This window comes from Saccopteryx bilineata, chromosome 1 (genome assembly GCF_036850765.1).
Source record: "Saccopteryx bilineata isolate mSacBil1 chromosome 1, mSacBil1_pri_phased_curated, whole genome shotgun sequence".
NCBI classification, from domain to species: domain Eukaryota; kingdom Metazoa; phylum Chordata; class Mammalia; order Chiroptera; family Emballonuridae; genus Saccopteryx; species Saccopteryx bilineata.
In genome coordinates this window covers 161,995,677-162,067,765 of record NC_089490.1, presented here as the reverse complement: position 1 = coordinate 162,067,765, position 72,089 = coordinate 161,995,677, and the positions used below count along the sequence as shown (strand labels likewise).

The 72,089-nt window shown below is 39.7% G+C and overlaps 2 protein-coding genes and 1 non-coding gene across 5 annotated transcripts in view; all 3 read right to left on the bottom strand.

Annotated features, from left to right (window-relative positions):
- LOC136337550 (L-threonine 3-dehydrogenase, mitochondrial) overlaps positions 1-6,290 on the bottom strand; it is a 16,691-nt gene extending 10,401 nt beyond the window's left edge. Inside the window, exons 1-3 of one of the 3 annotated variants that reach the window (XM_066278883.1) lie at positions 6,149-6,273; positions 5,072-5,176; positions 1-66 (exon numbers count right to left, since the gene is read on the bottom strand). The exon at positions 1-66 is cut by the window's left edge and continues 137 nt beyond it. In XM_066278883.1, the coding sequence (XP_066134980.1) occupies positions 1-50 (50 nt within the window). In that variant the 5' untranslated portion in view covers positions 51-66; positions 5,072-5,176; positions 6,149-6,273. Of the gene's footprint in view, positions 67-5,071; positions 5,177-5,952; positions 5,972-6,148 lie in introns of those variants that run through there. The other 2 variants (XM_066278891.1, XM_066278874.1) reach the window with 2 other exon arrangements.
- A 14,065-nt stretch (positions 6,291-20,355) lies between these two features.
- Positions 20,356-20,431, bottom strand: TRNAG-ACC (transfer RNA glycine (anticodon ACC)). The gene has a single exon. It is a non-coding gene; the product is annotated as a tRNA-Gly (tRNA).
- Positions 20,432-24,502: 4,071 nt separating this feature from the next.
- MTMR9 (myotubularin related protein 9) lies at positions 24,503-64,279 on the bottom strand. Its single transcript, XM_066278861.1, has 10 exons — positions 63,308-64,279; positions 54,241-54,349; positions 50,032-50,157; positions 42,642-42,815; positions 40,680-40,897; positions 39,675-39,836; positions 36,701-36,842; positions 34,362-34,582; positions 32,054-32,205; positions 24,503-29,552 (listed from the first exon to the last, which is right to left on the bottom strand). The coding sequence occupies exons 1-10, from the start codon at positions 63,487-63,489 to the stop codon at positions 29,389-29,391; spliced, it is 1,650 nt and encodes a 549-aa protein (XP_066134958.1). The 5' UTR covers positions 63,490-64,279; the 3' UTR covers positions 24,503-29,388.
- Positions 64,280-72,089: the final 7,810 nt, after the last annotated feature.

Here is a 72,089-nt window from a genome sequence, read left to right as displayed (position 1 = left end):
TGCACCATCTGGCCTGCGACTCGCCTCAGCATCGTCCCAACGACTGGCATTTTCTCTTCAAATACCCTGTAAGGAAAGGAGCAGAGCTCATTACGTAACGCTTATTCTCACAAATCCTCATAACATAAAGTCCTGAAGTAATATTAACACGAAGATTTTCAGCTCCCGAGCAAGGCCGTGTTTTATATTCATGAACTGAATGAAAGAGACTGCTGAGTGTGCCAATCCAGAGGCTACTGGGAGCAGGGCCCTGTGGAAAGGGGATACACCACTCCTCATGCAAAGCGCAGGCACACAAAGGCTGGAGATTTAGAACTGGAATTACACAACACTGACATCAACTGGGCTCTAATATCAGCATGCATGTTACTATATCTAGAGTCATTCCTAGCAGAAAACACCAAGTCAATAAATTCTGGAGAAGGATTTAACTCTTAACAACTGTAACTGTTATATTACCCTGTCCTTGTACCCTCGGAGAGTACAAACAGGTCCTGTGACACTCAGATGTTCCCTTTAGAATGAACCAGACTAGAAAAGCACATGGTTAGGAGAAAAAGGCCCCCAGCAATATTTAGTAAGATGTGACTAATTTTTTTTGAATGCCATCCCTTTAGAAGGGATCATTCAGAAAAAACAATTTCTCCTTTCTGCCCAGATCATATATAGTATATATATTTCACGTCAATCTGGCTTTAGCGCTGACTGACCATGAAATCAGTTCTAGCCTCAAGAGGTCAAGGTGGTTCAACCACATGTGGACTGAGACTAGACAATGTGTGCAGGGCTTTCACTTCTCCCTTTCCATCCCTAATGACCTAATGACCAGGCAAGCATGTCACAAGAGTAAATCAGAGCCACACAGCTTGCTCTGCTGGTTCTAACACAAACTTCCCACCCTCCATGGCCTACACCTCTGTCAGTTGTAAGACATTCAACAGAACTGGCAGATGAACCTTCAGAGCCAATTCTGGTGCCCCACTCCTTTCAAAGAGCTAACCCTTGCCTGACTAGGTGGTGGTGCAGTGGATAGAGCGTCGGACTGGGATGCGGAGGACCCAGGTTCGAGACCCCGAGGTCGCCAGCTTGAGCATGGGCTCATCTGGTTTGAGCAAAGCTCACCAGCTTGGACCCAAGGTCGCTGGCTTGAGCAAGGGGTTACTCGGTCTGCTGAAGGCCCACGGTCAAGGCACATACGAGAAAGCAATCAATGAACATCTAAGGTGTCGCAACGCAAAACTGATGACTGATGCTTCTCATCTCTCTCTGTTCTTGTCTGTCTATCCCTATCTATCCCTCTCTCTGACTCTCTCTCTCTGTCTCTGTAAAAAAAAAAAAGAGCTAACCCAGATCTAACCATCTTGTATGGTATATATGAAAGGAGAAAAGGTAACTACAGTTGAAGACATTTCCTGTTTAAGATCTGACTTTAGCCTATTGCCATACTCAATTCAGTGCCTTGAACCGATAACAGTAATTAATACTAAATACCAGAGCTAGCAGCTTTCTTGTCATCCCTAAACTCCAGAAGATAGAAAACGAAAAGGAAATATAATCTTCTGAAAATGTATTCCAATGATCCAGGTATGAATAACCATAGTTTGTCTGTCATTCTTTGAACTAAAAAATGGGAGGGGGGGGAGTGGTCAATTTAGATCACAACCTAATCACAAACGCTTTACCTCAAGACAGCCATTGTACTCCACATGGAACAAGTGCCTCATTCACCACAGGGATGCTAGAAGGGTATGTCCTTGGAGGTCAAGATTTAATAAAATTCATCATTTATTCTGTATTATAAAGAGTATTCTTAAGTAAAGCTGGCAAAGTTCTGTTTAACTCCCTCCCACCTCCCTGGGACATGACAACAGTGTGGTGATTACCAACTCAACATAGTTTATTCCAGAATAAACCCTGAAATTCAAAAATTACTCTACAATGAATACTTTGACCTGACTTGTGTTTGCTGCCCAGCATTCACTAAAAAGATGATTGTTTTGTTGTTTTGATTTGTAAGGCAAAAATACACTTCTGTTAAAATACTAACTCAGTCTTCATGTTCATATTTTTTAATGTGACAAGTTTCTGCATTATTAAAAAGGGGCAGTGAGATGCTTTTTCATCCAAACAAAGCTTTATTGTGTGTTTCTTCAGCTGCTGCAATTTGATAACTTATTCTGTTAGATGCTCCAATAGCTTTCTTTTTCATTTCTAGTTTGGAAAGCTGCAATAAATAATCTTTGGCTTTTAAAGAGCTTGTCATATCTATATTTAAGCCATTCAATTTGTTTTTCTTTAAATGACTCTGAATGGACGGTCTCAATGTTAATGTCAACACAAGTTATTCTAAAAGGTTCTATAGCCCAAGTTTCACAAGGAAAAATTCTAACATCCATCAAACTGAGGAAAGCATTCATATTTTTCCTTATTTAGTTTTGCTCATTTCTTTGTTTAAATTCCTCCCTCCCGTGAGTCAGGGCACTCTGATGTGTCATTTCTCTTTTCATTTTTTCCTAGCATTTATAGATGTGTATGGGATAGCTTTGAGTAGAAAAATTATTCTTCTAATATCCTCCTTTTAAGTCAATAATTATGTTTAAATATAAAATCTATAAATTAATAAATATTGAAAGAATTATTACACCATTTGAAAATTCAGTAGTTTTTTTTTAAATCAAGACTACAAAGTGCACTTTCTATTCTTTTTCCATACAGACACCAGGAAAACTTAGGAATTTCAAAGTAACAACTTCTTTAAAAAAATGGGGTCAGAGATGACAGCAGGTATAATTGAAGGTAGCTTAGTAAGTGCCCAGTAGAAGTGCTAAGAAGAAACCGAGTTCATCTCTGAAAACGCACATATCTGTACTCTGAGCCTACTACTACCCTTAGAAGATTAAAAGCACACTACACAAGCACACGCTTCATAGCCTTCAGGGGAAAAGCTCGTCACAAGTTATGCAGCCTTTGGAAAATGCCACTCTACACTTGTGAGAGAAAGAATGAAAAAGGAAAATGGCATCTTATTATTTTAAAAATAGTTTTGACCTCACAGACCTATGCAAGGTCTTAGAGAACCTTGGACCACACTTTGAGAACTGTTCTCAAGTAACACTTGCTTTGCCAAGCTAGTTATTAAATTTATAGAGGGAAACTATCAAAGAAGATTCAGTCCCTCCTTAAAGACCAGATGACAGACCACGGACATTCTCTCCCAAACACCTGATTTACTTCAACTGCAAAGGGATGGAAAAGGGCAACACAGTCTGCTCCAGAAATAAGCGAACATATCCCTAACCAGGCCTCTCCCAGGTGGTAATTATACAACTTCTCCCATCTCCTGGCTTATGTCCTCCTCCGTATTAACCACAGCAGAACTCTAAGACAGTAGTGACATCACTAATAGGGTGAAGTTGATATAGACTCAGAGCTCAACTGGCTGGAACTGTTAGGATGTGGGGGGTGGCGGTGAAGGCATCATGAGGACAATACCGAGGTCTATAACTTATGCTACAGTAAGGATGGGCTACACGAAGGAGTATGAATGAGTTTGGTTTTAGACGTGTTGGTTTCAGGTGCCAGGAGACAACATGGCCACCTCTTTTTAAAGCTATGAGCTCTGATGAGCCGTTCTTATCAGTGCCTGGTGCATGTCAGTATTCACCAAACACTATGTCAAACAGGCAGATGGGAAGGAGAAAAGGAATGTCAAGGGTCTGTCCACAACACAGAAAATAGAAAGTCTCTATTCTCAGAAAACATTACTTCAGTTTGGGGGGGAGGGGCTTACTTTAATTGTGATTGCTCTGAAGATAGATAATTGTTCCAGGAACAATAAAAAAGCTCCAATTTGAAATATTAAAGACCAAGAAAATAGGCCTTTTCCCTCAGGATGTACCATTACTTTCCTTTAATGAGCTTTCTGTCCTGTGATCATCCCAAATTTCTAGCTTTAAACCATTCTTAGTCATACAGGTAGTAAATAAGGGTGATTTAAGTAATGTTTCCAGCACATTAAGCATGAAGCTAAAAGTATCCAGCCCCTGATAAATGAATGGATAAAGAAAATATACTATATACATGCAACGGACTATTATTCAGCCTTGAAAAAAGAGATTCTGTCACATGCCACAACATGGATGAACCTTGAGGACATAAATAACACTAAGTGAAATAAGTCAGTCAGAAAATGCCAAATACTGTATATTCCACTCATGAATTATGGGTCACTTAAAGTAGTCAAAAACCATAGAAACAGGAAGTAGAGTGGGTGGAGAGAAAGCCAAAGGCGGGAGAAGGGGATCTCAATGTTTAACTAAATGGCACAGTTTCCGTTTTGCCAGATGAAAAAGTTCTTGAGATCTGCTGCATAACAATGTGAACATACGATTATTGAACTGTATACTTATAAATGTTAACATGGTAAATTTTGTTATGTGATTGAAACAAATTTGAAATAAAATTTAAATTAGGGGTCTATACATATATTGCTGAGAAGCTAGAAAATTCACCTAATGAAGATCAGTGCTATCCCCAGAGACTTTACAGTTCAATTTGGTGCCTACCAGACCCCAGTTTTGTCCAAACAACTACACCCTTGTCCCACTGAACCCTCAATCAGTTCTTTTTTCTCCACTTTATAAACCCATTGAACCTACTGTTCTCCCACTACCTTTATCTTTTCTGCCAGTCTCAGAGGATACCAGGAATGGTCGGCTGCTCCAAACTCTAATCCTTTCACCTCAAAGTGAGGTTTCCTGCTCTGCACTCACTGAAACTGCTTTCACAAAAGATCAGCTATTGCCTAATTGACAAAAGCTTGCCGGCCCCACTGCCCTCTCTCACTTCTAAAGGGCATTGCTGTCCTGGATCGCCTTCATTTCCCCTGAGTTCTCCTACCTCTCATTCTGCTTTAAGGACCAAAATGCTTTTTTATAAAAACACATTTGCAAGGCAATCTCAGCTTTAAACCTTCTACTTCATTAAATAATAAAACATGTGTCCTCTTAATACATAGTAATGACCCAAGAGAATATCAGGCACCTTATAACTACCCAGGGTTGACAAATACCTGCTTTCCTGAACTCTTATTTAACCTTCACAGTAATCCTGAAGCTAGGATCGTTTCTCCACTTCACAGGATGAATTGACCCGCCCAAAGTCAAGAAGATACGAACTATCAAGAGAAGAGGGGGAGGAAACCGGTTCGTTGAGTTTCAAACCCTCTTTCCACCACTCCCACTCTACTCCCTCAAGAGAACAGACGCGATCAGGTACCTAAGAGAAAAAACAAACGGGAAACCCTCGGCTGGTTGCGTAGGGGGCATCTTCCCCTCCACCCTCCGTTCGGTCCAGCGCGGGTTCTCCTCCTTCTCCAGGAGGAGAGGGCCTGTGGGGTTCACGGCCAGGCACTGCACCCCCCTGCTGTGTGAGCCTGCGTTCACTACCTTGCTAAACCTCAAGTTTTTCCATCTTTGGAAAGGGGACAATGATAGGACCACCAAATTCGATTATTGAAAGAATTTAATAAAATCAATCTATGAAAAACATTTAGCAAACTGCACAATGTGAAGACTCCATTACGAGTTGGTAATGTCTGGACTTACACGGTGGTGATGATCTGAAAAAATCCCAGAGCTCTAAGCGTGAACTACAGAGGTTCTCAGAAAGAGCGGGCGACAGGAGGGAACCCAAGAAGACGCGGGGACTTGGACCGCACACGGGTCTCTAGCCTCAGCATGACTCTCTAAGGAAGGGGTATGGGATCCCACTCTTCAAGGGGGGGATGACTAGATAAACGGGTTTTATGAAAACAGCCGCGCCGACCCCTATTCGCTGGCGGGGGCGCGGGGAGTGGAAGGGGGAGAAAGGACGCCAAAAAGTAGAAGGGACAGGGCATCGCGCCCTGCGGACCCCAGCAGAGCCCCGACGGTCCCCAGCCCCGACACTCACATCCCTCCCAGCTCTGCGGAGACTGCTGGGGACCCGCGCTCACGCCCAGGAGCACATAGTATGTTGCGCCGCGCCTGGGTCACACCGAACCGGCCAGCCGTGGCTGAGGACCCCGAGACGTAGGCCTCCGCTCCCAAAGAGGGCTCAGCTCCACAGGAGAGCAATCGGGAAAACCTCTGGCCACCTCCGCACTGACCTTTCGATGGAGTCACCCAGAGATGCTGCCCTGCGGCACGCGACCTGGAGCCCCACGAAAGCTAGGGCACCACGTGGCAAGTACCCGAAGCGCCGCGCGCAGAAACCCCATTCGGAGACCGACGCGCCGCACGTTTATCCTCTCGGCGCCCAAAGCCGTCCCCCTACTCCCCTGACGCACCAATCCCCTTCTACGGCCAGGGCCGCCCAGGCGTCGGCGCCAGGTCACCTGGGGGTGGGGCTTGGCGAGGGGAAGCGCGCCTCTTGATACTGGTAACCCTCTCCCTGAGGATCTCCGCGGATTCCTGGCCGCGCGCACCCCTGCCCTCGCTGGCCTCTGCCTGAGACCCACCAAGTGGAGAATTCAGGGACCGCGAGGGGTGCAGTAGAGTCCCGCGCGCAGCGTCTCCCGCACTGGCGCTGCCAGCCTGTCCATCTTCGCATGGGCACCGTCAGGGTGGGAGCAGCTTTGAAAGGGCCTCCCCTAAACGGGAACCCCCCCGAGACCCCGCTGGTGTTGGCACTTAGTGTCTCCGTAGTGGACGTGGAAGGACGCGGACGCAGAAGAGAAAGCCGGAGAGATTGGCAGAGAAAAAGCCTGAGACAGGAGTCGGGCGATCCGGTATGGAGAGACCTTGAACGAGTCACTTCATCTTAGTTTCCTACGTGGGCGCACCGCTGTCAAATTAATCTCCAAAGCCACGGACCAGTCGAGTCAGCATAACCTTGGAGCTTGTTAGAAATGCAAATATGAAGCCCTCCCCCGGACCTGTAAATCAGAATCTCTGGGGACGAGGCCCAGCACGGTGTTTGCACAAGAAGTACAGGTGATGCTGATAGGCGCTGAGGTTTGAGAAGCCTATGCTAGGGCATTGGTTCTCAGTCCTCGCTGCATTTTAGAATCACCAAGGAGTTTTTGAATCTCGCAGTGCCCAGGCTGCACTTAAGACCTAATAAATCAGAATCTCGTTGGGAAGAGCAAGAGTTGAGGGAAGCGGGGAAGCCCAGGTATTTTTCTAAAGCTATAACGAGATTCCAATGTGCTGCCAAGGCTGAGAACCACCGAACTTTCCTAGCGGCTTGGCTCTCAAGTGTGGTTCCTGAACAACGCAGCCACACGCAAATCTACTGAACCGTATCTGCACTGGAACAAGATCCCTGAATGATTCTCATGCATGACAGGCTCTTGAAAAACAGTTCTAAATTCTCCTTTAACACTAAGAATCTATAGATTTATGAAATATGTCTAATTTTGTTTTTCAGTCTCTTAGGGGCCCCATTTCTTCAATTTTCTCATATGACATGATTCGCATTGTGGGTCTTCTGTTGGTGCACTTGAATTTTGAAATCTTTTTTTTTTCTTCTTTTCCAGGTGAGAGGAGGGAAGACAGACTCCTGCATGTGCCCTGACAAGAGGATCCACCCCACAACCCAGGGGGCAGATGCTCTGCAGTCTGGGGCCATGCTCACAACCAAGCTATTTTTAGTGTCTCAGGAGGAGGCTCCAGGAAACCATACATCTGGAGCCTGAAACCAATAGAGCCAAGGCTATAGGAAGGGAAAAGTGAGAGAGGGAGGAGGAAGAAGGAGAGGGGGAGGGGTGGAGAAGCAGATGGTCGCTTCTGTGTGCCCTGACCAGGAATTGAACCTGGGACTTCCACACGCCTGGTCAGATGCTCTACCACTGAGCCAACTGGCCAGGGCAAATTTTGAAACCTTAATTATAGACTTGTTGCCTCTCAAGAGACCTCAGAGATTATAAAGGCCACTTAGACCCACTTCACAGTGGAAGAGGAGCCCCACAGCGGTGAAGACATTTGGTCAAGGCCAAGAGGACCGGAGTGCTGACCGTCCCTGCCCTTTCTAATACACACTATATCATGAAGAGTTATTTTTTGTTTTCTTCAGACTTTATGGTGGGTTAGAGATGATACTGAGCATGCTCTGAGTGGACCTGCTGGCTGGGATTCTACCAAGTGGAGCAACCCACTGACAGTTCCTGGTCTGATGGGTTGTGAGGGAGGGGAGGAAGCATGGCTTCAACCTTTGTTCCTGAGGACGTCAGAGAAGGATTGATTTCTAAGGCACTGAAAGGTGGATAGTTTCTGGCTACCTAGCATCTATTATCTCTCTTCCCCATAGAAATAGTCTTGTGTGACTATCACCAGCCCTCTCCCTCCCCCAGCCAAGGGCAGACACTTCCGGTAGACTTGAATCCTATTGCAATGGCAGAGAACCTGAAGACAGCATGTGATGTCCCAACCAGCTGAGGACTGCTATGATCTGCCCTATTCCTGGCGCAGGGACTGCCTAGCGTTTCTGCCCCTTTCCAGGCTGGTTCTCCAGCCTTCCCAACCAGTCTGTGCCTTCCTCATATTCTTTGGCTTAAGTCAGCAAAGTAGGTTTCTGTTACCCAAACTTAGTGATAATATTCAGACTTTCTCTTCATTTTCAGGATTAAGATGTTGGCTCTTAGAACGCATACCCGAATAATAAAAACAAAAAATAAATATACTCTAGTCTGTATTAATATGTATTGCTGAATGAATGAATAAATAAATGAAGGAGAAGGGACTATTTCTTACAGGAGAATTCTAACTAATAATGAATATGGAAGGAATGAGGGAAATAGACATTCCCCATAAACACACACAGCAATAATTGCTGCAGGCAAGATATGCAGGTGGATGCTCAAATTTGTGGGTGAAAGCTTCAAGGAGAAGCAGGGTATTGTTGTAGTCTTAAAGTATCTCTCCCAAAATAGATGTTTATTAATAACAAAGGGAAAAACAGTAATGTGATGGTGAAGAAAACTGGCAGTTATCCCATGAACCAAGTGACTGAAGTAAACATTATTAGAAATAAGACATACTGATACCAGGTACCCATAATTTGATGCACCAGGAAGAGCATATTGCCTTCATCATCTCCTTCCCAATGATGCATAACCTCTAACTATGAGAAAGCCTCAGACCATACAAATAGAGGAACATTCCACGAAATAAATGATGTATGCTTTTTCAAAGTCAGGAGAGACAGGAATTGAGCCACAGGGAATAAGAGAATAATGATACCACCAGCCCATAACTTCTGCTCTAGTTACTGAAAAGAGCACCGGGACTCCCCTTCCACTTGCAGGAATAATTGGTGGAGAACTGTCCCATGGCCATTCCCCACATATGGCTACTGAGCACTTGACATGTGATTAGTCAGAATTGGAATGTGCTATAAGTATAGAGTACACACCAGATTTCGAAGATATAATATGAAAAAAGTAATGTAAAATATCTCAATAAATTTTCTATTGAGTATGGACTACTTAGGTAATATTTTGAATATATTGAGTCAGATAAAATATTAAAATTAATGTCACTCTTTTTTTAATGTGTCACCTTTTTTTTTTTTTTACTCTCTTGATTATGTTTTGTAGAAAATTTAAATTACATATGTGGCTCGTATCAAGCCAGTCTTCTCCTGCCTTTGGACTTGGGTTTGGAATGAAAGGTACACCATTGGCTCTTCTGGATCTCCATCTTACCAATCTTGGGACTTCAGCCTTCATTCTTGGTGAGTCAATCTGTGGCTAGATAGATCAATCCTATTGGTCCTGTTTCTCTGGAGAACCATGACTAATACAGCCATTACGTGAACCTGGCAATTCTGACAGTCACACCCTGATCTGGGGCAAATCCCCAAACAGACTTATTACCAAAAATCCCCCCATTTTTATAGAAAAAAGTTTAATAGCTTCATGATTTTTATTGAAATTGTATTTATGAACAAAGTCTAAACATCTCTTAGGTCAAAACGGTAGAACAGAACCCTAGACACACACTTAGTCTTAGCCCTTGTCGGTATCACAGACCAGGATACCACCTCTTTTATTAGGGAAAAGAATATTGAGTGTGTGTGTCAGAACTGGTTTGGCAAAAGAAATGTATCTTTAGTACAGTTTATTTATATGATAATTGTGAATAGCATACACTTTTTTTTTTTTTCAGAGACAGAGAGTCAGAGAGAAGGATAGACAGGGACAGACAGACAGGAATGGAGAGAGATGAGAAGCATCAATCATCAGTTTTTTGTTGCGACACCTTAGTTGTTCATTGTTTGCTTTCTCATATGTGCCTTGACTGTGGGCCTTCAGCAGACCAAGTAACCCCTTGCTCAAGCCAGCAACCTTGGGTCCAAGCTGGTGAGCTTTGCTCAAACCAGATAAGCCCATGTTCAAACTGGCGACCTCGGGGTCTCGAACCTGGGTCCTCCGCATCCCAGTCCGATGTTCTATCCACTGCACCACCGCCTGGTCAGGCAGCATACACCTTTGTAGGAAAATATTTATGAATGGTTCAGAAAGAATCAAAACATTAAATTTTCTCTTGGATAACTGCATTAAAAAATAAGAATACATATGAATAAAGATTGGATGTGATCAACAGAATAATTGTTAGACACAATAAATGTTTATAAAAGTTTTTCCTGACTTTGTTTTGAACAATATATGTCAATTTTAAGAAAGAAAAGACAGACTTTGGGGTAAATATAGAGTATTGAAAACAAATGTTTGACCTCTCCCTACCCAAATTCTCTGAAATGATTGTAAAGAAATAAAAAGGGGCCTGACCAGGTGATTGTGCAGTGAGTGGACAGAGGACCCAGGTTTGAAACTCCAAGGTCACCGGTTTGAGCACAGGCTCATCCAGCTTGAGCATAGGCTCACCAGTTTGAGCATGGGGTCACTGGCTTGAGTATGGGATCATACACATGACCCCATGGTCACTGGCTTGAGCCCATAGGCCACTGGCTTAAAGCTCACTAGCTTGAGCAAGGTGTTCCTGGCTCAGCTGGAGTCCCTGGTCAAGGCACGTATGAGAAAGCAATCAATGAACAACTAAGGAGCCGCAACTACGAGTTGACACTTCTTATCTCCCTTTCTGTTTGTCTGTCTCTCTCTCTTTCTATCTCTTTTGCTTTAAAAAGAAAAAAAAGAAAAAAGTGTATATTATGAGAAAGAGAAAAAGAGAAGACATAATGGCATTGTTGGTGGAGGAAAAAGTTTTCTATACTCTTCTAGGATCTTCTGGCTGGTGTGATAATCAAATTGACATGCGACAGATTAGCAGGAGAAAAACAAATTAAAGTGTAATAACATCTGTCGACTGAGCATAAACAAATCAGGAGACTTTGACTAGAAAGAAATAAATGATAAAGATTTATTTAAGGTTCTTAGGGTTTGCTACCTGGAAGCACAGCCAGGCAAACATCCAGAGGTGTTCCAAAGAAGAAAGAAAAGCTAAGAGTTCTTAGAGTAAAAAGTGCAGACTTGAGAATAATCAGTCCTACGTTCTTAGCCCTAGGATTGGCCCAGGATACTTACCAGTCAGATGTCGGGTGGGTTAGGTGATGGGCACCAGGAGGTCTGGTCACATCCCGTGGTCCGGATTGATGTCAGATGATCTGAATATGTGAATCCTTCAGGAGGTAATCAGAGAGTTGTCTGGAGGGCTGACCTATGTCCACGCATTGACATAGGACTGGAAAATTTAAAAGTTCAAGTTTCCTGGCTAGTTGAAATCCAGAATAGAATCATTTCTTCATACTTCAGCCTACTTAATTGTAGTAATTTTACAGGTTGACTACAGTGACCCTATTTTATTTCTTTACTCTTTTCCTTATTTCTCACTTTTTTTTAATATTCATTTTTAGAGAGGAGAGGGAGAGACAGAGAGAGAGAGAGGCGAGACAGAGAGAGAGAAGGGGGGGAGGAGCTGGAAGCATCAACTCCCATATGTGCCTTGACCAGGCAAGCCCAGGGTTTCGAACCAGCAACCTCAGCATTTCCAGGTTGACGCTTTATCCACTGCGTCACCACAGGTCAGGCTCATTTCCCACTTTTTATCAGGATTTTTCTCTCAGAAAACATCATAGGTCAAACAAACATTTTGAAGTGCCTTGAGACCAAGGTTGCAGTTTCTTCCTTGGGTCCATTATGTCCTTCCGAGGGGGGGTGTGGGGTAGAGACATGCCTGTCATATAGGAGTTTACAGTCAGCTCAAGATTTGTGCCAACTTTTAGGTTATAGCATTAAGAAAGGAGCAATTAAGACATTGTTATTATATATGTTTTCTTTTCCTTTTTTTTTTGTGACAGAGTGAGACAGAGACAGAGGCAAATAGGGACAGACAGACAGGAAGGAAGATAAGAAACATGAATGGAACAGTGACCCCAGTGGGCACAGCATCCCTAGTAGGGGGCTTGCCAGGATCTCGGGGGACATGTGGGAGTCTGTCTCTCTCCCTCCCCGCTTCTCACTTAAGAAAAATAAAAAGCCTGACCAGGCAGTGGTACAGTGGATAGTGCGTTGGACTGGGCTACAGAGGACCCATGTTCCAGGCGGTGGCGCAGTGGATGGAGCGTCGGACTGGGATGCGGAGGACCCAGGTTCGAGACCACCAGCTTGAGCGCGGGCTAATCTGGTTTGAGCAAAAAGCTCACCAGCTTGGACCCGAGGTCACTGGCTCGAGCAAGGGGTTACTCGGTCTGCTGAAGGCCCACGGTCAAGGCACATATGAGAAAGCAATCTATGAACAGCTAGGGTGTCACAGTGAAAAACTGATGATTGTTGCTTCTCATCTCTCTCCATTCTTGTCTGTCTGTTCCTATTTATCCCACTCTCTGTCCCTGTAAAAAAAAAGAAAAGAAAAGAAACATCAATTCTTCATTGCGGCTCCTTAGTTGTTCATTGATTGCTTTCTCATATGTGCCTTGACTGGGGGGCTACAGTAGAGCGAGTGACCCCTTGCTCAAGCCAGCAACTTTGGGTTCAAGCCAGTGACCATGGGGTCATGTCTGTGATCCTGCACTGAAGCCAGATGAGCCTGTGCTCAAGCCAGTGACCCTGGGGTTTTGAACATGGGTCCTCTGCAGCCCAGTCCAATGCGCTATCCACTGTACCACTGCCTGGTCAGGCTTTTTATTTTTCTTAATTGAGAAGCAGGGAGGGAGAGAGACTCCCACATGTCCCCCGAGATCCTGACAAGCCCCCTGCTAGGGATGCTCTGCCCACTGGGGTCATTGTTCCATTGCTTGGCAACCGAGCTATTTTGGTGCCTGAGGCAGAGCCATAAAGCTATCCTCACCCGGAGCCAATTGGCTCCAACCAAGCCATGGCTGTGGGAGGGGAAGAGAGACAGAGAGAGATAAGGGAAAGGGATAGGGGTGGAGAAGCAGATGGTCACTTCTCCTGTGTGCCCTGACCAGGAATCAAACCTGGGACATCCACATGCCAAGTTGATGCTCTACCACTGAGCCAACTGGCTAGGTCCATATATAAGTTTTAGAAACCAGTCTCAGTCTTGAGAAAAGGTCAGTTCAGTTTAACAGTGGCCTCTCATTTCAGGAGTCTGTGATGTAGGGGGCTACCCAATTTTGGTCCAGGGTACAAGCAGTCAGATATTTAATAAGGCATGTCTATGGAGGAAAACAATGGTTAATGATCGAAGCAGACTCTAATCCCAGTTTCTGAGTTCTGTAGGCAGTCAGTTGAGAAGATTTCTAGATGTCTGGCTTGAATCGTCTTCAGATGGAATGAGGGCAGGCAGTGACAGTCTGGCTTGCAGTTTAAATGTCTCTAGTGATTTTTCTGCAACAGGCACAAAGATTACCCTTATTTGAGCTGTGGTGGTCATTTCTCTGATTTATATCAAGTCCCACTTTAGCTTACATGGCTTTGAGAAAAGGGCAGTTTTAGCTCTCAGTGATTCCAAGTGAAGAATGGGAGAAAAACTGGAAATATTAGTTTGGAGAGTCATAGCCAGATATTGGAGGACACTAGAAGAATTCAGGATTTAGGCCAGTTTGTAGGTAGGAACAAAATCACAAAAGACAATGAACAGCACTGTAATATATCACCAAAGGTGTGTTACTGAAACATAATTTTTCTGTCTGTAATCATTTTTATTTTTACCAAACATAGCCAAATTAAGACTAATTTTTTTTTCATAATAAGTCTAATTTCAATAAACTTGGCCTGTTATTTATGTAGGAGCAGTAAGAATACGTTAATCATTTGGCTCTTTAAATCTGCTTTGCTGGAACTTTTCATAATGTGTCTTCAGATTGAACTTTAAAAGACCTCTCAAGACCAAAAAAACCCAATGCAAGGACTTGCTATTAGATTTTTCCTGCAAAATTTATAGATTTTTTTTTATTTATTTATTTTACAGAGACAGAGAGAGAGTCAGAGAGAGGGATAGACAGGGACAGAGAGATGAGAAGCATCAATCATTAGTTTTCATTGCACATTGCGACACCTTAGTTGTTCATTGATTGCTTTCTCATATGTGCCTTGACCATGGGGCTACAACAGACCGAGTAACCCCTTGCTCAAGCCAGCGACCTTGGGTCCAAGCTGGTGAGCTTTTGCTCAAACCAGATGAGCCTGCGCTCAAGCTGGTGACCTTGGGGTCTCGAACCTGGGTCCTTGGCATCCCAGTCCGACGCTATATCCACCGTGCCACCACCTGGTCAGGCAATATATTTATAGATTTAAATGAATTCTTTTCCAGGTCCTCAAAATACGAGTATCCTGCATCTACAGGGAAGTGACCTACCTTACATAGTAGGCTGCTGGGAACTCTGTAAGCTAGGTTCCAGGTCACTATTTCCAAGAGTTTTATTGGCTTTCATAAGTCAACTTTAATTCCTTAAACCTGTCTGGTCATATCTGAGTCTGTTCATGTTTCTCGCAAATATGACATTCCAGTGAAAACCTTGGTAATATAACCAGTTTCCAGTTGTGTTCTGTTACAAGGAAACAGACTTATTAACGTATGTAAACAACAATGTTGCCATGAAAATAGAATATTCACTAAGAGTTTCTGAATTCTGGAGGGATCAAGTAGGGAGAAAACATAAATATTTGAATTCTGCTCACAAAAATAATAGATCAAATTGCTCTTAGTCATGGGGTAGCTTAAGAGAAAAGGTTTTCTTATATCTGAAAAAAAAAAGATTTGAGAACTTGTAATATTTCAAATAAAAAGTCACAAAAATTATAATCATCCTCATCCGTTCATTCAGACCCATGCTATGAAGTCTTGATCTTGAGCTTTTTGTTAGCAGTTTGTAAATCCATTTCTTCTCAGAGTTCTGCAAGTCCTCACCTAGGGTAATGGTATAATCCAAAAGTTTATCAGCAACCTGTATTTCCAATAAGTGTCAGAGTACTCTCCATGAGTCTTTCTGAAGATAAAAACATACTTGCCAAAAGTATCCATAAAATAACTGTCTATAAATGACAAAAGATTTAAAATGACATGGTTATTTCTGATAAGAATGCAGTTGACAAAGAAATTTGCTTATTTCTCTGCAATATACATTTTAAGATAATGTCAGGATATAGTAGATTCTTAGAAACTGTAAATAATTTCTAGAACATTTATTTTAATTACAATATATGCATACAAATACAACATAATTATTTATTGATTTAGAGAGAAACATCGATTTGTTGTTCTACTTATTTATGCATTCATTGGTTAATTCTTGTATGTGCCCTGACTGGAGGTCAAACCCACAACCTTGGCATATCAGAACAATGCTCTCACCAACCAAGGTACCCAACCAGGGCAAACATAATTATTTCTTATTTGACAATGTTTTCCATGTAATTTTAATATATCAAATAGGCCTAATTAGTTTAATTCCCTTCTTTTATAAAGAGAAAGTCCCTTTGAAATGTTTAGGGATCCTGCTGAAAATCCTGATAGTTGCATTTTAAAATTTTAACCATGAGTGGAACAATAAGGCAGAATCTCCCTAATTTATAGCAGTGGAAATAAGTTATTTATTCTGATGACGAAGGGTTTTTCTTATTCATATGTGTGAATAAGACAATTAAGATATTAAGATGTGTATTTGTCCTTAGCAATGAACCTTGGAGCCAGAGAAGCAGTTTGTACCAAAAAAGCAAAAAAAAAAAACCTTTTTGGCCCTGGCTGGTTAGCTCACTGGTAGGGTGTCGACCCAGGGTGTGGAAGTCCCAGTTTGATTCCTGGTCAAGGCATACAGGAGAAATGACCATCTGTGTCTCCCACCTTCCCTTCCCCCTTTCTCTCTCTCTCTCTCTCTCTCTCTCTCTCCCTCCCTCCCTCCCTCCCATAGCCATGGCTTGACTAACTTTAGTGTGTTGGCCCCTGTGCTGAGGATGGCTCCCGGAGCCTCTGCCTCAGGTTTCAAGCATGGCTCCAGGCAGGGTTCACCAGGTGGATCCCAGTCAGGGCACATGCAGGAGTCTATCTCCCCTCCTCTCACTTAAATTAAAAATAGAATAAATTTTTAAAAAATTTTTAAATAACTTTTCTTCAGTCTGAGAATTTTTTCTTCAGTAGGTGGGCTCTAAATCACTCCCAGAGTTGCATTTTTGATTTCACAAAGACTTTTTTTTCCCCTGAAGTTAGAGGCGGGGAGGCAGTCAGACAGACTCCTGCATGCACCCGACCAGGATCCGCCTGGCATGCCCACAGGGGGCAACACTGCACCCATCTAGGGTGTTGCTCCACCGCAGCCAGAGCCATTCTAGCGCCTGAGGCAGAGGCCATAGAGCTGTCCCCAGTGCCCAGGACAACTTTGCAACAATGGAGCCTTGGCTGACAGGGGAGTGGAAGAGAGAGACAGAGAGGAAGGAGAGGGGGAAGGGTGGAGAAACAGATGGGCGCTTCTCCTGTGTGCCCTGACCTGGAATTGAAACTGCGACTTCCGGGCGGATGCTGTACCACTAAGCCAACCCGCCAGGGCCTCACAAAGACTTTTTAAGATAAGGACAATTGTCTCAATGCCCCAAAGAACTGGGTTTTAACTTAAGTGACATCATAGATTGATCTACCCAGCCAATGGCATCTTATTTTCTTTCCCTCTGGGGACTTCCAATAGTTTGATTATAATGTGTTTTATTGTGGATTGCTTTGAGTTTATACTACTTGGAGTTCATTAAGTTTCTTGGATTTGTAAAATTATGTCTTTCTTCAAATTTAAAAGTTTCAGCCCTTGATTCTTTAAATGATCTTTTTTATTTTTTCTTTCTTTTCTATTAATATATTTTGACTACCTTAATCCATATGTTCGTCCACTTAATGGTCTCTTAGGCCTATTTATTTTTCTTTATTCTTTTCTTCTTGTTTCTATACTGGATAATTTCAGTTTTCCTGTCTTCGGTATGCTGATTCTTTCTTCTGCCTGATCAAATAATTTGTTGAACTCTTGTAGTATCTTTTTCATGCCAATTGTTGCAATTTTCAGCTCCAGAGTTTCTGATACTTGCATTTTGTTTATACATTTTCCTGATTTTCTTTAATTCTTTGTCCATTTTGTCCTTTAACTCTTTAAGCCTATTTAAGATATATTTTAAGTCTTTTTCTAGTAAGCCAATGTTTGAAATGCCTCTGGAGTAGTTTCTTTTCTTTCTTTTTTTTTTTAGAAAAAGAGGAAGGGAGAGAGAGAAGGGGAGGAGAGAGATGGGAAGCATCAACTCATAATTGCTTCACTTTAGTTGTTTATTGATTGCTTCTCATACATGCCTTGATCAGGGAACTTAAGCTGAGCCAGTGACCTTGGGCTTCTATTCAATGACCTTTGGGCTCAAACAGTGACTTTGGGATCATGTCAGTGGTCCCATGCTCAAGACAGTGACCCACTCTCAAGTTGGCAAGTTTATGCTCAAGTCAATGAGCCCACGTTCCAGCTGGTGACATGGGGGTTTTGAACTGGGGTCCTTAGTGCCCAAGCCAATGCTCAATTTGCTGCACCACTACTGGTCAGGCAGGGATAGATTCTTTTAGTTTATTTTGTTCCTTTGAATGGGCCATACTTTCCTGGGGTTTTTTTGTTTTGTTTTGTTTCGTTTTGTTTTTTGCATGCCTTGTAATTTTTGTTATTGGGAACTGAACATTTGAATATTATAAATGTGATTAACACTGAAAATTAGATTCTTGCCTTTCCCCAGGGTTTGCTGGGGCCTTTTTGTTTGTTTTATTATTATTGAGGCTGTAATGTGCCATTTGTTTAGTTACTTTTTTAAACTATTATTTTGCATAGAGTGTGTTCTTTGTCATGTGTGGTCACTGGGGCCTTTATTCCTTCAGCTTATGTTCTTCTAATGTTTTGTCAGATATTTTTTTTGAATGCCATGAGCTTACAAAAGTAACTAAAAGCAAGTAAGCCAACCTTTTCCTCCCAGTTTTTGCAGGTAAGTTCTGTGTTGGTGTCCCCCTTCAACACCAGGCTTGCATTAAATCTTGGGATCACTGCAAAGTGGAAATTTGGGTCTTCTCAGCACTTGTTTAAAAATGTCTCTTAACCTAGGCATTTATGTGGCTTTCTAAACTACTTCATACACATAAGGGGTTTTTTTTGTTTTTTTTTTGTTTGTTTGTTTTTTCATTTTTCTGAAGCTGGAAACAGGGAGAGACAGTCAGACAGACTCCCGCATGCGCCCGACCGGGATCCACCCGGCACGCCCACCAGGGGCGGTGCTCTGCCCCCCAGGGGGCGATGCTCTGCCCATCCTGGGCGTCGCCATATTGCGACCAGAGCCACTCTAGCGCCTGAGGCAGAGGCCACAGAGCCATGCCCAGCGCCCGGGCCATCTTTGCTCCAATGGAGCCTTGGCTGCGGGAGGGGAAGAGAGAGACAGAGAGGAAAGCGCGGCGGAGGGGTGGAGAAGCAAACGGGCGCTTCTCCTATGTGCCCTGGCCGGGAATCGAACCCGGGTCCTCCGCACGCTAGGCCGACGCTCTACCGCTGAGCCAACCGGCCAGGGCCTGGGTTTTTTTTAACATCTTAATTTCCCAAAGAATCTCTCCCAGCTTTTTCTCCCAGGCTTTCAGGCAGCTTGACTAGAGTCTTTTGCCCCAGGTATTTGTAGTTTGTTAGTTCCCCTCACAGTGTTTTTGACCAAAACCCACTGTCTTTCCAGCTTGAGTTCTGAGTTAGGAAAAACAGAGGTAGCCTTTAGACAGGTTACAACAGACATTAAGTAATACTTTTTTTTTTTTACCGTATATTCTGTTCTCTTCAGAACCAGACACCAGGGCCCCACAATGGTAACACAGGCTGACACTGTTTGAAGACTGGCACTGTGCTGGAGAGGGAGGTCATAGGACAATTCAGGTAAAAATGACACAAAAGTTTTTTTCAATTTATTCAGTATTTTCTTGGCTGCTGTAAACCTTTGACTGTTTTCCAGAGTCTGACAAACTTGGTTCTGAGGTCTGTTTTTCGATGTTTGTGTGCAGGGTGAGGTTGGATCTGCTTACTCCGTCAACTTGCTGATGTCACCCTTTATGCTATTTAAGTGGCTTATTTTTTCCTGACTGTTGCAGTTTAAAAATTTTTTAACTGAAAAGATGTATTAATTGTACATTGTTTTATTATAAACTTTTAGTAGTGATAAAAATATAACAAAATGTACCTTATTTTGAAGTGTACAGTTGAGTATTGTTAAGTATGTTCACATTGTTGCGAATACGTTTAACAATACTGAAATTTTCCATCCTGTAAAACTGAAACTCTATACCCATTTTACAACTATTTCCCCCCTCAAGCTTCTAAAAACCACCATTTTACCTTATGTTTCTTCAACTGACTGCTTTAGATACCTTGCATGAAGGAAATCCTACAATATTGTCTTTTGTGACTGGCTTATTTCACTTAGCATAATTTCTTCAAGGTTCATCTATGTCATAGCATGTGTCAGGAATTCCTTCCTTTTTAGGACCAAATAATATTCCATTGTACACCACATTTTGTTTATGCATTCATTCATCAATAGATGTTGGGCTGGTTAACTATTGTATTACTACAATGAACATAGGTGTACTGATATCTCTTCAAAATCTTGCTTGATTCTTTTTTTTTTTTTTTTTTTTTTCATTTTTCTGAAGCTGGAAACAGGGAGAGACAGTCAGACTCCCGCATGCGCCCGACTGGGATCCACCCCGCACGCCCACCAGGGGCGATGCTCTGCCCACCCTGGGCGTCGCCATGTTGCGACCAGAGCCACTCTAGCGCCTGGGGCAGAGGCCACAGAGCCATCCCCAGCGCCCGGGCCATCTTTGCTCCAATGGAGCCTTGTTTGCGGAAGGGGAAGAGAGAGACAGAGAGGGAAAGCACGGCGGAGGGGTGGAGAAGCAAATAGGCGCTTCTCCTGTGTGCCCTGGCCGGGAATCGAACCCGGGTCCTCCGCACGGTAGGCCGACGCTCTACCGCTGAGCCAACCGGCCAGGGCTTGCTTGATTCTTTTGTATAATATACCCAAAAATAGGATTGCTGGGTCACATGGTAAATCTATTTTTAATTTGTTGAGGAACTGCCATACTGTTTTCCATAGTAGCTGTACCATTTTATATTTCTACCAACAGTACCAAGGGTTCCAGTTTCTCCACATACTTGACACTTTTTTTTTGAGAGTGGCTATGCTAATGGGTGAGAGATCATATCTCAGTGTATCTTTCAGTTGTTTTTCTCTAATGATTTGTGATGCTGAATATCTTTTTTTATATATATATATATATATATAAATATTTTTATTAATTTTAATGGGGTGACAACAATAAATCAGGGTACATATATTCAAAGAAAACATGTCCAGGTTATCTTGTCATTCAATTATGTTGCATACCCATCTCCCAAAGTCAGATTGTCATCCGTCACCTTCTATCTAGTTTTCTTTGTGCCCCTCCCCTCCCGATGCTGAATATCTTTTAATAGGCTTGTTAGCCATTTGTCCATCTTCTTTGGAGAAATGCCTATTCAAGTCCTTTGTCCATTTTTAAAATTTGGTTATTTTGTTGTTGTTGTTGTGTTGTAGGAGCTTTTTATAGATTTTGGATATTAACTCCTTATTAGATATATGATTTGCAATATTTTCTCCCATGGTGTACATTGCCATTTTACAGTTGTTTCCTTTGATGTACAGAAGTTTTTCAGTTTACTGTTGTCTCATTTATCTATTTTCACTTTTGTTTCTTGTGTTTTTGGTGTGATTTTCAGGAACTCCTTGCCAAATCCAACATCATGAAGATTTGGTTGATTTTCATCTAGGAATTTTATTGTTTTAGGTCTTAACGTTTACATCTTTAAGCTATCCTGAGTTAATTTTTGTATATGGTATAAGGCAATGGTCCAACTCCATTATTTTGCATGTGGATAATCTAATTTCTCATCACCATTTTTCGAAGAGACTGTCCTTTCTCCATTATGTGATGTTGGCATCCTTCTTGAAAGTCATTTGACCACATACATGGGGGTTTATTTCTGTTGCATTGGTCATTATGTCTGTGTTAAGGCAAGTACCACACTGTTTTTTTTTTAAATTTTTTTTTATTTATTCATTTTAGAGAAGAGAGGGAGAGACAGAGAGAGAGAGAGGAGAGACAGAGAGAGAGAAGGGGGGAGGAGCTGGAAGCATCAACTCCCATATGTGCCTTGACCAGGCAAGCCCAGGGTTTCGAACCGGCAACCTCAGCATTTCCAGGTCGACGCTTTATCCACTGCTCCACCACAGGTCAGGCAACCACACTGTTTTAATTACTGTAGGTTTGTATTGTATTGAACTCTGACCGGTACTGGTACAACTTTTTTTTTTTTTTTTTAACTTTCTTGAGTCACTTTGTTTGTTGTATACAGCATAGAGTTGGGTTCTGCTTTATAAGCCAATTTGAAGATCTTTCCTTTAAATAGATGAATCAAGCCCATTCATGTTTGGTTTCAATTATCACATTTTTTTGTTAATATTTACCATGTATATTATAGTTACTATATTTCTTTTCTTTTCTTTTTTGACAGAGTCAGAGAGAGGGACAGATAGGGACAGACAGACAGGAAGGGAGAAAGATGAGAAGCATCAATTCTTCGTTGCAGCTCCTTAGTTGTTCAGTGATTGTTTTCTCATGTGTGCCTTGACCAGGGGACTACAGCAGAGTGAGTGAGCCCTTGCTCAAGCCAGTGACCTTGGGCTCAAGCCAGCAACCTTTGGGCTCAAGCCAGCAACCATGGGGTCATGTTTATGATCCCATTCTCAAGCCAGCAACCCTGTGCTCAAGCCAGATGAGGCTGCGCTCAAGCCCATGACCTCAGTTTGAACCTGGGTCCTACATGTCCCTGTTCGATGCTCTCTATCCACTGCACTACCACCTGGCAGGCTACTGTATTTCTTTATGATGTTCCTTTAGAGTTTTTATTTCCTTGGATATAAAATAATTTGAATTTTTTCTAGAGATAACTTTATAATACTGTTTTTGAAGGTCACCATAGGCTCCTTTGTCCTCATTTACTATTCAACAATTTGATTTGTTATGTTTAAATATCCTTGACTTCTATTACTTAAATGATAGTAACCTTATTCTTTTATTTTAAAAAATTGCATTTTCTACTTTGTCAAAATATATAATTTCTATATAATTTTCTTCCACTGTTGTCTCTACCTTTGTCTTAGTGTTGGATCTAGTTACAATGTATTTTAGAGCCCTAAACTATAGTTTGTCCAGTCATCTCCTAATCAGATGAAACTCACCCTTTCACAGATTTCTCAGGAAGCACTCTTGACTTCAACATTCCCTGAGTTCATGTAAGCTTAAAAACTTTTTCAACAACCTGATTCTTAAAGTACAGGTTGACTGAATACAAAATCATTAGCTCACTCTTTTCTTTGTATTTTCAAAAATGCCATTCTCCTTGTCTTAGTTATGTTGTTGCTGAGAATTCTACAATAATAGCAACATCTCTTAAAAGTGACTCTTTTTGCCTAGAGGCCCTGGGGATTTAATTCCTCTTCACATCGAAAGTTCAGGATATATCGTGGAACTGACTAATCTGTATCTAATTCCACTCAGGCCTTTTATTTCTGGAAACTTTTCTAGGATTGTATGTTTAACTGTTAGTTCTATTCCATTATTTCTGTGTTTCTTCTTTAGGGACTCCAATTATTCATACATTGGCTCTTCCCTGTGTGTCCCTACATTGACCATTTCCTCTCTGACCTTTGTGCTTATTATTTTCACTCTTATCTTTCATGTTTTTAAATTTTCAGTTGAATCTAGTTTCCCTTGAGTACCTTACAACTTCATCCTTAAGATGACTTTGTCTTTGTTACTCAAATTCTTTCTTGAGTTAATTCAACTTGTTTTCTACTTTATTTTGTTTTGGGCCTATTTCTGTTCTGGAGTTTTGTAATTTCTCATTGAAGGTGTTTTTCATATTATGTCTGGAAGTTTTGTTGAAAGGTCAATATTCCTTTTAGAGTGTTAGTTTGCTTCTGTTTAATGCTTCATTTATTGGGGAAATATTTTATCAGCTGAAATATTTTCTCATGTTAATTTTATAGCTTTGTATGGTGTCATCTGTTTTCTGTTCACTTTGTGCTTTTAAATAATGAAGTAATTTCAAACTTATAAAAAGGTTTTCAGTCCTACTTTTTCTTCTATAAGTATCATAATTTCTTTAAAGAATACAGGCCAGTTATTTTGTAGAATGTCCCTCAATTTAAGTGCCTGATATTTCATAATTAGATTCAGATTATGCTTTTTTTTTTTTCTAAAAATGCTACCAAAGTGATGCTGTTTTGCCAGTGAATCATATCAGAAGGCACATAATGTTGATATGTCCCATTACGAGTGGTGTGAATTGTGCTTGGATAAGGTAGTATCTACCAGGCTCCTTCACTCTCAAGTCACTCTTTTCTCCTTTGTAATTAATACATATTTTATGGAAAAATACTTTGAGACTATATGCTTTTCCTCACAAACTTTATCCTACTAGTTTTAACATCTACTGAGGGTGACTGCCTATGTCAATTATTACTTTGATGATTGCCAAATAGTGACTTTCTAATTTTGTCATTCTGCATTTCATTTTTGGCAGTCCACTCTGAGTAGGTCTCCCATTTCTCTCATTTATTGATGTCAGTACATACCAAGTAAACAGTATATAAATATAATACCTACTTCTAAACCTGTTAAATACGTAGGCAGAAAGGTCATGAAGTCTGTAACTTACCCTCAAATATTTCAACAAAATCTCACACATACAAACACACATGCACACACTCAAGAGCATAACTCAAAGGTGAAAAAATGTTAACAGCTACTCAATCTATGTGAACAGTATATGGGAGACAGTTGTACTACTTTGCAACTTTTTTCATGGATCTGAATTGTTTCAAAACATAAGGTCAAAATGTATATATATTTATACTTATTATATATTACATGTATATATATATATACATGTATATATGTTTTAATTGAAAGCTGCCCAAATCTTCACCAATATTTGAAAAAAATTAAAGCCAGCCTACAGATTTAATTTACCAGTATTTGAATATATTCAAATTTTATTTCTATTGTCTGTAGAAATTTAAACACTAGCATTTGTGCAACAGTCCCCTGACACAGAGAGAGAACACTACACACAAATCTTACACACTATGATAACAGTACCATGTTCGACAAGACTGTTTTCTTGATTCAGTAAACCAAGCTTGATAAAGCAGCCAACTCAAAATGAATGATACTAGTTGTAGGACAGAAGTGAACTTACCACTTAGGAAACATTATAACTGATATTAAAATGTTACACAGACTGATGAAAGTTTGGTATTTTTCCAGAAGACTATACATAGACAGGTTCACAATATAGAAACCTATACATTAAGCACTCTGAGATTTTAACAAAGCATACATTATAGACACATTTGCCATACAGTGCAATTTTATTGTGTAAGGACATGAATAGTGCACTTAATTCCAAGAGTCACAGTCAAATATATCAAGGTACAATTCAAATACCCGCTATTGAAGAAATACTATTCTCTTTTTTAATAACTAAGGGGTGCAAATACAACATTTTTAGTGTAGATGGTGATAGAGCTATAAGGATTCTAGACAACAGAACTCAGGGTTTGTGTAGAATGATACACCTCTCCAAAGCTATGTGCATTTTAAAAGTGAAACAAATGTCTCGGGTGGACAGACACAGGCAGTGGTGCACAACTTGTTTTCTTTACAAATCACAAACAGTTCATCTGTATACTCACAGATGGTTCAACAGAAGGGCTCTAACATCAGTAAGTTCTCATCAGGAATCATTTTCAGGACAAAGCAGTGTCTACAGTGAGCCCCACTATCATTCACTAAGTCAAGCACAAACCAGAGTTCCTCAGTGTCGTTCAAAAAGAGGATACTGGGTTTCTTAGAGGGAATTTGGGTAAGTCCAGATTTTCTAAAATCTAGTCGTAGGGTTTCAGAAGGTCTCTTCTGGGCTGTTGGTTTAAAGGAAGATGCTGTGGACCAGGGATTATAATGACTGAGTGAAGGTGAAAGCAATTTTATTCAGTAAAACAAAAATTAGAAAACGAATATTGTAAGAAAATGAGCATTCCATATCATCAGAATAAATAATAATGGTGAAATCAGTCTTTTAATGCTTTTTGTAAGATGGTGAATTACATAAAAATACTATCTGGTAATAATTTAGGATATCAGTTCTGGGAGGGAGGGAGTGAATACCTGACATGTTGAATAAGAAATAACTAATCTCTGTTGTCTTGAGGTATTATGTAAACCTGCATCAGATGTACTGAATGACTTAATTCTCCAGTAAATTTCAAAGCTGCCAGAACAGGGGATCATCTATTCTTAAAATTGCTCATTTTTGGTCCAATAAATACCTTTCTGATAAAGAGTGCTCATAATACCCTCATATGTATTTCATTCATTAAATCTGGATATGAATAAATACCAAAACTTTTGCCCCAGGTTAAGGCCTTAGAATAAGTGATCCAGATAACCCAGTTAAAACTGACAATTAAAATAGCTAATCCTGAAAGTAGATTAACTACAAGAGTTACATCTTTAAGCAGATTTTTAAAAATGCAGCAAAATGTCCCTATTTTTCACCTGGAGAGACAACTACTAGTCAAATCTTTCCTATGATATTGATTTAACATAAATACTGACTCAAAGACTAAAATCTCATTAAATTTCATCCTTTAAAATGAAAAACAGTGACACATCACGTCTGTAAATCAGGTTTCAGAGTTCAAAGAAAAAGTTTTTAAATTCCCCATATTGAATCTAAAATGACTGTCTACTGTCTTCCAAAGTTTTCTCAAAAATCACTTTAAAATCTTGCTTCAAAAGCCTAATTTTTCTTAGAAATACAACACACTTATAGATTGTTTAAACCTGTTAAATTTTATAATTTCTGCTTGTTTTCTTCTCATTAAATAAAATCAAAATGAGAAATTTTGAACAGTTAATTACCAAAAAGTATCACCACCTAAAGTTTCTGCACTTTTATATTTTCAACCATGTTCTTCTGATTCAAAAAAATCACTAATTTACATCTAAAGATTTTTTTATTGCTGATAGATTATAGTATTCCTTTGTATTTTTTAGATATACTTTGTGGGGCATACTTTTTACGTGCTCATAATGTAAACCAGCAGCCTTCATTATAAATGAATATGGAAGAGGCCTGATATATAAGAACTTGAATATCTCTCACTTGATTACTATTGACTCCTGTGGGGCAATCTGCTTGCTCACTAATTCTGCCACCATTCTCTTCATTACAGATTTTAAAGCCACATTTATCAAGACAATTATCCAAACTTAATGTTTAGTGAGTATCTTCTCATGAGGATATTCATTGTATGTATTCTTCTCATCCAGTGGAGGGGTAACTTAACAGTATTACTAAAAACCCTGTTCAAGTTATATTGATAATGCACTTATTTTTGACAGAGTTCTTGAGTTTGGGGAAATCTTAATATTTACATTTGTAGATGACCCCTTTGAAAGTGCATTGATACCAAAGTTTGTTTTTCAATTCTTTTTTTTTTAATTCATTGATTTTGAGAGAAAGAGGAAGGGAGACGGAGAGAAAACATCGACTTGTCATTCCTATTCATGCCGTCATTGGTTGATTCTTGTATGTGCCTTGACCAGGATCGAATCCACAACTGAGTACCTGGCCAGGGCCCTAAAGTTTGTTTTTACAATCTATAATCAGAACTGAGGTTTGGATAATCTCTGATTATAAATCAATACTAAAATGCAAACATCTAAAAGCTTAAGATTGCTGTCTCAATAAAAGAAAATAAAAAGCAATTGAAACCCTATATACTGTTGTACTCTGGCTTACACTTAAACGTACAGCAGGAAGACGGGTATAAATTGATGGCATGTAATTGCTCCATGACCAAACCTAATGAAAACTCCCTCCAAAGTTTAAACCCATAGAAGCCCTATGGCCAGTCAATATCACTAGTGGGGGTCACTTTTAAAGAATTATTGGAAAATAAAAGTCTCTAGATGGTTTTCCTTATGGGTCTATTAACAGAGACAAAAAGGGCTCCTGTTTCACATCTAGTCTTGAGACAAAATTAGGAGAAAACAAAAAAGTCAGCTGCCCGAACAAAGCAGCAAGCAATTTTGAGGGGCCATAAAAAAGCTAGGGTGTTTCTTCTTTTAAAAAAATATAAACATTTCACACAACACAGAAATATATATAGCAAGATAGTGCATCTCTCCTTTGCTCCTTGCCTTAGCCTTTTGGTGAGGGCTTTAATGCCTCAAGACGAATAACTATAGCCAAGAAAATAAGTTGAGAATAAAACTGAGCTTATAGGAGAAGGCAGGCAAATTTGCCAAGAGAGATCTGACTATGAATTGTTGGCCAGCATTCTCCTACAAGTCTGGGGAAACAGAAAAAAGGTAAAGCTTGGGCAATTGGAGACAGACAGAATTTGTCACTTTCTAAGGCTTCTGAATGTGGCCAGAGATTTTGATAGAGTCAGTTTTTGTTTTCTTTTTAATTACATTTTTAGCTCAATACATACATAATTCTAAAGCTGGGTTCAGTTTTGGTATGTTTTACACTGAAATGGTTATATACAGATGGGGTAGAATGATATTAATGACTACTTTTCAACTATCCTTTTAAAGGATAATTAGAATTGATAGTATTTGTTAAAATGAACAATTCTACAAAACAGAAACAGACATGGAAAACCCTGAACTGCCAACTTTCAGAGTTGCAGGCATAGACTAGCAGGACACAGCACTGTCTTGATAACACTGAAACGGTTCAGATATGAAGTTTCAAACAAGCGGAATCATGTTCATGAACTTTCACCTCCACTTAAATGATATTTGCCTAATATATCATGGGCAAATCAGCAGAGGCAAGATAAATTTTCAAAAGGTTCAAACCACCATGAAAGTTGTAACCACAGTATTATATAGTAAACTCTTAGAACTCTTAAAAAATAAAACATACACATACATACATAAACCAGTGCAAAAGGAACTCAGACAAGGGCAGCGCATCTCTGGTTTAAGGAAACCATTATTTGTAGCTTAATTATAACAAATTATTATCTATTATAAATGATGGTTTAATGTAACATCAAGCTTCTGGTACATATATGTATAAACGGTCAAAAACCTGAAAAACCAATTCAACAGTAACAATACCATATCAGTAACATATTCCTACTTTATTTCTATATTGCACACACTTTTACTGTCTACTGTTAAGTTTACTTCTGAATGTAAATATCAAGAGGACTATACCTGTGGCCCTTGTAAAAATAATTTACCTTGAATATTCAAATTTCCTTTTTTGACAAACCAAAATGAGATGGAATTCAGCTTTATTAGCCCAAAACTATTTTAAAGAGAATGGCAAGGGATTGGAAATGACATGTTAAACATAAAATTCTTGGTTTATCCACCATTTCAGTTTTGAAAAATATTTCGATAGTCAAAGTGATTAAATGTCTGATCTTTTTTTAAACTAACATATTCCCTAAAGAGATTAATCATATCTTTGACTGGTCTGAAGCACTGGAAAGTGGACACAGAAAAAAGCTTATGATGAAATGGCATATAACACAAATGGCATTACATAGTTCACCTGGTTCATGTAAAATAAAATAAAATAAAATAAAATGACTAGCACCTCATTCTTGCTCCCAAAGTAAAGAGGCCTAAGAGGCCACATAAAACATGAATAATTGTAGTATGTATCATTCATAAAGTATTAAGAAATCCGTTCGACTAGAGGGTTCACAAATCTAAAGCCTTAACTTCAAGGCTACCGTGTCAAAGTGAGCGGAAGAGCAGGAGAAAAGATGGGAACAGGTGCGGGAGGTCCTTACAGAGGGTGTGGGGACACTGCTCAGGGACTCTCCTGCATCCCATCCTCAGTCTCCAGTTCTGCCAGCTGCCTCCTAAGGATATTTACTTTTGCTTGTAATTCCTTATTATATTCAATGATGTTAACCATTTCTTCATATGCTTCATCCAAATACTTGGAGGATCTGTTCCAACGTAGGAAAATGCCTATTGAATCCAGGAAAGGAAAACAGAAGGGAGAAAGATAGATACAATGGATTAACGTTAAAGTTGTGATTGGTATATATTAATTTTTTCTTTTTTCCCCCCACAATTTACATCTATGTTTTATTATATTCTAAAATATACAGGTGCTGAAAGAGTACAATTAAATACAATATTTAAGAAGTCACTATTTCTATGTACATGCTCATTAATTCTTCAACCCCCCCCCCCCCCACACACACACAAAATTATGAAATAGTTCAAAACACTGTTCTCTAACATAACCTAACCAGGAAAACAAGCTGATAATTTATGGCATAAACTTTTCAGTTTCACAACAGAAATCTTTTTTTCCACAATTACAGAACTTTATCCAGACCTGTAGGACCTCCTACATGTGTGCAATCACTTTTACTGGAAATGTGAGTCCAGTCTTTTTAAATAACAAAATATTTAAAAGCTTAGACTTCAGCACTTTTTGTCCCTTGTTACCTAAGAGGCTCGCTTTTCAATTATGCAGGCAATTGCTTCTTTCCGAAATAAAAACTATCATTTTATTATGAACTAAAAGGAGACATTTTCTCTACATAGACCTATGTTAACTGTATCATCCAAAATAATGGCTTTAAGATATTCAAGTAAGTAGGTACCAAAACTTTCCAGGCTTGCACAGTAGCTGGCAAATTCACAAAGGCTTTATGATTCATTAAAATACATTCCATAAACTAAACTGCCATGCACCCTAAAGAGTCTTCCGACACACGTCCAAATGCTACTCTATCAGGAAGGGAAATAGTATAGCTTAAAGACTAACCTGTGTTGACTTTTTCAATTATATGAGCCTATTTTTAAAATCCTGTTCATCAAAACAGGAATTATTTAATATTAATGGATAACTATGATATAAATATAAACAACAGAGAAAACATTTGAAGGCTAAAGAGTAGTCTCATACACTTCATATACCTACATGAGAAGATTTTTATCTAACATGGACGGCATGTCTTCCAGGTCTAAGTGTGGAGACACTAAACACATATGGAAATGGTTCTTAATAGAGTGATAGGAAGTCATTCACATAACCACCAAGATTTCCTCCTATCACTGAATCCCTAAACTCTCAGTAAGGTTTGGTAAAAACTAGTTAGATCATCCTTCAGGCCATCCAACTCCCAAATGTAGCTTTTCTCCTAAATAAGCTAGTCTCTCATTTCAGTTATTAAGCATGAGAGTGGCCTTTAAGTAAATTGTTCCAGAAGTCTGAAACAAGAAGTAGAGCTAAGATCTCTCATTTCAGAGACCACTTATCCTGCATCTGTGACTGTCTACAACAATTAAGAGAGAAAGCAAAGAGAAGTTCTGAGCAGCCAGAAATTCCTATAGCACTAAGGCTCAGACTCAGAGCACCTCGGGACTATCTGAGGCCATTTTCCCATGATTCTGACTAGGGGACACCTCAACAGATTAGATTAGAAAGCATAAACTGAGGGGGAAGGAAGCAGCTATTGACAGATACACCAAGCAGAACAAACATGAGAGCTGACATCCAGAGAAGTGCTGGAAACAGACTTGATCTCAGGCCAAAGAAACAAAGCAACTTTCACACATAAAGGCAACAGCTTTCACCACATGAATTGTCCATGAGGGCAAAACATATCAGAACACGGTAAACTAACTGACATTTATGGTAATTCAGTTCAATTTACCAAACAGCTGCTATCCCTATGTGTATGCCTTCTGTTGTTTACTACAGATGAATCAAGATGCACCTACTACCTTCAAAACGATTAAAAAGAAACTAAATGGTATTTTATAGGCTTTCTTTAATGAATGGCAAATATATATATTTTAGATATATTTTGACTGTTTTTTTAAAAACAGGCTTTGGTATTTAAGGAGATAAGCTTCAGGAATCTGAAAATTAATGTAGGTAAAGCACCTTCCTTAGAATAGATTTGCAAATTAAGCACGGATTATTGTTCCACATGAACACTGGGATGTATGCATGACTGCATTCATGGGTGGCATTTGTGGACATTTATATACCCTAACTAGTAGGGCTAGCTTATTAACACTTCAGTAGCAAGAACCTATCCTAATGACTGCTTAATAAAGGAAACAAACTGTTTCCTTGAGTTTACAGTCTATTCCTGTCAAAACTATTTACAACTTTCTTATACAAAAAGTAATGTACTTTCCCCACTCCCATTAGGATGGCCACTACCAATGGAAGAGGGGACCCAATAAGAAAATAACTCTTAGCAAGGATGTGAATAAATTGGAGCCCCTGCATACCATTGGTGGGACTGTAAAAAGGAACAACCATTATGGTATATAGTATGGAGGTTCCTCAAAAAAGCATTAAGAAAGAAATAGTTACACACAGGCCTGAGAGTCAGGTCCAAGTTACCATCTTCAAATATCAACAATAGCATATACTCACAGGCAGTTGAGAAAGTATCCCTGACTATTGATAAAAAGTTTGCTAAGGATGCATGTCTTACCTTCCCAGAGATGAAGACTCTGTGGAGCAACCGAAGGCCAGATGACAAGATTGTTGGCTTCAAAGAGAGGGTTGGTGAATTTACTCAGTTCACTGGGCCGATTGACCCAAGACCACAGAGACATCGTTTTCTGCTGTAGCTTCAACTTACATCTGATCAAGGAAGAAAACTGGCATTAGAGCAATTAATTTATAACAATTTATAGCAATTAATTTATAACCACTATCAAATGTTACTCCTAATAGGACAGTTTCTCTTCTCTGTATGTTAGAAGGCAGAATATAAGACTTCATTGAGGAATAAAATGTGAAATAAAAGTATGTCAGAAAATGCAACATTATAACTCTCAACAACAAAACAACCAGCAAGAAGGAAAAACCTGCCTGACCAGGCGGTGGCGCAGTGGATAGAGCGTCGGACTGGGATGCGGAGGACCCAGGTTCGAGACCCTGAGGTCGCCAGCTTGAGCGCAGGCTTATCTGAATTGAGCAAAGCTCACCAGCTTGGACCCAAGGTCGCTGGCTCAAGCAAGGGGTTACTCGGTCTGCTGAAGGCCTGCGGTCAAGGCACATATGAGAAACCAATCAATGAACAACTAAGGTGTTGCAATGAAAAACTGATGATTGATGCTTCTCACCTCTCTCTGTTCCTGTCTGTCTGTCCCTGTCTATCCCTCTCTGACTCTCTGTCTCTGAAAAAAAAAAAAAAAAAAAGAAGGAAAAACCCAGAGTCTGGTCATGTTAACTTTGATATTAAACATTAACCCATATACAAAGTCCTTTATTGTATCTGGGATTGCATTTTAATTTAAAATAGCTAAATGGATTAAAAGTAAATATGTATCTTGATATGAATTCAGATTTAATCTACATTCATATTCAATGAACAGTCTTTATAATATGTAATCCTGAAATTCTGTAACACACTTTATCATGGAATAAACCATTAGGAATGGAAAGTAAACTGTAAAAAATAAATTTTAATAATAATTGAAAAATAATTTGTGGTAAACCTTAAATAAGTAAAAGGATAATATATTCATTTTCACAATATTCTGTTCAAGCTGAAGTTTGACTATACAATTGGTTTTGTCTCTGAAATCACTTGATTACTTATAACCATCATCAAAGTTAATTATGTGAATATCATTATATAGTAATAAAAAGAATCCACATAATCATGGAACCCATGTGGTACTAGCATGTAGTTGCTAGGATAGCAATTCCCATACTATGTCCCCAGGAGCCAGGCGTGGCGAGGACAGGAAACCACTGCCCCACTGCTCCCGCTAGCCCTGCCCCAAGCCCATGGCTAGCCACCCACTGAACGTGTTGGCTGAGCCTGCCCCACACAGCTACAGCATCCTTCTCCATCAGCACTACTGGGCGGCTCTACCAGATGGGAATCAGAATATGAGACAAAATCTATTGGTGACCCCTTTTATTAATGTAGGTCTGAGGGGCATTGACAGGTACAATACCAGAAAGAACTCATAGTCAAATATATTACTTAAATGCCAAGTTCCACTCATTACTTTAACAGAGAAAGGCTGTGGTGACCAGCTGGCTGTGTGTCCCTGGACAAGGCATTTAACTTATCTGCATATTACCTCCTTAAATCTATAAAACTGGATGGGGGTGCAGTTAGATTATATGTTAAGGCTTCTTGCAGATGTGAAATACTATGATTCTATAAGGAAATGATAACTTAAAATTGTTGCCCAATTTATTCAAAGCTTTTTTTTTTTTTTTTTTTTTTTTTACAGAGACAGAGTCAGAGAGAAGGATAGACAGACAGAAACGGAGAGATGAGAAGCATCAATCATTAGTTTTTTCTTGCGCATTGCGACACCTTAGTTGTTCATCGATTGCTTTCTCATATGTGCCTTGACCGCGGGTCTTCAGCAGACCAAGTAACCTCTTGCTCGAGTCAGCGACCTTGGGTCCAAGCTGGTGAGCTTTTGCTCAAACCAGATGAGCCTGCGCTCAAGCTGGCGACCTCGGGGTCTCGAACCTGGGTCCTCCGCATCCCAGTCCGATGCTCTATCCACTGTGCCACCACCTGGTCAGGCTATTCAAAGCTTTTTTGTTAGTATGTAGACTCATTTTAATTTACAAAACAAAGCCTACAAGTCTGTTCTCACCTCGCATGTGATAGTCTACTAATAAGACATGTCAAGTAATTTTTACTAAGTGTAATCTCTACCATCTTACAAATAACAGTAATGTATAACCAAATTCTGGTCTCTTTTAGGAAGTGGTCACAACAACCTAAAATAAAATGGCCTCCAGGTTGGCAGTGTACCCACCTCTCACTTTCATTGTTGCCCAGGAATGTTCCAAATTGTGAGGCATAAGCATGCTCAAAGAGTGCGATGAGGAAATTCTCGTTAAATTCAAAAGAACAAGGGAACTGACGGAGTATCTGCCACACGCAATCCAAGAAGAGAAGAAATACAGGTGACTCCCACTTCTGCTTACTATTACAATAGGCCGACTGTGCACAGCGCTGCTGGAATGGGTGCCCAGCCTACGGGAAAAGATGAAAATGTGAGAATCATGTCCTAGAGAGATCCTCGATTCCTTTTTTTTTTTTAAGTGAGAGGAGGGGAGATAGTGAGACAGACCTCCATATGTGCCCTGACCAGGATCCACCCAGCAACCCCTGTCTGGGGCCAATGCTTGAATCAACCGAGCTACATTTAGCACCTGAGGGCTGACATGCTCAGACCAGTTGAGCTATCCTCAGCACCTGGGACTACACTCTAATAAATCGAGTCACTGGCTGCAAGAAGGGAAGAGGAAGCGAAGGGGGAGAAAAAGGGGAAGAGAAGCAGATCGTTGCTTCTCCTGTTTGCCCTGACCTGGAATTGAACCTGGGACATCCATATGCCAGACCAACGCTCTATCCACTGAGCAAACCAGCCAGGGTCCAGATCCTACATTCTATTAACAGTCTATTGACATTATTTCACACAGGTGCAATGAACTTCTAATTAATGGAATATCATATAATTTGGGTGACTGCTGTTTAGATGAATGACTTCTTGGTTTAAAACAATTTCCAAATACTTAACAAGGCTGTGCAGCGAAGCCATAACCATAAGAAACCACAACTGTCCTTGGAATGTCAAATGGAAGAATGAACGTCAGTAATGATAAACATAAATTTTTCTAGGTCTCTATAATTTGGAGCTAAGTCAAAGAACATAAGCTTTTTAAGTACACAACACAGAATAGCTATCACCTTCTATCTAGCCAAAGCATTGTAGACTACTGTAAGCTACATAAGTCTCACCATTAAAGGGAAATAAGTATAGGGCTATAATAGACAAACTTTACAAGGTTACTCCTGATGTTCAGTCTTTAGTTATAAATGGGAAAAATATTACTGTCATGAAGAGATCTTTATGAATAACTTCATATTAGAGATAAATCTCTCCTTCATTTCCCTTTTCTCGCAAAAAGAACTAGAAGAGTCTGCCATCTATTGCCCAAAGGACATTTAAGAATCATTTGGCTCTCTGGCCCACCCAGAACCTGAGGACCGACCTTATCCCAAATCACACCCTTGTAGGTACTTTACAGTCCTGCTCTATATTTGGGTCCTTATGTATAAGTAAAAAAGGCAGGACCATTTTCCAGTGGCTAATGGAATTTTTATTTCCATCAACATGCTAATATATAAGTATATCATACACATTTGTTAGTGTGCTCTGTAGCATAATGAATGTAGTAAATAGATTTCCACCAAACATTTAGGATGGTCTGACATCGACAGAGGTAAAGGTCAGTTGTCAGGCAGGGTAGACAGGGTACATGTAATAGCCATTAACACACAGCAAATCCAAACTGTAACTAGAAGGGCCAGAAATTATTTTCTCCAGAGACACTTCCGTTTCTAAGATATGTCTAAACATTTATTTTCAGTCACTACTGTTTACTAAATTACATAGTGCATATACACTCACAAATTAATCTCTAACCTGGAGGATTTCAGTCTATTATATGAGACTTTTATTTTAGTTGTCGGTCAGCCTTATGTGACCTCATGTGTTGTGTCTTAGGGGTAAACAGATGAACTGGACAAGGTTCCCTGACCTCAAAAAAGTCACTTAATTTTGGTCTAGCTCAGGAACAAGGCACTAAGAAAATGGACCAATTTTATCTGTGAATGCAGTTAAGGGGCATTTAGCTTAAAGCATGAGAAGGAGATCCCCCTGGGGAAAAAGGATGGAGCAGACTAGAGTAAAAGGCAGAAAGTCCTAAAAAGCCCACACCCTGAATTACAAATCCCTACTCTCCCTTCCCCCTGGTTTATGTCTTTTATCTCTCACAGGACCAAGCTCTGGAAGACAAGACCATGTTTACATTCTCTGTGTTTCCTCTGTAGGTAACAGAGTACAATTAAGAGGAGTTTAAGGGAATAAAGTGCCAAATGATGATATAAGCAAAGGGACATACAGAAATTGACAGGTAGTAAAGATTACAAACATTTATTGTGAGGAAGATAAATTCATTGTCCCTCATAAAATTAAACATATACTTTAAACATCATAATCAAAATCTCCCATGTTATATCCACTCCCACCAACCAGGATCACATCAGTTATTAGCGGCTCCTCTGAACACAAAACAGCTTTCTCACCTGCAGCCACTCCCTTTCTATCAGGGCCTCAAAACCACGGATGGTCCTGCTCCTCGGCTCCAAGATGATCTGGGCCAGGGAGGTCACCTGAAGTGTAGAATCCGTCCCTTCTGTTCCATGAACCAATATGGATGCTCCTTCCCTGATGGGAAAATTCAGACTGCACACGGGATACTTCCAATATGGTCAAGCAAGTCTGCTAATAAACATTTACCAAGTACAGTCTTATGTATTCTCCGCTGTCCCATAGGGTTTAGGGGCTAAATAAGGCATAATGAGGAGAGCTTCTCGTGGGAAAAAAATAAGACTATAGTGAGTCCCATATTTTACATGGCAAGAAACCCATTAAGTTATAACAAGTTTCACAGAACATTTTAACTGAAAATTTTCTCCCTTTACAAAAAGCAGTCTCCCTTACACAGCAGGTACTTACCTTTTCTGCTGTAATAGTTGATTAAAGCCTTTTCTCATCAAACCTAGAAACATACACTTAAAATTATTTTTCTGTGTCTCTGACCATGACTCTATCTTCTTACCATCAGCTAGCTAATTGTAAGGACGCCTTCATAAACTGTAATGGATCTGGGAAACGGTCTTCAACCATATTTGAGAAACATAAAACAGGAAGAAACATTTTAGAAAATTAAAAAAATAAAATTGTCCATCGAGAATGTCAGTGGCAATGATATCACGACACTTAGGAGGTATCAGGGACCCCATTGTTCTAAAGAGAGTGGAAGGAAGCACCAAAAACTAAACGAACTACATCTCCCCTCCCTTTCTTCCACTTCTTATATTGAAATGACAGTGAAGAAAATTTGGGGGGAAAAAAGCAGCTCACCACTTTCTCATAAAAAAAGTTTCATGTTTGGTTATTACTATTAATTATCTTACGATATACATATATATTTTACATAGCTATAGCAAAAGGTAAATTTATTATTATTTCCACTTTTATTATAAACACTTTCCCATGTTTCTATGCCATCTTTAGAAATATTGTATTACTGGTTATTAAATATCCTATTAAGTAATCAACTACAATTTACTTAATCCTATGGTTGGATATTAAGGTTACTGCTAATTTCTGATACACTGTAGCTGATGTAATTAGTTAGCTCTTTGTCTTTTGCTGAATTATCTGTTTTTAATTTGAAGATAAGACTCCCTAATGTTGACTTATGGTTAATAACCCCATTCTTAGCATGAAATTAAATGAGTAGGCTGAAAAGGGTCTGAGCAAATATTTTAAGGCTTCTGAGGTAACTTAGCTATCTGTAGTATATTCTGAATTTAAGTCAATTAATTTAAGGTTGATTTTTACATTTTTAATAATTAATTATAAGGGCAGATTATATAAGTAATAAGTTAATATATATCAGAAAAGAGAAACCAAACATTACAAAATAACCAAAGCCTTCAGCCCTCCTGAGAGTGTGGAAGTTCCTGTGAAGGTGGCCAGCTCAGAGTAAACAAGGTAAAGATAACAAACACTGCTCTGCACCTCAGCTGCCTAGACTGGCATCATCTCATTATGATGAGACATGGTGCTAAGTGTTTACTACAATTCATGTTTCTTAAGAAAACATTTAAGGAGAAATCTTTTCAACTTAAAAAGAAACAAAACTGTTACTATTAGCATCTCATCATTCTGTATTCATTTCTCTGCCATATAACCTTGGTCTTTAACTACTATATTTTATTAGATAGATGAGCTTCACCTAAAATTAAGAACAGTGATAGCCTGGGTATCCTGACACCAAGAGTCTCTGCCCATTCTTGGTTCTGTCACTAACTTACCACATGATTTTAAGCAACCCATTTTATTATCAATTTGTCACTAAAGACAAAAAAATTACATATCTAGTCCCCTAATTTGGAAGCATCAGTAAAACAAATTAAATTCTCAAAGAAAGGTGCCAATCCAAGTACGTGGGCACAATACTTATACCTACCTACTGTTTCAGTGGGAACCTCATTCTTAAAAAGGGCATGCTAAGCTTCTGCAATAACTTATACCAATATTTCTGCCTCTGTTCAAGTCTTCTGCCTCGAGTCTCAAGGATTAGCGCCTTCAACTGAGTGAATAAACTACAATCACTTCATATACTTCACATTACTACCATCAGGTTTTCTCAACTTGAGATCCTGATTCCACTGCACACATCAAGTAGTCTGTAATAAGACATCGGAGAGATTAGAAAAGATCATTTCACTGCGTAACAAAATTGCATGCTTCCTTTCATTGCTATTCAAAAGTAAGAAGGCAAGTTTGGCGTTCTGAGAAGTTGTAAGAAAACTTCTCTTTCTTACAGTTTAAGAAAGAAAAATTGGTACATTAATGATTTAAAGATTGTATTGGAAAAAACAGGTCTTTGGCACTTGTGTCAGCAAAGACGTGTATTTCCATGTTCACAACTCATTCAACAAACATTATCAAATTCAATGTCAAAGACTGCACACATTTCATCAATAACTAAATGCCATTGACTATCTTACACAGTAATTTATAAAATGAGCTGAACATAAGATATAGGATAGGCACAAGCGTTAACCTACAGGCCTGCCTTATTCTACTGAGCTTCACTTTACTGCACTTTGAAGACATGGCGTGTTTTTACAGATTGAAGGTGAGACCCTCCTCCAGCAAGATTACGACTCACTGAAGGCTCAGATGATGGTTAGCATTTTTTTAGAATAAACTATTTTTTTAACTAAGGTATATTATACATTTTTTTTTAGAAGGTGCTATTACATACTTAAGAGACTACAGTATAGGTAAACCTAACTTTTAAATACATTGGGAAACCAAAAAATTAGTGTGATTTGCTTTACTGAGATATCCACTTCACTGCAGTCTGGAACTGATCCATAATATCTGAGTTTTATGTTCATGTATAAACATATGTCTGGATAAAAGTAAAGTCTCGTTAGCAGTGCATGTCCCATGCTGGAACACTGACATGTACTCTACCTGTCGATACATTGAGCCACTAGGCAGGAAGTTGTCAGAATCTCTTTGATGTGAGTCAGCCAGTTGGAAGACTCCAATTTACTGAGCCATCGGTCCATGTTATGTGTTTGCTCATTACAGGCTTCCACAAGTTTGATTAAGCTCTCCTGAAGAACGTGATACCTTTCACACATGAGGAAAAGAAAAAAACCAAAAAAACAATGAAGGAAGCAACCAAACCAAACACTCAGTCTTCCAGTAAATCCAAGAGCAAAACTAGCTCAAAATGCTATAAAAATATTTACCTTGCTATACCAGGATTAAATATTGAAAAATTAATATTTAAACATGTTGCAAAGATGCTTAAAATGCCTGTCACGGTAAACTGTTCCTCCTGTGAACAGATTAAACCCTGTCAGAGAGCTGAATTATCTGACTGGGGGGAGGGCGAGAGGCTGCATTTTGTGACAGGTCAGGGAGCACTACTGGCCTCTGCACTCCTCCTCCATGGAGCCACGGGTTCTTCAGCAGGGGTGCCCAAAGCCAGCTCGTGTCCCATGCATTGTATCACGGGCTCGGACTCCCACCCGCCCACCCAGAAGCACTTATAGACCATTAATTGCAAACATAAACAAGAGATGATCTAGGTGGAGGGAAACGGTGTGAGAACAGGTGGGAGTGGGGAAAGTGAGATGTCTAAAGTCTTTGACTTAGGATAATATAGTTATCCATAGTGTATCTGTTTAAGTTTGGTGACCACTGACTAAAAGTAGAGGAGCAGACCTGTGTTAATGACATTTCAGAGCTGACTTAGAGAAACAGTGCTGCGAGATTAAAACTCACTGGTGGGCACCCAAAGAACATTTTCTGCATATCTTACAAAATACGACAGGATAGCCAGTTGTTTCTGGACTCAAAGTTAGTATGTAGATTCATTTGAAAACTTGAGATTTTATGACAACTTAGGGTGCACCCACTCTAATTAGTTTCAAACAAGAGTCCATCACTGTCTCCAGAATCTTTTACCTCTCAATGGACTTATGAATCCTCCTCCACTGGGGATAATGAGCTTCTTGTTCAAAGCCACCTCCTTTGGCTCTAGCTTGCTGAGCTACGTTCAGAGAGCGGGTATCGATGATGTAGCCACGCTTCCCTGCTCTCAGGGTCGCATTGATCAGCTTCTCATCTTCTTTGCACCGTCTCCCATTTGTGCCAGTCAGTGGCTGACCACTTCGCATAATTACCTAGAATCACAATACAGTTTAAAACTTAATAGTAGCTGCTTTTAAAGTTTTTGAAAACAGAAATGAATTAGCTAGATTAAGTGTTTCAAACACCACTGGGTGACACTGGAGATGCAGCCGATCCTAAAACAGAGTCTTTATATTGACAGTTAATCATGGTAAAACAAAAATGAGCCTTGCACTTTCAAGTGAGTTCTCACTACCTCAAAATACTTTCACATAATGAATTATAGTTCCTCTTTAAGATTAGGTATTACAATTCATTTTGTCAGTGAATAATTATACAGCTGACCTAGCCCTGTAATGTGGTAATAATAATGGCCCATGCATTTTGCTTCAAGTACATAAACTTAGGGTTAGCAAGATTATAAAGAAAAAGGCACCAGTGGCAAAATAAAAGGAGTTCATCCACTATTCTTGTTTTGTGAATCATTTTCAATATCTTAAAAGCTGCTGGTTATTATTTATCCTCCAGGGGCCCTCTTCCATCCTTTTCAGTATTCCAGGAATTAAACCACTTGTCTCCAAATATATACTATCAACCATATATTTTGAAAGGTTTGATTTTGAAACTCTTCTCAAGAAATTGATAACTATTATACTGATCTTGTCCCTGGTGAGTGGCTCAGTTATTTCAGTTTCACCCATAGTATATACATATTTTTTCTTAACTACCTTGAAAGTGAACATGATCAAGAAAGGAAGACAAAAACTCTCAGATAGTACTTACCACGTAAATGGACACACAATATATTTAACAGCAACTATTAAAATAACATAATGAACCCTAGTAAAAACAGACATACTATAGAGCAAGCAGAATACGTGGCCTGATGCCAAAGTGGCAGATTTTTAATCTTTTTATCTTAATTATCCATGTTTGACTTAATACCAAGGGAAAAGAAAAATGGAACATAACTCTAATTTATCCATTAATTGACTTCTGGTCTCAAAATGAAGTAGAGTTTATTGACTGAGAGAAAACAGGAGGAGAGAAACAGATTTAGAAAATATTTAGGAAACAAATACACAGCCACAGCACGTGCCTATTCAATTCCTGACTCCTGTGTTTACTTACGTTATGACTCATGACATGTGTCACTCTTCTCCCTTTTGAAAATAAAAACTGCTCAATTTACCTATTGTAGGGAAATCTGGTGAGAACAATTAAAATATCTTACCGTTATTCTGATCATAGATATTAGTTTTTCTACCTACAAGTATTACCTTAAATAGCACATGAGCATTAGTTCCCTTGGTACTGAGTCCTGAGGACCAACTTCTCTGGGCTTTTTAAAGGTTGAGCAGCATGATGGAAAGAATTCAAAGTCATAACTGATCACAGAAAACACTCTACGCCTGATTCCCTATGAAGGAAGTCCTAGCAGGAGAAATTAATCACTTCAACGGACAGGTTCACAGGAAAGGGAAACACTTCTAAGAAAGAATCCTCAGCCTGACTAAGCGATGGCACAGTGGATAGAGCATTGGACTGGGATGTGGAGGACCCAGGTTCGAAACCCCAAGGTCGCTGGCTTAAGCAAGGGGTCACTCACTCTGCTGTAGCCCCCTGATCAAGGCACACACGAGAAAGCAATCAATGAACAACTAAGGTGCTACAATGAAGAACTGATGCTTCTCACCTTTCTCCCTTCCTGTCTGTTACCAAAAAAATAAATAAATAAATAAATCCTCAAACCAAGTCTTCCCATAGATTAAGCAGCAAGCAGTACTGTACACTTACCATTCCATTTTTTTTATGATAATAGCTGAGTACTGGGAAGCGTCCTCCATGTCGAAATGTAGCTACCTTCCGAAGAGCTTCATCATCAATGGATTTGGGCACTATGACAATTGGCGGGTAAGAGGGGCAGACCGCAAATTCCTTATTGACATAGCTTAACCTCCACTCACTGGTCTGAAAAATACAAAATACTATACTTCAAAGCTAAGCAAGTGTCTCAATGTCACAAAATAATCTGAAAAATTTTAAAGGACCTTAGACGTCAACTTTCATACAATGAAGCCATCTCAAGAATTTAATAGGATACCTATTCCATACTTGCACAGAAAAAGATTTCCATTCCTCAGAGCCAGCTTCCTGTAATGTTAGGTATCACCAGTTCCTAGAAAGTTCTTCCTCATAGTTAGCAAACTCTGTTGCTCTATAACTTCCTCTATTGGTGTTTACCATGATTTCAGTACAAGTTCCCTATTTCACGTGGCATCCTATTAAATGTGTGAAAGACAGTTGTTTCTCCCTTAGTCTTCTAGTCTCCAAGTTAAGTATATCCATGACTGTCAGGGCCAACATCATCTCATTCATCTTTTTCTCAGTACCACTTACTTTGTTCATGGTACTGTTAAAGTATAGTTGACAGAAAGACTACGATACTCCAGACAATGCTGAACCACAACAGATGAGTATAGAGCTACTACGTACTCTAAATCCCTTGTTCTTTTCTATTATTTAAAAAAGAAAATGTAGAAAGATTGGTAACATCTTTCTTAAAAGAATAATGACAACACTAAGAAAAGTTATACTTAGGATCCTGTCAGTGAAATAATTTCAGAGATCAGACAAGACAGGGCAGGCTGAAGGTGGTGTGGCCGTAGACGTGAAATAATTTCTAGCTCAGTATTCCAAGGACTAAAAGTATATAATATAAAACTGTCAAATGACAATTTATTTCAAACATCAAAAAGGAAAACCACTTGAAGACTGTAAAAAACCTTTTACAGTAAAATATATAAATGAAATTATGTATATATAAATTTTAATACGTTCCTGTAAGGCAGAGTTGACCTAAGATACTGGCCATGGGTTGCAGTTCCAGGATAAAATCAAAGTTTTTTAAATGTACTTGTAAGCAAGAGTATTTTTAAACCACTTTTATAGATACAATATATTTTAGTTATATTTTTCACTTTTCAAAGTTATTCATGTTACCAATTCTAAAAAGACTGTTTCTAAAAGATCCATGAAATGAGGAAAGGAAATTACCTGTATCCTGCTTACTCATCTCCTAATTCCCTTTCCCAGAGGCAACAATTTTTATTTCTTTAGTTTCTCTGCGCATGTGTGTGCGCTTACCTCCAATTTCTAAATAATATGACTCTACTGTTACTTCCTGATTTTTCACTATTAGCTATTAGTTACTGATTTCCTACTCGGGAGAATCCTGACTTTCCATTGCTGTGCAATGCCACTTCTGTCATATATTAATTTTCCATATATATAGTATTTTATTCTGTTCCACTGGTCTATATGTAGTAAGACCCACAGCTTTTAGAATAAGCTCGATACTTAGTAGGCTAAGTGTCTCTTCCCTTTTTTCTATTCTTTTTTTTTTTTTGTATTTTTTTTTTTCTGAAGCTAGAAACGGGGAGAGATAGTCAGACAGACTCCTGCATGCACCCGACCAGGATCCACCCGGCACGCCCACCAGGGGGCGTCGCTCTGCCGCGACCAGAGCCACTCTAGCGCCTGGGGCAGAGGCCAAGGAGCCATCCCCAGCGCCCGGGCCATCTTTGCTCCAATGGAGCCTCGGCTGCGGGAGGGGAAGAGAGAGACAGAGAGGAAGGAGAAGGGGAGGGGCGAAGAAGCAGATGGGCGCTTCTCCTGTGTGCCCTGGCCGGGAATCGAACCCGGGACTTCTGCACGCCAGGCCGACGCTCTACCACTGAGCAAACCGGCCAGGGCCCCTTCTTTCTATTCTTTTAGAATAGCTTGGCTCCTCTTGGTCCTTTGCTCTTTTATGTAACTTTTATCAAACTCCATGTTAAAACCCATTGGGAAAAAAAAAACTCACTGGAGGGAAAAAAAAACCTCACTGGAGTTTTAATAAGATTGTGTTGACTTTATAGTTAGATTTGAAGATAGTTATATCTTTTCAATATTTAATCTTCTTGTCCATGAGCATATAGTGTCCCCCCACTTTTTAAAGCTTTCTTAATTTTTTCAATAAAGTTTTATACATCTTTCAATAACGATCTTGCATATCTTTTCTTAGGAATATTCTTAGGAGTCTTATAGTTTAATTTCACTTGTTTTCAAAATTGTGTTTGGTAGAGAAAAACACCTATAATCTCAAGATTCTTTCAGTTTCTTATGTAGACAAGTATATAATCAACAAAAAATGGCAATTTTGCTACTTTCATTTCAATCCTTATACCTTTCTTTTATCCCTCTGGATGTACGGAGCTGGCTATAAGTAGTGATGGTGGGGCATTCTTGTCTCGTTCTTTTTTTTTTTTTTTGTATTTTTCTGAAGTTGGAAATGGGGAGGCAGTCGGACAGACTCCCACATGTGCCCAACCGGGATCCACCTGGCACGCCCACCAGGGGGCGATGCTCTGCTCATCTGGGGCATCGCTCTGCTGCAACCAGAGCCATTCTAGCGCCTGAGGCAGAGGCCACAGAGCCATCCGCAGCGCCCGGGCCATCTTTGCTCCAATGGAGCCTTGGCTGCGGGAGGCGAAGAGAGAGACAGAGAGGAAGGAGAGGGGGAAGGGTGGAGAAGCAGATGGGCGCTTCTCCTGTGTGCCCCGGCCGGGAATCAAACCTAGGACTCCTGCACGCCAGGCTGACGCTCTACCACTGAGCCAACCGGCCAGGGCCTCCTTCATGATGTTTGCTGGGATACCCTAATCTAAGGGTTTATGACTTACATTAATTCTGGAAGATTCTCAACCATTATATATTTGAATATTGCCTTTCCTGCATTTTCTTTAGTATCTTCTTCTTGAATTCCCATTTAATAAATATTGGATCTTCTCCCTTTGTCATCTAACTTCTCTTTTTTTCCATCTTACTTGTTTCTCTGTCCTTTATTCTGAGGAATTATTTCAGATATATATTCCAGATCACTAATTCTTTTAGTTGTTTCTAATCAGCTACTTAACCTTTATATAAAGTTATTATTTTTAATCAACTGTTGAGATATTATTTATATTTAAAAAACAAATCCATTTACAGTGCATGATTTCATGAGTCTTTTTTTTTTTTTTTTTTAATTTTTCTGAAGCTGGAAACAGGGAGAGACAGTCAGACAGACTCCCGCATGCGCCCGACCGGGATCCACCTGGCACGCCCACCATGGGGCGACGCTCTGCCCACCAGGGGGCAATGCTCTGCCCATCCTGGGCGTCGCCATGTTGCGACCAGAGCCACTCTAGCGCCTAGGGCAGAGGCCACAGAGCCATCCCCAGCGCCCGGGCCATCTTTTTGCTCCAATGGAGCCTTGGCTGTGGGAGGGGAAGAGAGAGACAGAGAGGAAGGCGTGGCGGAGGGGTGGAGAAGCAAATGGGCGCTTCTCCTATGTGCCCTGGCCGGGAATCGAACACGGGTCCTCCGCACGCTAGGCCGACGCTCTACCGCTGAGCCAACCGGCCAGGGCTGATTTCATGAGTCTTGACAGTCATATGTATCTGTAAAACCACCACCATAATCAAGATAACAAATATTCCAATCATTTCCTCCCCCCCCCCCAAAAAAAAACCCTTGTATATTTTTGTAGTCCATATATCCCCCTCCACATTCAACACTAGGAAATCACTAATCTGCTTTCAGTCACTTTTGGTGTCATCTCTAAGAAATCTTTGTCTAATCAAAGGTCATAAAGAGGCCCTGGCCTGTTGGCTCAGTGGTAGAGCTTTTGCCTGGCATATGGATGTCCCAGGTTCAATTCCCAGTCAGGGCACACAGGAGAAGTGACCATCTGCTTCCCCCCCTTCCCCCCTCTTCTCTCCCCCTCTCACAGCCATGGCTCAATTGATTTGAGCAAGTTGCCCCCCCCCCCCCCGGCACTAGGATGGGTCCTGTGGCCTCCACCTCAGGTGCTATAAAAAAGCTCGGTTGCCAAACAATGGAGCAATGCCCCAGAGGGGGCTTGCTGGGTGGATCCTGGTTCAGGCACATGTGGGAGTCTGTCTCTCTGCCTCCCCTGCTCTCACATAATTTTTAAAAAGTAATTTTCTCCTGTGTTTTCTTCAAAAAGTTTTATGGTTTTAACTTTTATGTTTTGGTCTATAATATCTTTTGAGTTAATTTTTGTGAATGCAAAGTAAAGGTTTAGGTTGAACTTTTTTTACATCTAATTATTCCAATGCCATTAGTTGAAAAAGATAGTATCATAGGTTCTCATTTATATGTGTAATCTAATGAACAAAATAAACTGACAAACAATATAGAAACAGAGGCATGGATACATGGAACGGACTGACAGCTGTCAGAGGGGAGGAGGGTCGGGGGACTGGATGAAAGAAGGTGAAGGGATTAAGCCAAAAAAATGTGTGTGTGTGTGTGTGTGTGTGTGTGTGTGTGTGTGTGTAACATATGGACACAGACAAGTGTGGTGAAAGCCAGAGGGAAAGGGGGGGTGAGTGGTAGGTGGAGGGGGGCAAAAGGGGAGAAAATAGGGATGGAAACAGACTTTGCTTGGGATGATGGGCGCATGATGCTATGTGCATATGTTTTATTGAGCTGCACAGGTAAAACCTGCACCCTGATAAATTCAATTTAAAATATAAAATAAAAAACATTGTTTCAACTATATCCTACAAATCTTGATACACAGAACCAAGGCTCCTCTGCTCTGGCACTCTGGTTACCTCAGGCCCTTTCCCTGGTTCCTCCTACCAGAGGGAAAGCAGGCCTTGTTTTGGAATATTAGCTGTTCCACAAAATCAATGCCACAACCTGAAGCTCAAGACAGAACTCCCAAAACAGGAAACTCATTATGCCATTCACTTTCTCTATGTTTTGATTTCCCTCCAAAATATGCTGTTTTCTTTCACTTACCAGAGACCTCAGGTAGTAGTTTTATGTATTTTATTCATAGTTGGTCATTGATATCTGCAGGAGGGCTTATCAGATAGGAGCTTCTCAACCATTACCATGTACAAAACCTTATAATCAATTTTTTGTATATAATTTCTAAAGTGGTAGGTTGGGGGAATACAGATATATTGTATATGTATACTTCAGCAAAATATCTGAAAGATTCTTTTATCTTATCCTAGAATAAGAACAGGTTAAAAGTGGGAGGAATTCTAGATATTATTTTGCTTAACACTTTCATTTTGTAGGCATGGAAACTGAGTCCCAGAAAGTCAGGCAGGCAGTAACATACCTGAGATACAACACAAGATATGCTGATAGCTAATTTTAGTACTCTGTCCTCTCAATACTACACATCTTTTTTGGACATAGTAGAAAAGTGGGGACTGGTTAATATTATAAAGAGTTTTTAGATAGTTAAAAAATTTCTCTCAAAGAATATGGACTAATAGCTGTCTACCTGGCAGTTGATTTCTAATGATTTATAGAAGACCCATTGTCCTTTAGTTCTATGTTGCATAAATATACAAATTCTACATTCGTTCACTCAACAAATATTTACTGCTTGCCTATCATGTGCTAGGAATACAGTACGGAACATGAATGACATTGTTCCTGCCCTTTTGAAGATTATATCCTATCAGCTTATATTCTAGCCCAGAAGAGAGACAAGCAATGAGTCAGAAGCTTTCTATACTGTTTACCCTCTCCTCCTTGAAATTTGTTCTTCCCTTGGCTTTTTCCTCTACTTACCTGTTCGATGGTTCAATCCTTTGCCCCCTTATCACTTTAGATATGTTCCCTAGGCAAGCTCAACTTCTCCCTATGGTTTCCATAAAGTGTATGTTGATTACTCTCTATTTTTCATTTTTACAGATCTCTTAAACAAGTTCTAAACTATGTATCTCTTGTACATATTCAATGATATACACCATAAAAAACCTTCAAATCTGCCATCTCTAAAACTGAACTGAACTTATTCCCCATCAAACATGTTTCTCTTTCTGTCTTTCCCATCTTAGTGAAATCATCCTAGATGCCACTGCCTGTTCCACCTCTCAAATGCAGTAAGGGTCACCAGCTCCTTTTAATTCTACTTCCTGAATCTTCCTGCACTATAACCCCTCTTCTATTGATTCAACCATCTTCTTTATATCATTATAGTAGCCTCTTAAGCAGTTCCTCAGCATTTTGCAACAGAATTGATTTTCTGTAATACAAATCTGATATTATTTCTGCTGTGTCCTGTGGATACTTTTGCCAGCACTTATTTTATTGTACTTGATCACTCAATTATCAGATTTTAAACAAGTAAAAGGAAGAGACCATGCTTTGATCATCTTAAATTTCTATAATCTAGGCCCTAGCCGGTAGGCTCAGTGGTAGAGCATCGACATGGTGTGTGAATGTACTGGGTTCGATTCCCAGTCAGGACACACAGGAGAAACTACCATCTGCTTCTCCACCACTCCCTTTCTCCCTTCTCTCTTTCTTTCTCTCTTCCTCTTCTACAGCCATGGCTTGACTGGCTCGAGCGCATTGGCACTGGGCACTGAGAATGGCTCCATGGAGCCTCTGCCTCGGGTGCTAAAAATAGCTCCATTGCGAGCATGGCCCCAGATGGGCATTGCCAAGTGGATCCTGGTTGGGGTGCATGTGGGAGTCTGTCCTATCACCCATCCTCTCACTTTGAAAAGAAGAAAATTATTTTTCTATAATCTAGCAACAGTAAGTTAATACTGCAAATCAAGGCATTAAAGATGTTCTCATTAAATCAGGATCGCAAAATTTGCAAGAAAATATTACAGAAATGCAGATATACAAATTGCTTAAATAATCAGTAAAACCAAAAAGGAGATGCCTGCTAGGAAAAATGTATTGAATCTAAGTAAAAATAGATAGATAAATAAATAAAACAAAAAAAAACCCCAACAACATAGGGTGGATCTCTTAATAACACATATGAAAAGATGTAGGAATTTTAGTTTATTTCATTAGTAATTTAATTCTCAAAAAGCTAATGCAACTTTAGGCTACTTTAAAGTATTAGTAATAGTTCCAATCTATACTTAATCTAATGGGTACCATATTTTAAGAGAATCAATGACAAAATGCCTGCCCTGCCAAGAAGAGAAACCAGGACAGTGTGAGGCCCTGGATTCAGTGTTAGACCAAAGGGTATAAGGAAGTTAAATGCACCTTATTGCTCATCAAAATGAAGTGATCATTGTCATAAGTAAAGGAAGGTACTGGGTTATCTCCCATTACCATCATTCTCTCAAAAGTTACTCACAGCTGAAGAGTAGAGTTCAAACTCTTGCTCAGGAAGGAAAGAATGCCAGCCATCTTCTGTCACATCAAACATGGGCCGGTAAAAGAAAGGGTACATCAGTGTGATGGAGTCCAAGGTAGACAATGCCTAGGGGGTAAAAAGGAAATAAAGGAAAAAGGAACATACCACGATTTGAAACACTTTCTAATTGCCAAATTGGTATTAAACAAATACGACTTGATAATGGTGAGCATATTTCTCTAACATTGTATTATCACTAGGTACAATTATAGCTTATTGAAGCTAATTTCTATGCTTCTGACACATAATCTATACTCAATTAGCATGAGCTGAATGAACAGAAGAATTTAAAAATGTACATACCTATTCTAGTAGAAAAATGAGATAACTCCTTCTTGACATCATTTAATAAAGCTTAATAAAATGGTCTAAATATTTTGGGGGATTAGAGAACAGGTTTGGGCAGTCAGTAAAGCCTTGGCTCAAAATCTAGTTACCAACTCTATAAACTCATGTAAATTATTTAAAACCAGCATCTGTTAGTAACTGTACAATAGGGTAATACAGCTTAATGGCCAAAGGGTCAGCCTGGAGTCAGACTGTTGAACTCAAATTCCAGATGCCAGAGCCATAGTAATTAGGTTACGTAGCCACTCCATGCCTCAGTTTCCTCAGCTGTAAAATTGGGGAAATAACAGTATTCTACCCTCATAAGGCGGTGAAGAGCATGGAGAGAATGTGTGTAACGGGTCTCAAGCAGGGCCTGGTTGAGATAATAAACATAATAAACCCTAAAATAACTTTAGCTATCATGTTCCACATACTACATGCTACATATATGCTCCATCAATGTTCACTCCCTACCTACAATGATGTGCCCTTTGGTCAGGCACCAGCATATCTTTATGCCACAATGACAAGACAGGGCAATAACTGTGCTCCCACAGTGAGCCTACATTCATCTGCAGGACTTGAATTCTGGGTCACCACACCAGAAAACTTGACTAGACGAGAGGAACAGACAAACAGAACATCCTCCGTCATGTGGCAGTCATCCTTCAGAAGGGAAATTATGTAAAGCATTTCTATGGCAGGACAAAAAGGCACCAAGCTCAATTAGCATAATTCAAACTGCAGTATTTATGGAAGTACACACCTTGAGGAAGGCAGAGGGCCCAACATCATGCTAATACCCCAGAACTCTCGGAATGAAGCTATCTCATTTTAGATCATAGAAAAATCAGACACCAAAGGATGGGCACATGACTTACTAAAAAACAGACTGAACACGTTGTTCAGCAGTTTAACAAAACATCACCATCCAAAGTTATTCTTCTATCTGTCCACAAATCATGAAGCCTTCCCCCCAAAGCTCACAGAACAGAAAATATGGAGAAGCAAGCTCACTAACTCATTACCTACTTCTATATTGTCTCTGGCTGCCAGTCACATCAAGCAGAAGCAGAAAAGCCAATGTCCACATCTGATTTAGGCCAGAGCTGTTATCAGTTGGTTCAACCATTAGTTTAGTCATTCATTCATTTTAAAGATATTCTTTGCAACATTTAGAAAAAAGTTCAGCCTGACTGAGATATACTTGATAAATAAAACCGTACAATATAATACATACTGTGCAAGGATCCCTCCCCCTCACTGAGTTGACAAACCTTCATTTCACATCACCTTTTGCTGTTGTTTTTGAGAACATTTAAGTTTGACATTTTTAGCAAATTTCAATGAAACAATACAGTTATCAACAATAGTCACTATGTTATACATCTGATCCACAGACTTTATTCATCTTACAGTAGAAAGTTTGTAATTTTTGCCTACACGTCCCTGTTTTCCCCACACCCTGGTAACTACTTTTCTCCTCTCTTTTTCTATGAGTTTGGCTTTACTTTTTAAGATTCCACATATAAGTGATGCTATACAGTATGTGTCTTCCTCTATCTGGCTTTTTCATTGAGCATAATACTCTCCAGTTTCATCCATGTTGTTGCAAATGGCAGGATTACTTTTTTCTTTTCTAAGGCTAAATAATATTCCACCCCCTTCTCATTTTCTTTATCCATTCATCCATCAACACTTAGTTTGTTTCTATGTCTTAGCTATTAGGAATAATGCCACTATGAACATGGAAGTACAGGTATCTCTTTGAGATAATTATTTTGCTTCCTTTGGATATATACTCAGAAGTGGAATTGCTGGATCATGTGGTAGTTCTACTCTTAATTTCCTGAGGTACCTTCATACTGTTTTCCATTATTTTAAATGTAAATCAGCAACCACTCTGGCAGGCAATAAGCACTTGTCATGATTACATTTTATGTCACTAGAGATAGGACTTTTCCTTTAAGCACATTAATGTGGAAAGAATTAAAAACATTTCAACCCCAAAAGACGGTTGACAGTACAAAGAAAAAAGCTTCACCAGACTTCCTGATACAATTTAGAAACTGGAACATTCGCCAGTTATCCTTCCAATAGGACTCTATTTGTGGCAAAAGAAGACATTTGGGCATGTGGATTCTTGATTACAAAGAATAGATCAACTATGCTATGTAAGAATTTCACTTATTACTCCCAGATTATGTCAAAATGTATTGGGGGAAGGGGAATTGGAAGACAGTAGTAAAAGGCTACAGGCCAAGTTCTCTGTGTATTTATTAAACTGTAAAAACAATAGAGTATTTGCATTCTGACGTCAAATTATGAGAATGGCTCATAATTTGTGGCTTCTTTTTAGCTGTAAGGACTTCTATATATATAATCCATCAGTTTCTACAGAGCATTAGGTAATATCTACAGCTAAGTAAACAAACAGTTGGTGTCTGATGCCAACAGAGCTAAGAAAGAGCAATCAGAAAGTACAGCAATAAGCCTTACCCTGTTTCTTCACTACAGGCAATTTTGCTAACACCCACCGACCAGCTATCTTACAAGTTAGAAAAAGGATAAGAAAAATGTAGACAGGTCAGTAATAACCCAATCCCACAACTGGGGAAAAAAAAAAACCACACATGTTTAACTGGAGTGGGTCAGTAGCATACCTCTGCCCAAATTACACCATCTATTTCAATTTAACAGCCTACCAGCCACTGGTATTTCTTACTCATGTCAGTGAATTCAGCCTAATCAAAATTACTGCACAACTTCCAAACAGCAGATGTGTAAGACAGTTCAGCTCTTCTCCTCATTTCTTTAAGTAAAATTTAGCAAAGACACAAAGAAAAATGTCGTATAACCAATTTTCACAGTACCACAACAGTTGTTTCTCTAGTTACAGATTTTTAAGCCTTTCTGCTCCCTTTTAATAGTTAAGCCAATAGCATTTGTTTTGAACACAAAGCCCAGATCAGTCATTCAAGACAGGAAAAAAACATAAAACCTCAGCATGTCTCTATAATTAATCTGGAAAATATTTGTAAACATTAAGTTAATTGCTATAACTTAGTGGCAATAATTTAAAATAAGGCAATTTAAAATTAGAGTGGTTGGTTAGATAGGGAAGAAAATAGTGTAAGCTCTTCAATTTAAATATTAAATTATCCAGATAAATTTTCTATTATTTATTTATTCTTTTGTTTTTAGAGAGGAGAGAGAGAGAAAGAAGGGGGGGGAGGAGAAGCAGGAAGAATCAACTCCCATATGTGCTTTGACCAGGCAAGCCCAGGGTTTTGAACCAGCAACCTCAGCTTTCCAGGTCTACGCTTTATCCAGTGCGCCACCACAGGTCAGGCAATTATTTATAATCTGAACAGATATTCAATATTGTTTATAAAAATATAAAACAAACACACCCTATCATAAGCAAACCTGATATATGAAAATTCAGATTTACTAAAAAGCAAAATTGACAATCATTACAGATAATTACTTGCTTTATAAAAGAAATAACTTTTTTTAAAAAGTCTTATATATATACAAAGGAATATTATTCAGTCTTAAAAGATAACAAAATACTGCCATATGCTACAATATGGATGAACCGAAAGAGTAAGTAACCCTAAAAACTACTAAACGTCAACAAATCCTATTCCATTCCTATAAAAATGAATCAGGGTGAAGTTTTCCTATCAGTCTTTATATCTGAGTCACGGAATATGACCAAATATCTAATGAAGAAATATAAGAGCTACACTGAGTCAGAATCTAAGGTTCTTTTAATTATTTACTTTCATCACATTTTGCTTCTAAAATACTTACCTCAATGGAACTGGCTATATTCAAACATTCTTCCATTCCAGGAATATCCAACTGAATTATTCGAAAATCTTTACATTTTATGATGATTGTACCCAGGGGTCCCACAAATCTGTAAAATATTATAAATTATGTTTAGGAACATATACATTTCTAACTTTAAGCATATTATCATTAATGTGAAAAGAGAATATAGTTATAATCACCATCTATAGTCAACTTTCTTTTCTTCAATTAGTCTAATTACGGAAAAGTCAAGCCTGCATCACAAAAATGTGAGCCATAAATTATTTAAAATACATGTACTAAAAAAATTTTCAAATATAAAGTAATTTATACTAGGCCAAATCATTTAACAAAGATTATTTGGGGTCTCACTTCAAAGAATAACAAGAAAAACCCCATAATTAATATAGTGAGTGTTTGTCTAGAAACAGATTATAGTGTGGCAGTTACCAGAGGGAAGGGGGAAGTATAGTAGTAAAGGGCACAGGGGGTCAAATATATGGTGACAGCAGAAGACCTGACTTTAGGTGGTGGGCACACAATGCAATGTGCAGATCATGTATCACAGAACTGTACACTTGAAACCTATATAATTTATTAACCAATGTCACCCTAATAATATAATGATATACAGTGTGTCCATAAAGTCATGGTGCACTTTTGACCAGTCACAGGAAAGCAACAAAAGACGACAGAAATGTGAAATCTGCACCAAATAAAAGGAAAACCCTCCCAGTTTCTGTAGGATGATGTGACAGCATGTGCACATGCACAGATGATGACATAACACCGTGTATACAGCAGAGCAGCCCACAGCCATGCCAGTTGGGTTGTGGACGGTACAGAGGAAAGTTCAGTGTATTCTGTGGCTCGCTAAATTCGAATCCGTGACCAAAGAGCAACGTGAATATCGGCGCGTGTATAACAAAGCGCCACCACATAGAAATAACATTACTCGGTGGGATAAGCAGTTGAAGGAAACCAGCAGTTTGGTGGAGAAACCCCATTCTGGTAGGCCATCAGTCAATGACGAGTCTGTAGAGCTATACGGGATAGCTACCTAAGGAGCCCTAAAAAATCTGTGCGTGAGCCCACATCAAACTGCACTGAATAGGTATGAAACTGGGAGAGTTTTCCTTTTATTTGGTGCAGATTTCACATTTCTATCATCTTTTGTTGCTTTCCTGTGACTGGTCAAAAGTGCACCATGACTTTACGGTCACACTGTACTGTATTTACAAGCTTGCAGTAGTTGATTTTAAATATAAGTATCTCTTTTCACTCTTTAAAAACTATTAACTTGCAATCACTATTCTAAATCAATGCCATATCTAGTAATAAATTTTGTATCAATACATTTACAAATTTTGTACATATTTAATTTTATCTTAGTTGGGCTCTTTTATAAAAGGTAGTATGACTGTAACAATGGTTTGTAACAACACTTTTAGTTTTCTACATGATTTAACAGATTAATATGCTTAAAAGAAACAAATATTAATGTAAAAGCTAATATCACTATATTCTTGTAACTTTGGTTTGGAATTCCTATTTTGTTTTCTGCATAATTTAAGAGACTAATGCATTATATGAATTATTAGTTTATGGGGGTTTTTTGTTTGTTTGTTTTTTACAAACTTTTCTTAGTTTATGTTTTGGGGCACACAATGTATAAAGATGGAATTCTGTAACATTAATAATGAAAAGGGGTGGGGCAGAACTGTAAAGGAACCCAGTTTTGCACATTGTAGAAGTTAAGCAGGTATGATTTCATATTAGAGTGCTATAACTTTACGATGTCAGATGTAATCCCCATTGTGGTCACAAAGACAACAGATACAGAATATATCCAAAAGTAAATGAGAAAGGCATTTAAATATTTCTCTACAAAACATCAACTATATACAAAAGACAGTAATTCAGGCAACAAGGGACAAAAAGCTATAAGGCCTATAAGAAAACAAATAACACAGTAATAGAAGTCCCTCCTTATCAGTACACTAAGTCCTCACTTAATGTCATCAGTAGGTTCTGTGTCTTCAGGTAAGATAACATGTAACAAAACTAGTTTTACCATAGGTTAATTGATATAAACAAGAGTTAAGTTCCTAGAGCATCTCATCAACATTATGACAAACTGACACTGAACAAAATGATGTTATTCAAGGACTTGCTATAAGTACTTTAAATATAAATCAGTTAAACTCTACAATTAAAATACAGAGCTTGGTAGCATGGTTAAAAACATATGATCCAACTATATGCTGTCTTATAAGATACTCAGTTGAGATCCAAAGACAAAACAGGTTAAAAGTGAAAGGATAGAAAAAAGTATTACATGCAAATAGTAACCAAGACAACAGGGAAGGCTATACTAATATCAGGCAAAATAAACTTGAAATCAAAAGTGGTTATAAGAGATAAAGAACATTAATAAATTAATAAAATAAAATTAATAAAATAAAATAAAATTTATTAATAAGTTAACATAAAACATTAATATATTAATAAAAGGTTCAACACAGCAAAAAGATATAACAATTATAGACATTTAGCCTGACCAGGTGGTGGCGCAGTGGATAGAAACTGGGACGCAGAGGACCCAGGTTTGAAACCCCAAGGTTGCTGGCTTGAGCATGGGCTCACCAGCTTGAGCAAGGGGTCGCTGGTTTGAGTGTGGGATCATAGACATGACCCCATGGTCACAGGCTTGAGCCCAAAGGTCGCTAGCTTGAAGCCCAAGGTTGTTGGCTTGAGCAAGGGTTACTCGCTCTGCTGTAGCCTCCCCCCCCCTGCCGCCCCCGGTCAAGGCACATATGAGAAAGCAATCAATAAACAACTAAAGAGCCGTGACAAAGAATTGATTCTTCTCATCTCTCTCCCTTCTTGTCTGTCTGTCCCTATCTATCCCTCTGTCTGTCTCTGTCACACACACACACACAAAAAACACCAATTACACACCTACTGACAATCAAAATATGTAAAAGGAGTTGAGGGGAGAAATAGAAGATTCTATAATAATAGTTGGAAACTTTAATACCTCACTCATGATAATGGATAGCACAACCAGACAGAAAATAAGTAAGGAAATTAACAATATATGAAATATATAGACATAAATATGCTACCCAAAAACAGTACACACATTCTTCTCAAGTGTAAATGGGACATTTTCTAGGATATGGGCCATATGTTAGGCCTCAAATCAAGTCTCAACAGATTTTAAAAGGTAGATATCATACAAGGTACAGGCATACCTTAGAGATACTGCTTGTATTTTCTCTGACCACAATAGGATCAAGTTAGAAATCAATAACAAAAGAAAAACTGGGAAATTCACATAACTGTGAAAATTAAACAACACACTTTTAAACAACCAATAGGTCAAAGAAGTCACAGGGAATCAGAAAACACTTAGAGACAAATGAAAAAACCCCACAATATTTCAAAACTTATGGGACACAACAAATGCTGTATATATTATATATAGATGTATGTACAACCACCTGATATATGATATATTAGTCAAGGACAGGTTGTTAGATGATGGTTTAGGAAAACAGACTTGCTAAATGCAGAAAAACAAAGTTGGATTCTTACCACACTTGAAACAAAGGTAGAAGCGATACAAGTTAAAGACCTAAAAATGAAGACTAAAACTATAAATCTAATATGAAAAACACATAGAATAGTGACCTTAGAATAAGGAAGGACTTCTGAAGTAAGACTTAAAACACACAAACCATAAAGTTAAAAACTGACAGATTTTGCATTAAAATGAAGGACTTCTGTTGAACAAAGGTCACCACAGAAAAGTTAACAAACAGGTGAGAGACTAGAAGACATTTGTATGTCTAAGTGAAGAATTAATATCTGGAGAGTATACAAAGGAATTGGTGCAAATCAACATGAGAAAGACAACAAATCTAGTTTTTCACAGAAAGGAAAAATTTTTTAAACTGAATTGCTAACAAATATATAAAGAAATACTTAAACTCATCAATAATTAAGAGAAATACGAATTAAAACTAAGAGATACTATTTCACAATCATCAGACTAGCAAAAATTAGGAAGACAATGAAACCCAAAGGTGCTAAGAATGTGGGAGGGCAAAGGAGAATAGTCATTTTGGAGAGCTAGCTAGCATTACTTTGTGAAATGAATTATGCATGTACCTTCTGATTCCATCCCACCTAGGCACAATCTCAGAGAAACTCTTGCACAAGACTATAAGAGGACCTGAATGAGTATGGTTATTGAAGTTGGGATAACAGGAAATTGGAGGTTAAAGGGTCAGATAAATGTGGTAGACACTTTGGAGTTCTATGCTGCAGTCAGAAGCAGTGAAATGGATGAACATAGAGCAGTATGAAGAAATCCTGAAAAAGAGTACTGAATTAAAATGTTGAGAAACAGAACAAGATGTATAACATAATCCTACTCAGGTAAACTCACACATGCATGTGTGCACACACCCACACACAATTATGCCATATATTTTATAGGGATATACAGTGTGTCCGTAAAGTCATGGTGCACTTTTGACCGGTCACAGGAAAGCAACAAAAGACGACAGAAATGTGAAATCTGCACCAAATAAAAGGGAAACCCTCCCAGTTTCTGTAGGATGTGGCAGCATGTGCGCATGCGCAGATGATGACATGACACCGTGTATACAGCAGAGCAGCCCACGGCCATGCCAGTTGAGATGTGGACGGTACAGAGGAAAGTTCAGTGTGTTCTGTGGCTCACTAAATTCGAATCCATGACCAAAGTGCAACATGAATATCGGCGCGTTTATAACGAAGCGCCACCACATAGGAATAACATTACTCGGTGGGATAAGCAGTTGAAGGAAACCAGCAGTTTGGTGGAGAAACCCCATTCTGGTAGGCCATCAGTCAGTGACGAGTCTGTAGAGCTATACGGGATAGCTACCTAAGGAACCCTAAAAAATCTGTGCATGAGCCCACATCGAACTGCACTGAATAGGTATGAAACTGGGAGGGTTTTCCTTTTATTTGGTGCAGATTTCACATTTCTATCATCTTTTGTTGCTTTCCTGTGACCGGTCAAAAGTGCACCATGACTTTATGGTCACACTGTACATAATCCAAGGACAAACAGCAACACTTAACATAGTTACCTATAGGGATTGAGAATGAGGTTGAAAATGAGAGTGAAAATTAGGGCTAAAGAATAATAAAATAAAACCCTGAGATATAACCTTGTAATGACTCAATCATGGAAATGATGAGTCATCAACTAAGTGGGATTAACTCAACTGTCTATATCTGAGTTCCATAAAAAGAAAAAACAAGTACAACTGTAAAACTTCTGTACAACTTTGTCTACTGAAAGGAGCAAATAGAATTATAGATGCAGCGTACACTAAAGTATTTTATAAGCTTGTAAAGCATTATTCAAATATAAGTTTCTACTAGATATGAGGGGTTTTATTTCTCTTGTGTGACAGAACTGAGGTTCACAGAGGTTTAGGAGCTTGTCCAAGGGCATCTGTCTAATAAGAGGCAACTGAAAGAGTCATTCTGAATCCTTGTCTTCCTCTCATACCCCATTTACAAGCCACCAGCAGGGCATGGCAGCTCAGCCTGCTTCTCCACTACTTCCACTCTCGGTTGCCATCCCTTTTTTCCTGAACTGCTCAGCTGTCTCCTAACTGGGCCTGCTGCTTCCCTTCTTGATTCTCTAGAACCCATTTTCTGCTGGCAGCCAGAATCAACTTCTAAATTCTATCAACACTGCTTCCTTGCTTTCAGCTCTTCGAGGGCTTCCCAAAGAAAATCATCACAATAGCACATAAGGCCCTACATCAGGGGTCAGGAACCTATGGCTTGCCAGCCAGATGTGGCTCTTTTCATGGCTGCATCTGGCTCACAGACAAATCTTTAATAAAAAAATAATAATAATGTTAAAAATATAAAACATTCTCATGTATTACAATCCATTCATTTCCTACCGCTCATGTTCATGGTTGCGGATAGCTGGAGCCAATCACAGCTGTCCTCCGGCTCAACACCAAATTTTTATTGGATAATGCCTAATGTACACGGGTTGTTGTATGGCTCTCACAGAATTACATTTTAAAATATGTGGCGTTGGCCCTGGCCGGTTGGCTCAGTGGTAGAGTGTCAGCCAGGAGTCCCGGGTTCGATTCCCGGCCAGAGCACACAGGAGAAGCGCCCATCTGCTTCACAACCCCTCCCCCTCTCCTTCCTCTCTGTCTCTCTCTTCCCCTCCTGCAGCCGAGGCTCCATTGGAGCGAAGTTGGCCCAGGCGCTGAGGATGGCTCTGTGGCCTCTGCCTCAGGCGCTAGAATGGCTCTGGCTGCAACAGAGCGATGCCCCAGATGGTCAGAGCATCGCCCCCTGGTGGGCATGCCAGGTGGATCCCGGTCGGGCGCATGTGGGAGTCTGACTGCCTCCCCATTTCCCACTTCAGAAAAATACAAAAAAACAAAAACAAAAACAATACAAAAAATATGTGGCGTTCATGGCTCTCTCAGCCAAAAAGGTTCCTGACCCCTGCACTATATGATCCGGCCCCTGCTAATCCCTCCAACCGGTTTCTGCGGTCCCCCTAGCCTCTCCTTGTTCATTGCCCCCCAGCCACACCAGCCTCTCTGTTTTCCCTTGTACATGCCAGCATGTTCCTGTCTCAGGTCTATGTAGTCACTGTTCCCTGGCTGAAATGCTCTTTCCTCTGATGTTCACATTCTCACTTCCTCCCTTCTTTCAGATGTCATTCATTCAAATGTCACTTGTCTTCCTGGCATTCTCTATCCTCCCATTTTCTTTCCTGGCACTTATTTACTGACACTATTAGATATGTATTTACTAATTTATCTGAATGCTCATCTCTTCCAATGATACATCAGCTCCTCGTCTGTCTTAGTCACCACGCTGGCTGCACAGCCTCCACAGTGCTCAGTACATAAGAGACACGCGGAAGTAGACATTTCCTGAAAGCAACAAACAACTTCTGACCTGAACACCTAGCTCCTTCTCTTTCTAGTACATCATGCTGCTCCCCAGGAAAAAGAGTGTGTATAGTTTGTCATTTATCCTCTAACATACTAAAAGGCCCATGTCTTATATATATTATACTTCCTTAAGCCCTACCAGGTACAGCATGCAGTGGATACCAGGTAAATATGATGAAAGGACAGCATAAAAAGCAACCAAAAACAGAAGTAAATAGGAAAGAAAAAGAGAGTTGATGGCATGGAGAAACTCTAACTGGTATTCAGTGGCACCCCGCCCATTCAGTGGCCAATCATTCTTTTATTTCCTATGTGCCTATCTGCCCAAACTACAGGGTAGTTTTTTTTTTTAAATTTTTTATTTATTCATTTTAGAGAGGAGAGGGAGAGACAGAGAGAGAGAGAGGAGAGACAGAGAGAGATGAGGGGAGGAGCTGGAAGCATCAACTCCCATATGTGCCTTGACTAGGCAAGCCCAGGGTTTTGAACCAGCAACCTCAGCATTGCCAAGTGGACGCTTTATCCACTGTGCCACCACAGGTCAGGCTACAGGGTAGTTTTGAAGGAAGTAAAAATTAATGAAATGTGAGTCCTGGCTTCAAGGAATTAACATATGTAATTATCCAAATACAAATTTTAATATACATTTATCAAAGAGATATAATTAGAGAGCTATAAAACTTCAAAGTAAGGGGAATTACTTCTAGTTGTGGGATTAACAGAAGAATCTGTGAAAGAGGTGGCAGTTGAACTGGTTAAACTGAATATTGATAGAGGGTTAACAACTGGATGACAGCCTTTAAACTCCTGAAAGTACTATATTTTATTCATCTTGGTGGCTTTAATGCTTCACAAAATCTCTGCAATATAATGACATTCAATAAAGGACTAAGAAACTTGGGAGGAGCAAGACACTCCCTCCACCTCCTTCAGTGTCAGTATAATATAGACGAGAGAATGCAGGACATGGAAGAGCAAAAATAAGAGCAAGGACTGACTAGGAAAAAAAGTTCATGAAAGAGAATGGCAAGAACTAAGGTGGGGAAAGTAGGCTGGTGACAGAACAACATGGAGGGCCATAAGGCATTTAGATTTTATTATGCAGGCAGAGAACACTGAAAACCTTTACCCAGGAGCCCCCTGAAAAATCAAGAAATCCATTACCACTTCACCCACACTGCTGCAAATTACACTATTAGAAATTATTTTCTTTTAAGGCATAACCTCTCCAGGAATCTTCTTAATATCCAAATTCTCTTGAGAGGGAACAGAAAGAGCTATTGTCATCCATTTATACATTAGTGTAAATTGGATAACCAATTTACCTTTTTCTGACTAGAATAAGTGCACAGACATTAAGAAAATTCAAATTTTGACTGCAGACAGAAGTAAAACTTTAAACTCTGAGACACTATCTTGGAAAGACAGAGTCTGGATGCAAAAACAAAAAAGAGGTTAATAAATCAATACCTTTGCTGAAACTCCAACTTCGTTCTTTCCAAAGCAGAATCGAGTAAAGAGAAATAAAAAATAGTGTAATCTCCCATCGTATTATATGGATGACACGAAAGGTAAGAAATAAGGAGAAATGTAGTAACCAACTGAACATTTTTGAAAGGGAGGGGAGGTTTTTGGAATTTATAGACACTACATACTGAGTTAAGTTTTCCTCCAAAGTGGCAAATGAAGAGGCAAATAAAGACTTCACCTAAATCACACTGCATCACAACTTCGTGAACTATGATGATGAACAATTATTACTCAAAAGATATGATGGTGCAGGGGAGGAAATTTAAATAAGAAAATAAACGAAAATAGTGTTATGTACCAAACATGATAATCAGGATAACAACTCGAGAATTCCATTCATATTTAATAGAAACCAGGGATCATAAATGGATGGTTTTCTGATTCCCAAAACTCAAATTCTAAATCTAGGGTAGACAGGGCTTATTTTGCTGGCTGGTTTGGACACAAGGAAGACCCTGGGGCGCGCTCCCTCCGGGGGCCACCGAAGGACCCAGGGGCCCTGCGGCTTAGCGGGTGGGATGAGCACTCACCGCTTGTCGATGGCGTCGATATTTGAATGGAGGAGCCACAACTCCTCCGTGTTGTCCTGCCGGGAGGACAGGATCAGGTGGTGGCCAGTCAGACACAAAGTACCCTCAACGGCCGGATAGAAAGGTCGGTGAAGCACCACATTGTCCACCCGTGGGGTCTTAATCAGCTCCGCAAACTCCATGTTCCCCAGCGGCGGGAGCCAAGAGGCTGCCGCCTCCTGCAGACAGAAGGCGGTTACACCACCGCAGGGCTGACGAAGAGAAGGACCCCGCACAGGGCGGACCGGAGGGGCGGGGTCCGGGGCAAGGAGGCCGGGCCCCGCCCCAGGCCAGGGTGGGCTCGACGAGGCCTGCGGCCACTGTCACTGGCTACTGGAACACAGGGACCTCTGCCAGGCCGGGGTGTTTCTCCGGCACCTCTCGGTCCGCGGCAGACCCAAGGCTCGCCAGAAAGAACGTTCCGCGACAGGCCCAGCAGCAGCAGCTGCCGCCACCTGAGGACCCAGCCTGCGTGGACTGGCTGATGGGAGAAAGAAGAGGCCGTTTTAGGGCCAGTTTCCAAGTCCCAGCCGCTAGGGACTCATGGCGGAAGTAGCTGCTCCCAGCCGGAGCCCAGATGAACTGCGGGCGGAAGTGGTGGAGATCGAAACTCGGAAGCCAGTAAGTCGCCGCCGGAAGTCGTTCCCCGCCTGGGTCCAAAGAGAATGTTTCCGGAAACACAGCTGAAGTCGAAGATTTGTGTTCCTACCCGGAAAAAAATTCTTCTTTGCCTCCATGGCCACAGCTTTCCCCTAGCACCTTTTAAATACTATTCCGTATCTGAAAAAGCTGGGGAAGATGAGACGACAAGAAGAGGTCCCTGACCTCCCTCCTTCAACCTTGAGTAGTAAGCCCTGCAAGGACTCTTCAGAGTGTGGTGCCGCCATCAGTTGTGGCAACTTTCACCCATTCGCCACGGAGAGATTGCAACTATGGGATCGAATCAGTGATTGTGACTGACCCCAGAGAAGACGTCAGGTGTAAGGGCCGGAAGTTGGGACTCCCAGAAAGCGCGGCGCCAAGATCCTGTGACCTTGAAGAGAGAAGGAAAAGCATCCTAAGACCTATAAGAGGGACCTAGGTATAAATACAGAAAAGGAAGCAATTCTGTCTTGTGAGGAAGCTCAAGTGACTTGCTTAAACACAGTTTATATTTTTGCATAGGCTGAACTTTGATTTGGACCTATGAAATTCAAGGTATTGGGGCTTTAGTCACCACCGCACAGCCTCCCCATTAAATACAATCCAACCAAACTACTCCCAGACAACTATGCCAGAAAGTTATTCAAATAACTTTTCCTTTCTTGGTGCCTCCCTCCTCTTTTAAACTGGAATTTTTCATTCCAAAATAGGGAATGAGAGGTGAAATATGCAAAGATTTGAGTCCTGGTCTGTCACTTCATTAACTTTTGAAATTCTCACCATCTAGTACAAGTTAGCTAAAATCTCACAGCAAAGACAAATTGCCTCAAATCTCATCAGATTATCCAACACGTCTTTCTGCTTCTTCTGCCTTTCCCCTTCCAAAAACGTTCATCTCTTAGAACAACATCTTATAAGATTGTTATAGCTGAGAGTCCAGTTGTATTTTATTTGTCTTCAAAAGAATAACTAATAGAGAAGAGGGAATAAGGAGTAATTACTTAAAAATGTTTTATTGGAATTTTTGTTGTCCTTCCATGATGTGTAGTTCATTATAACAATGACAAATTGTGGAAGGAAGATTGTATTTCAGAATGAATAATTGGGGAAAGGTTTATGGAGAAATTATCATCTGAAAAGAGGACCTTGAAGGATGGGTAGGATTAATACCCTAAATGAAGTATATCCAAGATAGATGTCCAGTTGAATTATATCTACTAGAGGTAAGGAAAATTTCTAAAGAAATTTCATTACCTTTTTGTTTTGTTTTGTTATTTTTGATGGGGAAACCTATGAAAAGATCATTGTGCCATTAAATTTTAAAATGTTTAATATTCCATAAAGGTTTTTGCCCATGAGAGAAAACTATCAATATCATGCTGGATTGTTATTTTTAAATACCAGAAACTATTAGAAAATTATATTTACTCTAGGTTGAAGTTTAAAGCATAGGAAACCCTTGAAATCTGAAGAAAATAAATAATATTGAATAGTAAAGAATAGAGGTGGGGGGTGCACAATATGTTAATTCACTACATGAACAGTAGATGGCAGTAGAGTTTGACAGTAATGAGACAGGCTTCTATTGTATTAAAAATTATTCAACAAAACTACAGTCAAGTTATTATACAAACTGTCTGGATATAAGAGTGTCAGAGGATTCTGATGAACCAAAGAAGATTATGGCATTTATAATGCATATAGAACATTCAACACCTTCCAGATGTTATTTTTATCATCATTTTATGAGAAAAAAGTGACCTTGATATGTAATTATCTACGTAGTCAACTAATATGTATTAAGTGCCTACTTGGACATCAACACTGTAGGAATGGAAACAATAGATTTGACATGGCCCTTTCCCTCAAAGTAATAGCTAATTTGAGATGACCAACACTAATGAAAAAAAACTACAAAACTAATGAAAAAAAAAGTGCTAAATTTTGAAGTACAGATTTACTATCCCGGTTTTAGGTTTCTCTTGTAGGCTTTGAGTAGTTAGTAGAAATTTGAGGCAGTTTGAAGAAAACAGGTTAACAATTGTCAGAAGTAGCAGGATCATCTATGATGGAGAAGACCCTGCCTAGGTGTACCTTTGATGAGCAGCTATTCTCCATGTGCTTTGTTATTGTATGTGGAGTGTAGGCAGCTGAAATGAACCTGATAACCTTATGCCCTGTGTTTCTTGTGTTCTCCATCCCCTTTAATCCTCAAGCAAATCCATCAACAAATTGTTGATCATATCTTCTAATAGCTCTTGAATTCCCCCACTCTATTCATCCACAAGGCCACCTAGTTCAGGCCACCATCACTTCTCACCTACTGTTTCTTAACAGAAAAGGCCTCTTAGTTGGTCTCCTTCCTTCTAGTGGGCTCCCCTCTAACTCATTATTCTACTTGCCAGCTAAAGCCCTCTTTGTCATTCTAAATTTCTTTTTCTTCACTTATAAGTCCCTTTGTGATTTAGCCCCTTAGACAGTCATCAGCATCGCAAATCTCATCTCTTCTACTCTCTTGACCCAGCACAGCAGCCCCTGAACCCCTATTCCTTGCAATTTTCATATCAGCTAGTCTTAAATAATTTGCAGTTTCCTCAAATCTGCACTTTACAAGATTTCTAGATGATTTTTATGTAAATGAAGTTTGGAAAAGCATTGTTTTAAAGAACTGGGTGGTCTTTCTGCCTGGTATATATTTACCTCACTCACAATGCCCTGTCCCTTCACCTGCTAACTCCTATCATCCTTCAGATCTCACATCAGATGTCACTGCCTCTGGGAAGCCTTCCCTGAATTCCCCCCTCCAAAACTATGAGCTTTGCATTATATAGGCTCCACAACTGCTTGGTTTTGTCATTGAAAGGACATCACTACCCCTTTGAACCTTGTGTAGTAATAATAGTAGTTCATACGTTTGATTGTTTACTCTCTGTTCCAGACATTGTGATAAATGCTTTACATGTATTGGCTCATGTAGTCCTTTAACAATTCTTTAAGGTTGGTCATTATTCTCCTTTTATCTTTGAGGAAACTGAGGCACAGTGATATTTATAACTTTCCCAAGGTCAGACAACAATGAGTGGTGTAATCAGGATTCAGACTCAAGTGGTTAAGTACAAACTCTGTGCTGCTCACCACCACACTACATCACCCATGTGAGCCCACCTGGTTATTTTCTTTGATTTTACTTCTTTTTAAAATAGATGTTATTTATTGATTTGAGAGAGAGGAGAAAGAGAGAGAGAGAAGGGGAGGTAGGAGCAGGACACATCAACTCAGCTGCTTCTTGTGTATTCCTTGATGGGGCAAGCTTTGGGTTTCAAATGAGCAACCTCAGCATTCCAGGTCAATGCTTTATCCACTGTGTCACCACAGGTCAGGCTGATTTTGCCTCTTAATAAACTATATTGAAATAGACTTTATATGTGTCTGTAACATTCCACTAGATAGTAATCTCCTTGAAAGCAAGGACCATTTCTTGACTGCAACATGCCCAGAATCATAGCTTAGCGCCTGTACATAGCAGCCACTCAATGTATATTTGTTGACTGGAGACCCTGTATTTAACTTAGCACACTCCACCCCAGTCTCTCCTCTCCCACACCCCAATCTGAGTGAGTTGAGATATTATTGCCAATGTTTACAGCAGCATTTTGGTAACAGTAAGAGGAAGGTAGTGCTATATTGTTTCCACTTTAGAAATTAAAGCAGATGAATAATTTATCAGTGATGATGACATTGATAATATCTTAGTTTAGTAACTGTTTTACAAACAAAATGTTTTCAAATATGTTATCACATATGGGTCTCTCAATGACCTAGTAAAGTAGGTACGACAGGTATTGTTTCCGACTCAGAGAAAGGACCAAGGTTCAGAGGGGTGGTGATGTCCTTTCAATGATAACACCAGGCAGTGAGGCACACACACTAAGGCACCTCCTGTGCATCCAAAACTCGGGCCCTTGCCGTCACACTAATTTATGTATTTATTTTAAAACTTTAATTTATTGATTTTAGCAAGAGAGAAAGGGAAAAAGAGCGACAGGAACATCGACCTGTTCCTGTATATGCCCCAACCGGGGATCGAACCGGCAACCTCTGCGCTTCGGCACAACACTCTAACCAACCCAGCTATCTGGCCAGGGTGCCATCACACTAATTTAAATTAGACTTATTTCACCCAGCTTTTGTTTGTTAAGGTTCTGAGCTGTGAATGTTGGGAGAAGACAGCCAATCTTAAATAAAGGAGGTCTAAGGTTTCATTGGATGAAGCAACAAAGGGGAAATTATGGGGACAATAATATGAACGGTGGGTCTTTGTTCAGATGCTCCATTCTAATAGTCACATTCCCTATGTCTGGTTCCTGTATCTCAATCACTGAGCCACTTTATTTTTTGAGACCCATCAGAAGACCAGGGCCCTAGCACTTTAAAAGAAAATAGCAAACTGGAAGGAAGAGAGACTCTTGCTATTATGCATAAACTAAGTCAGCCCGAGCATAATCGCTTGAAACAACATCCAGCAGTTGGAATAGTGGGAGGAGAGGCTGCTCAGACACTTCTTTCTGCAGTCTCAGGGTCTCTTGCATGGTTTCCTCTCCTCCTAAGTTAATTTAATATTCCTCCAAGTACTCTGGCCTCAGGGCAGTCGGGCTGTCTACATGGCAACTGAAGGTGTCCAGAGTGAGTGTTCCCAAGAGTAGAACAGAAGTTGCATCAACTTTATGACCTCCCCTTGGATGACACATGTCACTCCGCTGCACTTTATTGACCTTAAACAGTTACAAAAACCCACTCAGTTTCAAGGAGAGAGGACATAGATCTCATCTCTCAATAAGGCCAATGTCAAAGAATGTATGCCACAGGGATGATGTTGATAGTGGGGAACTTAAATGTATGGACTTACCATAACCTCCCCTGTTCACCCTGGCAGCTGGAAAGAGGACTAGCGAGACTATTCCGAAAGTCAGCACACTCTTTTTTGGCAAAGTGCTTTTCTGCTCATAGCCATAATAAAGTGAACTAAGACTATGTAATTACTTTAATTAGATAGAATTAAAATAAAGAGGCACATCTAAAAAAAGGCATAATTAAGTGGAAAAATGTACTTGGTGGGAATGTCAACAATGCTAATCCAGTGATTATTGTCGGAGTTTATTTTATTGTCACTGAACCTAAATCCAGTTCAGTATCTGATAAAGTTGGGAAGCAACCTCAGTCTGCTCTCAATCTTTCAGTCACACCTCCCTAGCTTCCTGTGTCCTCTCCCCACATTATTTAGGGCAGGGGTCCCCAAACTACGGCCCGCGGGCTGCATGTGGCCCTCTGAGGCCATTTATCCAGTCCCCGCCACACTTCCAGAAGGGGCACCTCTTTCATTGGTGGTCAGTGAGAGGAACACATTGACCATCTCATTAGCCAAAGGCAGGCCCATAGTTCCCATTGAAATACTGGTCAGTTTGATTTAAATTTACTTGTTCTTTTTTTTAAATATTGTATTTGTTCCCATTTTGTTTTTTTACTTTAAAATAAGATATGTGCAGTGTTCATAGGGATTTGTTCATAGTTTTTTTTTATAGTCTGGCCCTCCAACGGTCTGAGGGACAGTGAACTGGCCCCCTGTGTAAAAAGTTTGGGGACCCCTGATTTAGGGGAAGCTCTCTATAGAATTTTCAATGTGACATACAGTTTTGTTTTCAATTCTTGAATTTGTTTAATAGAGTATGACACCTGTTCCTGTGTCTTCCCTTACTGTTCTTCCCTTGTTTTCCCTCCACTGACCTTTCCTTTCTCATCCTGTTTTGCCTGTCTCTTCGCCCCTGTGTTTTTCTCAGAGATGACCACCTCAAGGGGAGAGATCTACAATGATCACCCCACAAAATGAGAGAAGAGGAATAGCCAGGGGCTTGCACAAAGTCAGGGAAGTGAAAAAAATTACAAAACCTTGGTCAGTGTAAATGCCATTACGCTAACTGTGTCTGTGAGCTGGCAGTCATCGAATTAGGATCCTATTGCCCCACAGACTCGGAGGCCCTAGCCTTTCTGAGGGTTGCATTTCAAAGAATGGTTTTCAGGTCCTTAAAGACATTCCTGAGTTGTAAGAGGTATACACACATCTCAAAGGACAGAGGAAGGATTCACAATTCACAGTAGACTCCCTCACCCCTCAGCTATGAGGGATACATCCCAAGACCCCTAGTGGATGTCTAAAACCATGAATAGTACAGAGCCCTACATATAGTATATTCCTTCTTATACATTTTACCATAATAAAGTTTAATTTATAAAGCAGGCATAGGTAGAGATGAACAATAATTAATAATATAACAGAACAATTATAACAATATACTGCAATAAAATGTATGTGAAGGTGGCCTCTCTTTCTCAAAATATCTTATTGTACTGTACTCACCCTTCTTCCTGTGAATATGTGAGTCAATACAATACCTATATGATGAGATGAAGTACTCAGAATGGTGCATAACTGAAAACTTATGAATTGTGGCCCTGGCCAGTTGGCTCAGTAGTAGATTGTCAGCATGGTAGGCTCAGTAGTAGAGTGTCAGCATGGTATGTGGAAGTCCCAGATTCAATTCCTGGTCAAGGCACATAGGAGAAGCAACCATCTGCTTCTCCACCCCTCTCCACTCTCTCTTCCCTTCCCACAGCCATGCCAGTGGTTTGAGCAAGTTGGCCCTGGGCACTGAAGATGGCACCATGGCCTTGCCTCAGGCACTAAAATAGCTCAGTTGCCAAGCAACAGAGTAATGGCTCCAGATGGACAGAGTATCTCCCCACCGACACCCCCAGTCGGGGAACATGTGAGAGTCTGTCCTCTGCCTCCCTGCCTCTCACTTAATAAAAAACAGAAAAGAAATAAAAAAAGAAAAGGAAGGAAGGAAGGAAGGAGAAGAAAACTTACGAATTGCTTATTTGAATGTTTCATTTAAACTTTTGGACAACAGTTAACTGTAAGTAACTGAAACTGCTGAAAGCAAAACTGTGGATAAGGAGGAAACTACCTAGTAAGTTGTTTTTAGTAAGTTCTCTAAAGGCAGATAAAGGCCCTATCATCAGGTGTTGACTGAAACAAGCAGCAAATTCATTGGCAGCTTTGAGTTTGTTGTTGTTGTTGTTTGAGGTATGTGCTTTAGATGGCTAGGGTCGTCCTCGAGATGAGGCCTTGAGCTGTTAGAAATCATGCTAATGTTTATCCAAGGCTTAAATGTGTGTGTATGTGTGGTGGTAGTAGAGGAGGAAGTCATTTGTGCTGAGTCTGCAGTTTTTAGAGGCCAAGGTTAAGGCCTAAAGGATGGGAAGGCTCAGAGCGCCTGACTAGACTAGTCAGAGAGTATCTTTGTCATCACTACCAAGGAAGTGAAATGTTTTTAATTGACCTCATCCATTGTATCATCAAACTTTAATCTGAAAATTGAATGTGGTCACCTGTTTAATTGGTTCACACTTGACATTCCTTTCCACACTTCTTTCTTTCTCTCCTTTACAATATTCTTGATCATATTAATTTCTCACTAGACCCCATGCTCTTTAGAACAGAAGCTCTAAATCCTCTTCATCTTGGGGCTTCTTCCCCTCTCATATCTCCTCACTGTGCTGTGTAGGCACATAGAAAGCCCTCAATAAACGTGTTAGTTAAATTAAGGAACAATAAAACAAAGGTAACCAGGCTGTTTTTAGTTCTAAAAGGCCAGGAAGTAATGTTGGGAAAGCAGTGTGAGAGAAGTTCTATACAGTGCTAATTGGAAAGGGTTCACTTTAGGCTAAAAATTTACTTGTGCCCCCCACCACCAATATATTTACTTGCCTATGTTGTCTAAAAAAACCAAAGAGTGTTCATTCTTAGTTAGAGATCTTAAAAGTATTATTATCCATCTTGGCCATTGATCAGTAGATAGTCTATGAACACTTTCTCTCCTATTTGTATTTGATCTTAGAGGGAATTCTGATGTCCTTAAACTGACATCAAGCTACCAAGAAAGCCTTTGCAGATCATATTAAAACATGCAAACATGCTACTAGTCATATAGTCTTCAGATGGTCACTTCTATCTCACTTTTTACTCTTGTCTCACCTACAAGGT

Excerpts from the sequence above, each read along its gene's own strand:
- MTMR9 (XM_066278861.1), bottom strand. The coding sequence starts at position 63,489 with ATGGAGTTTGCGGAGCTGATTAAGACCCCACGGGTGGACAATGTGGTG. Across the intron at positions 50,158-54,240 it reads ATATAGCCAGTTCCATTGAG|GCATTGTCTACCTTGGACTC; the intron begins GTAAGTATTTTA and ends TTTACCCCCTAG. Across the intron at positions 39,837-40,679 it reads ATTCATAAGTCCATTGAGAG|GTATCACGTTCTTCAGGAGA; the intron begins GTAAAAGATTCT and ends CATGTGTGAAAG.